At 38.8% G+C, this 72089-nt stretch overlaps 1 protein-coding gene across 1 annotated transcript; it reads left to right on the plus strand.

Annotated features, from left to right (window-relative positions):
• The first annotated feature begins 5274 nt into the window (after positions 1-5274).
• Positions 5275-57986, plus strand: RGS5 (regulator of G protein signaling 5). Its single transcript, XM_082651197.1, has 5 exons — positions 5275-5389; positions 33771-33881; positions 40525-40586; positions 48542-48708; positions 52913-57986. Exons 1-5 carry the CDS (start codon positions 5346-5348, stop codon positions 53072-53074), a joined length of 546 nt encoding a protein of 181 aa, XP_082507323.1. The 5' UTR covers positions 5275-5345; the 3' UTR covers positions 53075-57986.
• The last annotated feature ends 14103 nt before the right edge of the window (positions 57987-72089 follow it).

The raw sequence follows: 72089 nt of genomic DNA on the forward strand, positions 1-72089 counted from the left end.
TCTCATATCAGACAAAATAGACTTTAAAATAAAGACTATTAGAAGAGACAAAGAAGGACACTACATAATGATCAAGGGATCGATCCAAGAAGAAGATATAAAAATTGAAAATATTTATGCACCCAACACAGGAGCACCTCAATACATAAGGCAAATACTAACAGCCATAAAAGGGGAAATAGACAGTAACACATTCATAGTAGGAGACTTTAACACCCCACTTTCACCCATGGACAGATCATCCAAAATGAAAATAAATAAGGAAACACAAGCTTTAAATGATACATTAAACAAGATGGACTTAATTGATATTTATAGGACACTCCATCCAAAAACAACAGAATACACATTTTTCTCAAGTGCTCATGGAACATTCTCCAGGATAGATCATATCTTGGGTCACAAATCAAGCCTTGGTAAATTTAAGAAAATTGAAATTGTATCAAGTATCTTTTCCGACCACAACACCATGAGACTAGATATCAATTACAGGAAAACATCTGTAAAAAATACAAACACGTGGAGGCTAAACAATACACTACTTAATAACGAAGTGATCACTGAAGAAATCAAAGAGGAAATAAAAAAATACCTAGAAAGAAATGACAATGGAGACACAGCGACCAAAAACCTATGGGACTCAGCAAAAGCAGTTCTAAGGGGGAAGTTCATAGCAATACAAGCCCACCTTAAGAAGCAGGAAACATCTCGAATAAACAACCTAACCTTGCACCTCAAGCAATTAGAGAAAGAAGAACAAAAAAAACCCCAAAGCTAGCAGAAGGAAAGAAATCATAAAAATCAGATCAGAAATAAATGAAAAAGAAATGAAGGAAACAATAGCAAAGAGCAATAAAACTAAAAGCTGGTTCTTTGAGAAGATAAACAAAATAGATAAACCACTAGCCAGACTCATCAAGAAAAAAAGGGAGAAGACTCAAATCAATAGAATTAGAAATGAAAAAGGAGAAGTAACAACTGACACTGCAGAAATAAAAAAGATCATGAGAGATTACTACAAGCAACTCTATGCCAATAAAATGAACAGTCTGGAAGAAATGGACAAATTCTTAGAAATGCATAACCTGCCAAGACTGAATCAGGAAGAAATAGAAAATATGAACAGACCAATCACAAGCACTGAAATTGAAACTGTGATTAAAAATCTTCCAACAAACAAAAGCCCAGGACCAGATGGCTTCACAGGCGAATTCTATCAAACATTTAGAGAAGAGCTAACACCTATCCTTCTCAAACTCTTCCAAAATATAGCAGAGGGAGGAACACTCCCAAATTCCTTCTACGAGGCCACCATCACCTTGATACCAAAACCAGACACGGATGTCACAAAGAAAGAAAACTACAGGCCAATAGCACTGATGAACATAGATGCAAAAATCCTCAACAAAATACTAGCAAACAGAATCCAACAGCACATTAAAAGGATCATACACCATGATCAAGTGGGGTTTATTCCAGGAATGCAAGGATTCTTCAATATACGCAAATCTATCAATCTGATAAACCATATTAACAAATTGAAGGAGAAAAACCATATGATCATCTCAATAGATGCAGAGAAAGCTTTTGACAAAGTTCAACACCGATTTATGATAAAAACTCTGCAGAAAGTAGGCATAGAGGGAACTTTCCTCAACATAATAAAGGCCATATGTGACAAGCCCACAGCCAACATCATCCTCAATGGTGAAACACTGGAAGCATTTCCACTAAGATCAGGAACAAGACAAGGTTGCCCACTCTCACCACTCGTATTCAACATAGTTTTGGAAGTTTTAGCCACAGCAATCAGAGAAGAAAAGGAAATAAAAGGAATCCAAATCAGAAAAGAAGAAGTAAATCTGTCACTATTTGCAGATGACATGATACTATACATAGAGAATCCTAAATATGCTACCAGGAAACTACTAGAGCTAATCAGTGAATTTGGTAAAGTAGTAGGATACAAAATTAATGCACAGAAATCTCTGGCATTCCTATATACTAATGATGAAAAATCTGAAAGTGAAATCAAGAAAACACTCCCATTTACCATTGCAACAAAAAGAATAAAATATCTAGGAATAAACATACCTCAGGAGACAAAAGACCTGTATGCAGAAAATTATAAGACACTGATGAAGGAAATTAAAGATGATACAAATAGATGGAGAGATATACCATGTTCTTGGATTGGAAGAATCAACATTGTGAAAATGACTCTACTACCCAAAGCAATCTACAGATTCAATGCAATCCCTATCCAACTACCACTGGCAGTTTTCACAGAACTAGAACAAAAAATTTTGCAATTTGTATGGAAACACAAAGGACCCCGAATAGCCAAAGCAATCTTGAGAACGAAAAAAGGAGCTGGAGGAATCAGGCTCCCTGACTTCAGACTATACTATAAAGCTACAGTAATCAAGACAGTATGGCACTGGCACAAAAACAGAAAGATAGATCAATGGAAGAGGTTAGAAAGCCCAGAGATAAACCCACGCACATATGGACACCTTATCTTTGATAAAGGTGGCAGGAATGTACAGTGGAGAAAGGACAGCCTCTTTGATAAGTGGTGCTGGGAAAACTGGACAGGTACCTTTAAAAGTATGAGATTAGATCACTCTCTAACACCATACACAAAAATAAGCTCAAAATGGATTAAAGACCTAAATGTAAGGCCAGAAACTATCAAACTCTTAGAGGAAAAGAGAGGCAGAACACTCTGTGACATAAATCACAGCAAGATCCTTTTTGACCCACCTCCTAGAGAAATGGAAATAAAAACAAAAATAAACAAATGGGACCTAATGAAACTTCAAAGCTTTTGCACAGCAAAGGAAACCATAAACAAGACAAAAAGACAACCCTCAGAATGGGAGAAAATAGTTGCAAATGAAGCAACTGAGAAAGGATTAATCTCCAAAATTTATAAGCAGCTCATGCAGCTCAATAACAAAAAAACAAACAACCCAATCCAAAAATGGGCAGAAGACCTAAATAGACATTTCTCCAAAGAAGATATACAGACTGCCAACAAACACATGAAAGAATGCTCAACATCATTAATCATTAGAGAAATGCAAATCAAAACTACAATGAGGTATCATCTCACACCAGTCAGAATGACCATCATTAAAAAATCTAGAAACAGTAAATGCTGGAGAGGGTGTGGAGAAAAGAGAACACTCTTGCACTGCTGGTGGGAATGTGAATTGGTTCAGCCGCTATGGAGAACAGTATGGAGGTTCCTTAAAAAACTACAAATAGAACTACCATATGACCCAGCAATCCCACTACTGGGCATATACCCTGAGAAAACCAAAATTCAAAAAGAGTCATGTACCAAAATGTTCATTGCAGCTCTATTTACAATAGCCCGGAGATGGAAACAACCTAAGTGCCCATCATTGGATGAATGAATAAAGAAGATGTGGCACATATATACAATGGAATATTACTCAGCCATAAAAAGAAACGAAATTGAGCTATTTGTAATGAGGTGGATAGACCTAGAGTCTGTCATACAGAGTGAAGTAAGTCAGAAAGAAAAAGACAAATACCGTATGCTAACACATATATATGGAATTTAAGAAAAAAAAAATGTCATGAAGAACCTAGGGGTAAGACAGGAATAAAGACACAGACCTACTGGAGAACAGACTTGAGGATATGGGGAGGGCAAAGGGTGAGCTGTGACAGGGCGAGAGAGAGCCATGGACATATACACACTACCAAACGTAAGGTAGATAGCTTGTGGCAAGCAGCCACATAGCACAGGGAGATCAGCTCGGTGCTTTGTGACCGCCTGGAGGGGTGGGATAGGGAGGGTGGGAGGGAGGGAGACGCAATAGGGAAGAGACATGGGAACATATGTGTATGTATAACTGATTCACTTTGTTATAAAGCAGAAACTAACACACCATTGTAAAGCAATTATACCCCAATAAAGATGTTAAAACAAATGTATAGTATAGAGCTATAGCTTTCAAGTCTTTTTGATTATGATTTATAGTTAGAAATACAGTTTATCTAATGACCATGTTCACACATATATATGGATAATTAAAGCAAAAATTTCGGAAAACAATGTCTAACTTTCTTCATGCAATGTAATTGGATATTTGCCTATTATCCTCTATTTATTTAATTTAAAGCACGAGGTCATAATACACTATATTGACTTTACAGTTCCTGATCAACAGTTAAAACAGTTTAAAACAAATAATTTCAAATAACAAGGAACTTTATGAGCATCATATTTAATTCCAAATTTAGAGCTTTTCTTACAGCTTATGTGATGTTCTTTATTTTTAGCTGGGATTCATGCCTACCCTTAGGCATTTGCATTTACATATTAATTTATCAGCCCCTTGGGTCCTGAGAGGATGAAACACAAATAAAATAAATTTTGGTGAAAATAATCCTTGAATGGTGGGAAGCAGGAAAATGTTGAAGGGGAAAGCATGACAAATCTAGCCAAGGATGAGTGACTTGGTGGGGGTGGTGCTCCGAAGAATTACCTAACCTAGTCATCAAATAAAGATCAATCAGAATACCACTTATAGAATTAGGGGAACTTGGGGGCTAAAATCTAGTAGATAGAATCATGTAAGGTATTTTGTCTCTTTCATCACTCAGCTCAGGGGTTATTGCCTCCAAAAAACATCTTCCCTTGTGGTGCTTGAAAACACAATATCCTGGACCTGCCTCTATTGCTCACTTATGTCGTACTGATATGATGTTTGGGGATCTTGAGAGCAGAGAGTACCTTCTTCTTTGAATTCCTAGCATCCACCTGAGTGCCTGGCACATCATAGGGACTCATGTACATGTCCCCTGAACTTCTCTAACACTGTTTCCTCCACTGTGAAACAACGTTGGGCTATATGATCTGCAAAGGCCCTTACAGTCCTAACAATCTACGACTTTGACATATCTGAACTAGCCCAAGGCCCTCTGCTTCATAACAAAGCCCACATCTTTGCTGTGGTTGGTTCAAAATTATGAGCTAAAACGTGAATGATTTGTGCACAGTTTAGGGACTCCCCTTGCCCTGGCAGAGTAAGTGTTCTGATAAGAGCAGTTGGAAGCCTAATGCAGCAGCGCCTGCAGCAGAGAAAAGATTCCAGCCTCCAACTCCCACACAATTGCTGCTGTTCTCCAGCCTGCAATTTCCTCTTAGGCTCTGGATTGGTCCACAGAGTGACAGAGGGCTGGGAAAGAGCCTCTATATATTCCTCAGAGAAAAAGGCAGTCCCAGACGGATTTGAAGTTTTCAAAGACTTACTCTGCTGATAAGGACTTGTGCTCAAAGCTGAGGACCTAAGCCATTTGCCAAAATGTGTAAAGGACTTGCAGCCTTGCCCCACTCATGCCTGGAAAGGTGAGTTATTTTGACTTAAGAGGTGGAGATAAGGAGAATCTTCTCTCAGGGGAGGATACTCAGAGGCAATAGAGGGCCACTGTAGTTTGTGGCAAAACAGGTGGTTGATTATAGACTGGGAATTGCCTCCTCTCTGTTAATGGCAAGGTTTTGAAAGATCTGAGCTAGCAGACTGATGCAATATGAGATATATCATAACCATTTATATCCAGAACATCATTTCCTCTGAGGAGATGCCTATTTTATAAGCACTTGTTCAGACTCAGAAGTGTATGGTTAAGAGCATGGATTCCAACATCAAACTGCCTGGGTTTGAATCCTGGCTACATTACTTACTATTTGTGTGGTGTTGGACATTTTATTTAAACTCTGTATCTCAGTTTCCTTACTGGTAAAAATGGATCTACTAAGTATCTTCCTCACTAGCTGGTTATGAGGATTGAATTACTGTATGTGAAATGCTCAGAACACTGTCTGGCACATATGAGAAATGTGTAAATGTTAACCTTTATTAATGTACATGGAATAAGAAAGGAAGACCGAGATTTGCAATGAGGCAGAGAGGACTTCTCATTGTTCTTTGTATCTGGATACCATCAGATGGAAGGGGCTGGATTGCTGGACGGAAGACAGCCCTTGGGACATAGAGATTATTTATTAGCTATCATTGTTCTTTAGATACAGAGGAGCATCTTTGAGGCTCTGTGGTTGTCTTCAGACTGGACAATGTTCTGGAGGGAATCCTAAGTATCTAGACTAAGTAAACAGGAGGAGAACAAATATCTGACTTGTTAGAAAATTTAACCCAGAAATCCTACCTGATGCAGAGAATTAGGGATATTTCTCCTCTTCTTAGTTCTTAAGAATGAATTTGATTAAATTTTGTTTGATCCTACGTTATTTAAAGGAAATAAAGGTGATCCTCGTACAGCCTAACTTCATCCCTAAAGGCACTGTCAATGTTTGCCTAAGAAGGTTGTGTTGTTCAATGGATCTGTACTTCTGTCTCTTACAAGTTCAGGTTTTCTTTTTGATGACTTCGACCCTAGAAATAATCTCAAAATAATTTTTAAAGAGATAACATCCTAGCAAAGGAATTTGTCTCCAACAATACTGTCTAGTGACCGGAAATAAAGACCTCTCTCACTTTGTGCTGTCAAAAGCACAGATTAAAAAAAAAAAAAAAAAAAAGCACAGATTACTTTTGAAAGATGTGTATATTTTTTAAAAAAGTAAAGTAGGACTTAAGTAACTAGACTAGGACTAGATTGTAACTAGGTGGGCAATATTGGCCATTGGACCATCCTCAGGGGGGAAGACAGGTTTCAGTGCTGGGTACTGTTTATCAGCCTATCTGTCCCCCTAGAGAAAGCCTGAGAAACAGGGGGAATACAGGGGTGAAAGGCAATTCCTTGAACATGACGATGCATCATTTTTTCCATTTCCATTTTTACAACTCTGAGAATTGCAGATTTGACTTTTACAACAATTTTAACACATGTCTTTAGCCCACTTATTGTTTGAAATCATGTACTTTCATGTAATGGGTAAATCTTGTTAATTAGTGAACTATTGCCTCAGAATGGTTGTTAACGTCGGTCTGCCAGTCATTTTGTGATCCTATGACCCACTGCTTGGCATTTAGTGAAAAAGCAATAAATATTTGTTGAAAGTTTGGCATTGTTACTAATATTGCCCGATTTGTTTTTGTAAATATGCATAATGTTTACTGAGGCACATGGAGTGCACATTTCTTTCATTGATTCCTATAACTGTTTCATATCTGATTCACTAATTCACTACCAACATTGCTATTGATTCACTTTACAAATCTTTTAATTCACAGTAAATTCTTCTGCTCCAGGATATAACTAATGTTCACACAGTATATTATAGACTGACCAAGGAGCAAGCTTTTTTGCATAGATTGCCTGAAACTTTTAAGGCATATGGTAGAATCCTGTGATTATTGTGTCCTATTACATTTTTTTTCATGATCTGTTACCATTGCAAATATAGTCATATTTCCAATAACTGTAATGAGTGATTTGGAGAAGTGGAATTGTAGAGCTAGGGAGCTGTTAGCACACTCTCATGGAAAGAACCTAAAACTGTCCACTCTAAGGGACAAATGATACTTGAATAAATCCTTCCAAACCTGCCTTCCTTGGCTCTATTCATAGTGGAAAGAATACTGGTTACGGAGTAAAGAACAGACTTAGTTTTCTCATTAACTAATTTGTGTCCATGAGCAAGTGATTTCACTGTCCTGGGATTTTATTTTCTTATTTAGTAAATGAATGTTGGATTAGCTGTTCTCTAACATCCTTTCTAATCACAACATAGTTTAAATAAAGTGAAATACACCTGGTTTCAGTGACTAGCGAGAGATGCAAGTAAAGGAAAATTTTTCCTAATTTATTTCTCTCTAAAAGTTTGGGAGCCAATTAATGAAAATCGTCAAGAATTCAACCCTGTGTTGAAATCATGGCTGTGGCAGAAGCAATCTACTCAGTGAGAATCTGACTTCCAAGAAAGCAACATTTACTTCATGTAAGAGGAGCTTTGGAAAATAGTCCTTTCTCAATGTTTACGGAAGCATTAAGCCAGAGTCAACTTTGACGTATTTGTAGAAACTATTGTTTTACTATTTATTTATATTTTTAAGACTATTGCTCATTAAAACTCAAAGTTGACCTCACATTTTTTATATATTTAAAGAGACCAATAATCCAAATATTTGGGCAATAAATGGCCCCCACCCCACAATTTTTACCTTCTAGCCTATTGAAACCTGTGCTGTATGGGTGGGAATCTTAGAGTCAATGGAAAAGGAAAGAGTTGAGTCAATTGAAAGTCTTATTTTTACCAGTGATTTTCCGCTATGAATTTTAGGCTTCTTTTAAAAAATTCATTTTATTTTAAGTGTCTTGAATTTCTCTGAACAAGTTTAATTTTTAAAGTAAATATTGCTCTTTGGAAAAAGATGGAAGTCTTCTGAAACAAAGAGTGTTATCATTGTGATTCCCCTAAAGCTGTCACCATTATATAAAGCAACCAGTGTAATTATTATTGTTTTTGTCCATCGGGGTTGACCACTCCTGATACCAAATTTACAGTCTCTAATAAACTAAAAAAGAGGAGTAAAGGAGTAATGAAGACAGCTACGGACAAAGAATTTTCCCTGGGCTGTTAATAAAGTGTCACAAACTCTTCTATAGATATCTGACCTACATCTGATTTCTGTTTAAGATTATAAAGGCTGCTAGTTGTGGAATGTGTTTAATCCATAGTTCACACAGGGGCTTCTGGCCACCTCAAGTGTGTGGCAATGCTGGGAATTTCAGGAGCTATAGAAAGTAAATGGGGAAAGTGATGTTTTGTTTTGTTGTTTATTATCATTTTACTAAACATTCAATTTTTCCCCATCTTCTTCAATTTATGTGGGTCTAAGTATGGATAATTTAGAGTAGAAAAGTACATAATCAACTAATCTTGTAAGGTTGTCAAGCCACACAGAAGCAACAAATAGAGTGGGTCAAGGCTCCTGAGTCCACAGGATTAAGTAAATACAGCTTTTTCCAAAGGCATGAGCACAACCTTGGACCAATTATAGAGAAAAGATAAGCACCTAGTGAATTAAAGACTGTAGCAATGAACGTGAATAAGTGATAAATGAATCAGAACGGACACAGGATCATCAAAGAAGCCTAAGGAGATAGTAGAGTTTGGGATCATGCTTTCTGGGAACAAGTATGAATTTGAAGCTTGCTATTGCTGATAGAGAGTCTTGTGACATAATTGCAAATATTTCAGTGAAACCCTGCAATCTTAAGGAAGTGAATAAACTATTTAATAAAATAGCAAGGGGATGTTCCTAAGAAAAACTTTGTTTCAATTCTTACTGATGAAACAATTTCTATTGTTCCTCTGGATTGCCTTTCCAACCTCCATACTTGCCTTAAGCATAAGGGTGAAAGAACTCTCAGGGAAATTTCAGTCCACGTAAGGAGATAAATAAGAAGAAAGTAGCCCTCTGTGTTGAGATCCACTATAGAGGAATAAATGCTCCAAGTGCTAAGAAGCACAAAAGTGGGGGGAATGGGTGGGGAGCTCATAGAGCTTTGGGTAGCTATGGAAAACTAAGAAGTCACAGGGGATGATGCCTAAGGTTTATGAACTAAGCCTGAAAGGACTGAGGAGTTGGTCAGGTCCAGAGAGGAAGAGGAAAGAGAAGGAAGTCATCCCAGGCCAAGGGGCACGTCTGCATGTGCAAAGGCTGGGAGGTGAGAGGGGATTGATGTTATGACATCTTTGTGCAGTCTGTATTGTCTCTCTCATGCAAGCAAGGAGGGAACTTTGGATTTCCAGCTACAGTTAACCTCCCATGCACCTCGACCTGCATACTGTTTCCTTGGAACTTGTCCAGTGCCCATCCACACCAACTGTGAGGATTGAAAAGATCTGTTCATGAAGAAGATTTTCCCCCCTTTTGTCTGAAGGCTTCAATGACTAAAAAGACAATCTGTACTTGGCACGTAGTAGGCACTTAAATACTTTGTCAAAAGAATGCACAAATATTTATTATAGCAAGTGGAGACAGACCTGCTTCCAGGTTGTCCTGGTGCTTTCTCTGCTTCCAAAGGGATTGGGAAGGACAAGAGCAATGACTTTTTTATGCTACAATAGGATAAAGAGTGTATGTTGTAAAATAAAGAGGGCTTCCTGTTTGGGGGGCAGAGTGGAAGAGACTGGGAGACGAAGAAAGCTTTTCTATAATTTCATCAGGAAAACCTAGTTAAAGAGGTGAGTCTTTTTTTGCTTCTAATGCAAGATGAACCTCATGACATTATATCACTTTGGCTATTTCTCATGCAGTACTGTCCCAGCTTCTTTAATGAATTACATTCTGTATTCTGTTGCCTCTTCCTATTTTTTCTTTCATTTACTCTGAGCTATGTTGAAACACCAGATATCAATTCAAAACACTTTTAGATCCCAGAATCTTAAGTTTGGAGAGCTAACCTGAAAGGTTATCTAATTTGTTTCTCCTTCTTTAACAAGGACTACACACTATTATGGGATAGATGCTATCTAGGGAGGGAGTTTATATTTCTGGGGTTGTGTGTTAATGGCTTTTGTCTGTCCTGCTGGCCAGAAAGCAAAGGAACTAAACTTTAATTAGTTCAGTCAGGATCAATCATTAGTAACAGGAACCAGAATATGGCTGGAGGCCAGAAGATAACAGGCTCCTATCTCTTTCTTCCTTTAAAGTTCATTCGAATGGAGTCTCAGATAACATTAAACCTGCCCCCTATTTTAAAGGCTGAGTCACCCAGAGGATAAAGACAGTGAAAGCCTGATTGTTTTTCACTGAGAAAGTAACTCCTAAGGTTACACATTTTAGGGATATTAAAGAAAACCCAGAGTAAGGAAGGATGTAAGTTCACAGTCTATCCCCTACCTTAACATCAGCAATGTGGTGGAGTGAAAAAAACATGGAGGTGGTAACTGCACCTCTATTACTTCCTTAGTTGTATAAACTCCAGAAACTAAACCTCTCTGGCTTTCATTCCTTATCCATAAATGAGGATATTTATCTTGTTGGGGAGAGATGCTATAAAAAATAAATGAAATAATGTATATAAGGTAACTAGTTTTTAGTAGGCAGACCCTTATAAATACTTAATTTCCTTCCATCCTTCTTTCCATCTTTATAGGTAGTCAGAAAAACAACATTTAAATTTCAGTTATGTGCCACGGCTTTTTTTTTCCCCAGAGTATCAAATGATTTAATTACAAAACTTAAGCCACTTATTAATTATTCACCTTCTAAAAAACACAAACATGAGAATAAAATAAACACACCCAAGACTCACTAGCCCTTGTAGGATAGGAAGAAGCCTTGGACAGAGAGCCTGCAAATGTTTTTTCCATACATCTAAGTCTACATTTTCTCATGCATTCTAAGGTCCCATGTTTTGACACCTTACAGGGGAGAGGAAATGGAAGATACAAAGAGTCATGCACAAGAGGGTCACAAAGATCTTAAAGCTATTTGCTGCTAATGACTTGTACAACTCTGAGAAAGAGTATCAAATAAGCATTGTCTAATGTTTACTCCTGGCGAACCTTTAGTGTCATTCTTTGAAATTGCATCTTTGGGACTGGTTATGTTCCTTCATTATAGCTTTTGCTTATCCCCACGCACAAACCCTAAAATTCACACACAGTTTCTAAGTTCAAGTACAAAGGTTCGTTTCAGGACAACCCCGAGTTGAGGTAGTGTTTCTTAATATATCTGTAGTGTCTACTGTGGGTCATCCCCTTGGACAGGCTGGCCAGATGGCAGCACAATATGGGGGCCCACATGGTCAACTTTCCTACTGGCCCACTTGCTCCCTAATTTATCTGGACACCGCCTCACAGTCAACGTTGCATCTTGAAGTCAGTGATGACCTTGGCCTGTCTTCATTCTGAAGGTGTACTCTTATGTAACTGAATCCAATTCTTCACCATTAATTCAATGGAGCTTCCAAAATGTGTCAGGTCTATTCTTAGGAAGCATCCTGGGATGGGGCTGGAGGGTCCTGGCTTTCAGGCTCTGCAGGGGGTGCTGGCACAGCTTCTTTTCTCTGGGCTGCCAGGAACTCATGAATTGCTCGTTCTGTCTGTGGCCTGAAGATGTGGTTTAGCTTGGGATCCACCATCTGGTAAATAATTCTGTCCACTCCAGCTTCCAACATCCCTGACTATACCACACTCTGCCTCAGACCACTTCGCAATTGGTTTTTGTTCATCGTAGGATTCCATTCCTGCTTCTCCAGATGTGTTGACACAAAATTATCCACATTCTGCCTCAGGTTTTGGTAAGCTGGCTTGGTGTCCACGTCGGCCAGGCAGCCCCGGCGAAATCTGTCAATCAGGCCCCGGCTCTTGAGCTGCTCCAGGATGAGCGCTATGAGCTGCGGGTCTCCAGGAGGCAGTGAGGCCGGGTGGGTGGGGCCGCCACCCACCATGCCGGTGCCTCCACCTCCCCCGCTGTCTGTCATGGCTGCGCCCCCGGGCCCGCGAGGGAGACCGAATACGGCTTCCTCTCAAGGACAGAGGGCCTGGGTCCTGTGGAGGTGGCGGAGAGGCCAGAGAAGGAGGCGGCGGCAGCAGCTGCAGCGGCGGCAGGTTCTGAGGCAGCAGAGGTGGTGGGAGAGGCGGTGGAAACCCTGAGCCACGGCTTTTCATAAAGCTTATTTCTTTTCCTCCTTCCTCATCATAGCCTCATTAAAAAAATAATAATAATGATGAGTTTGTATAATAATACAGTATTTTTACGATTTTGCCCATAATTCTTTCAGCAAGTATCCCGTTTAAAAGCTCTTTACAAAACATTAAAAGACATTAAAAACCACGATTAGACTGAAAGATTAACAATTCTTTAATATCCTTAAATAGTCAGTAAGCGTCCAAATATCCTCAATGACCTTTTTGCAGTTGGATTGTTTGACCCCTCAGGGTCCAAATGAGGGTCACACATTTTTTTTTTTGTACTACTGTTAAATTTTATTATTAGACTGATAAGAACATAACCAGTCCCAAAGATGCAATTTCTACTTCTTTCTACAATTAATTGGGCTCTAGTTATGGAAAAGCACTTATTGCAAAAGCACTTTAAGGTCCCAGAAAGACTGAGAGACCAGTGCCTTCTATCTGGTGGGGGCACTTTAGCCATCTTAATTTGGAGCTGCTTGGTAGAGTGTGGTGAGGCATCCACGGTTCATAAACAAGATGACCTGAGGGGTTTGTCTCCAGTGCCCTTTCACCCACCTTTCACATCCCTTAAGTGACTGCAGAACCACCGGCTCCTCCACATCAGATCATGTTTACTAAGATCCTACTGTGTGCAGCGCACACCATGCCTGGAGCTGGAAGCCGCTGGGGCACAGATCCTTTTTCTGCTTTTTTACTTCACAACAGTTGAGGAGACTAAGCCGTCTTCCCTGAGGCACTGTTGAACAGATTCACATGCAATCACCCTACTCTTTTAAAACTGAAAGAGGAGGGCTTCCCTGTTGGCGCAGTGGTTGAGAGTCCGCCTGCTGATGCAGGGGACGCGGGTTCGTGCCCCGGTCCGGGAAGATCCCACTTGCCACGGAGCGGCTGGGCCCGTGAGCCATGGCCGCTGAGCCTGCGCGTCCGGAGCCTGTGCTCCGCAACGGAAGAGGCCGCAACAGTGAGAGGCCCGCGTACCGCAAAAAAAAAAAAACAACTGAAAGAGTAACCCCAAGTCACCACCCAGGCACCAACACCACATAAACCCCAGGGTCACACACTGCGATTGGTCCAGAGCCTCTTATATCTTTCCTAATCAATGGGCTTCCGGTCTTTTATTTCTTTTTTCCTTGCAATTTATTTGTAGAACACAGAATTTTTAGATTTAAGTATAAAAGGCTATGTAACATGTGGGTGGGGAATCCAGGGTCCTGAGCTGTAAACTTGGCTTCTACTAAATAGCAGAGGGTGAGTTATGAGTCAGTTCCCTCCCCAGGCCTCATTACTGTATTTGTAAAAGGTGAGAAATCAATTATATGATCCTCTTCACTCCTTCTATCTCCACTACTTCATTGTTCTTGATTTGGACACCATGTACTCTGAAGAAAGATTGTATTTTTATTTTAATTTTCCAGCTCTTCCCAAGTCCTACAGGAAGGCCCAGAAACTAACTTCTGGATGTAGCTTGAAAACAGTGATTAAAAGTGTGAAATATTCTTCCAGTCACTTAGGATCTCAATGGACTAAATTCAGTACCCTATATGTCTTAAAAATGCTTGTATGAAATTCAGAATAAACTCCCAGTTTGTGAAAAACATATATTTATAAGTAGTGGAAGGTGACTCTTTATTTTGGCAAATTCCATGAAAGGAACAGATGGTTTCAGTTTCTTGTAAAATTCGAGGGTGAATTAGGTTCAAAGATCATGGATTATAACAGTCTATGATTCTTGTACAATTGACCCTTGAAAAACTCGGGGCGTTGGGGGACCAACCCTCCTTGGAATGGAAAATCCACTGGCTCCTTCATATCCATGGTTCTGCATCTGCTGAATGGTGTAGTACTGTAGTATTTACTATTGAAAAAATCCACATAGAAGTGGACCTGTGCCGGTCAAACCCCTGTTGTTGTTCAAGGGTCAATGTATTTTGTTTACAGTTAATTTAGTTCTCTCTTATCTCAAGAGTATAACTTCCTTGGGGGCAGGGAGGAAAAGTGAAATAAGGACACAGACACGCCTCACCTTGGGTGTGCAGTGCCCGCCTTGACTGCTTTCACACTAGGTCCCGTGTTTCTTCAGTCAGTGGAAACTGTGGTCCGCTCATGCCCTTCTGAATGCTGCCCAGAAGGAGACTCTTCCATCAACTTAACAGTGAAAGAGTTTCCATCCTTGAGGCTGGAATAAGAAGGGTGAATTGGGGTTTCTAGTCTTTTACATAATTAACCAATTTTCATCTACCAGTTGAGTGGATACTAGAGTATAGACAATTCCTCAAGTGGCATGAAGACTGCCTCTGAATACATGAATCCATGTCAGACACAAATATGCACAGTGACTGCAATTTCTGACTAGAATGAGGACATATAGCCTGCCTCTAGACCAGGCATTAGAAATTGGGTCTTTCCTAGAAAATCTGTAGATGTGGCCAGCCTAATCATAGGATATATGCACCACCAACCCAACTAATGCACACGCGACTTCGAGCTTACTCACCCTGACCATCGTTCTCCTGGAAAGTCCAGGCAAGGTATTTCTCTGCAAAGCATTCTATTCAGTTGCCATGCTGAGATAAAATACCTTGCCCTGACATTTTTTTTCTCCTTCAAAAAGGAAATATTTCAGGGTTGAAAAGATTCAGCTAAGCAGTCTTTGAACACTTTGGACAGTAGATACTTGATAATCAGCTGGCTTCACAAATAGCAAATAAGGCTAAGACCATTATTCTGTATTCTACGTGCTTTCCTTTCTCTTTTCCAACTGCTTCCCCAGACACTTCTCAAGACAATTCCTAACCCATCTGGACAAAATGTCACTCAGATTCCTAAATTTTACATTCTAGAAAGTTGTGGGAACTATCATGTTAGAGTCTGAGGAAGATATGAAACATGAAGTAAAATACCTGAAAAACATGTGAAGTGCTCTTCTGTGTAAGTGCTCATTATTGGTACTGAAGTGCGTGGAGCTGTTTTTGTCCAGCTACTACTTTTTGATATTTTTTTGTGCAAACCATCTGTTTCTTGATGAGGCACTTGTCTGTGGGGATTCAGGAAGTTTAGAAAGAATCAAGATGTCTCATTAACAAGGTAGTTTGTTGTATTTTGGTAACATTTTAAGTAATAGTTTACAAGAGATACCTGGGTCTACAGGAACATGGGACTGAATGACCTGTGCACTTTAGGATAAGGTCAACAGTGCAGGTCACACTGAAGACTTTCCCAGGAGAGCCCCCTATCTAAGGTCTGGTGCTTTCTGAATAACAAGCCTTCAGAGTATTGGACTTTGTTGCTGAATCCCCCAAGTCTAAAACAGTATGTCACTTGAACACACACACATGCATGCATGTGCACATGTACACACACACACACACACCTGATATTTTTTATAACTTGGAAAAAAGATGGACTGTTTGTTGAAATCAGAGATTCACACAGACAGCTTGAAAGTGTCTGAGCTGGCTAGGAGGAAGCAATTTTTTTTTCATATAGATGAATGTAGATCAGTGGGGATTTTTTTTCCTCCCTTCACAGGTTGAATTTTACACTTTTCCTTTAGTAGGCAACAGTGAAGAAAAAACTTTCTGTAAGTTGAGATTTTCTCAAAATTGTAATTTGATAGTTCAAAAAGCCTTTAAAAAAATTTTAATTGCCCTCTAACATTTATCTTCCAGATCCTCTAAGAATAACTTAACCTTTGTCTCCCTTCCTGGTTCAGACAGGGCCTTGATGTTTGCAATTATGCGGAAATGTGAGTGCAGATGGCTGGACTGCAGCTGAGGGAAAGGAATATGTAACTCTCATTAGCTACTTATTTTAATATTTTATTAAATGGATACCAGTTTAAGAGCATGAAAAAGACAAGATTAGCAAAAACAATTGACAATTGTGACAGTGTAGAATTGAGTACCTAGCACAATTCTGATCACACACATACACACGATAAAGGTCTGGTGATTTGAAATCATAGATTCTGCCCCTTGAGATGGGATGTGATTTTTTTTCCCCTTCTCTAAGGTGACCAGCTTAGAATCACAGAATGAGAACAGGATCAGTGTCACAGACAAATTCCTTCTCTTATAGATGAGAAAACATGTCCAAACTGTTCGGTGACTTGTCCAAGACCACATAGCTGGTTAGAGTTGGAGATAATTCAAGGTCTCTGGATTTCCATATCACCTTCATTTTATTTTATCTGATGAACTTTAATGGCATGAATTTTGTGTCTTCACTTTTAAGATATTTATTCTTCCATAGACACCATCTTTCAAAAGGTTTTGATTAGGAAACAAACAGTAGTCTTTAAGAAAAAAAATGATTTGGAACAAAATTTCTATTTACCAGATGCCTACAACTGCCAATTACAACATCTGAACACATGAGAGAGGTGTTGCCTAGTAATTAAGAGCTCAGGAGCTGAAGTGAGATTGGGTGTGACTCCTACCACTGTCATTTACTGTATGATTTTTGGGCAAATCACCTAATTTCTCTGTGACTCAGTTTTCCCATCTGCAAGATGGGAATAACATTTATACCTCCCTCAGGGTTGTTATAAACACTAAATAGGGTTATGCATTATATGGGTTGAGTAAACCATTTAGTTAGCTGGGGAACATGTACTTTTTCTAAGTGTGTGATGTTTCTTAGTTATTTTCATGTTGGGATACCCTTGCAGCCATGTCTCAGAATGGGGCCAGAGCAGGGAACTGGAAAGCATCCTAAACTACCTTCATCTCCCTACAGAGCTAAACAGGACATATAGAAGTGGGACTCAAATGGAAGGGCCCATTGCGTGGAACATTAGAAAGCAAATGAGAAAAATAGGTGACAGGAAGCAGGCGAGAAGGGGGATCACAGATAACCCCTCTGAGCCTGGGTGTTGATGGAATAAATGGACTATTGATAGAATTTGGTAGCCTAGGGGGCATATTCTTTTTAGGAGTAGGTAATGAGTTTTTTCCTCTGAACTCAGGTCTTCTCCGTTAGGAATTCTTAGGTAATGTCAAGTCAGAACACCTTATCCTGACTTTCCTGATAGTTTTATAGTTACTAAATTAATTTGATTTAAAAAAAAAAAAACCCAACTGTAACTGCAAAATGCAGGACTCTAGGGAAGAACTCCTAGCTAGCTATGCCATGAAACCGAAGTCTATAGGATGCTGTGTCTGGTTTGAGCTCCTGGGGCTAGGAGAGAAGGAGAAAGATTAGAAAAGAATAGCTGGTCTAGGGAGGAAATTCAGAAAGCTAAATGCTGAAATATAGACCATTCAGTAAAGGTGAAAAGAATTGAGATTAGCTGTTAACTGAAAATAGAAAAGTAGAATGGGGATGAGAAGACAGTCTGACTGCCTTAAGTCTATTTTCTGTAGTGAATCAAGTCTGAAAAACAGAAGCTAAGAGAGGATATATTTGGTTCCTGTTGCTGCTGTAACAACTGCCAGAAGCTTAATGGCTTAAAACAATGCATATTTATTCTCATATAGTTCCGGAAAGTAGAAGTCTAAAATGGGTCCTAGGGCTACATTCTTTCTGGCGGGTCTAGGGAAGGAGTCATTTTCTTGCTTGGTCTGACATCTGGAAGACAGCTACATTCCTTGTCTCATGGTTCTATCCTTGACCTTCAAAGCCGGCAGTGTAGCTTCTTCCAATCTCTCTCAGTCTGCTTCCACTGACACATTGCTTTCAGACTCTGACCCTCTTGCCTTCCCCTTACAAGGACCCTTGTGATTACACTGGACCCACCCAGAGAATCCAGAATAATCTCTCTACCTAAAGATCCTTAACTTTATCACATCTGCAAAATTCCTTTTGCCACATAAGGCAACATATCCACATGTCCCAGGGATTAGAATGCGAACATCTTGGGGAGTTATTATTTAGCCTACCACCAAGGGAGACATGAGAATGAAACTTCTGTCATGTGACTCGCTCCCCCTCTCCTTCTATGCCTGTTTCTATGCTCTGCAGACCATTCTTCTGTCATCTTAATTGAAAATTTCTCAGGTGCAGGCTACACCTCAAAGGGTTAACTAGATACTTGCCCTATAGAAGCCATTATTCTTTCCTTCTTTTTTCTGTGGGACGTCCCTAGCACGCTCTCTGGGCCTGCTTCCCCAAACTCTCAGGTCTTTTTTCTCTTGTTCCATTTTATAGCTGACGGTCTCCTATCAGCTGTGATTTGCATCTGCAATACATAAAGTTACATTTGCATTTGTCTAAGATTGCTATGTGTTCAATCTAGAGGAGAGAGCTCAGTTCAAAGACAGCTGCTTTGCATCTTTCTTGCAGCACAGCAGCTAGGTGACCATCTGCTTGGTTCTTGGACCCTGTCCCCACCCAGAACCCAGACTTCTAACTTAGTAACTCCTATCCCAATAACCACACAATTGGAAGAATCCCTGTTCACCAAGCCTTGATGTGTGAGTGCCACAGGTCAGAATTCATTGCTCATTGGGAGAAACATGAGAGAATGCTATAAGAATGCTGGAGAGAAGTTTCCAGCATTGCATGGAATGCAATGACATATGCATTGACCTGTGACATATGCATGGACCTTGAAAGCATCTTTGGAATTTTTAGAAAACATATTAGGAAGATGGGGACTTCCATATTAAACTTTTGGAAGGATCCCTGGGGAGCTGGGAGAAAGACAGGAAGAGAGCAGCTGCTTTGGGATCCAACCAATACCCTCTCCTCCCTGCGCACACAGGATTCCAACCAAATCATACATCCCCAAATCTCAACCCTTCCGAGAAGCCTTCTCTTTTCTCCTTCATGGAGAAGCTAACAATGCATCCCTTGAACTCTCACAGAATTTTTTCATCATCCCTGTATTTCTTATCACTTCTTAACCAACTTCCCTCAGATTCAACTTTGGTTAGGTATTTGACATTATCTAATTTAATTCTTAGTCTAACCCTGCAAGGTAGATGTTTTCAACATTACTATTTTACCGATAAAGAAGCACAGATAAGTTAAATATCCAGCCCAAGGTCAGACAATACACTCCACATGCCTGAGTTCTGGGGTGCCAATTTCAAACCTGGGACTCATTCTATCTGTCATAGCCGCATCCAAAGAAAACTATGTATGTAGTTGGCCCATCATCCCTGGGGGTTCTGCAGATTCAACCAACCAGGGATCAAAGGCATGCGAAAAAAAATCAAGAAAGCTCCAAAAAGCAAAACTTGGATCTGCTAAGTGCTGGCAACAATTTTGATAGCATTTACATTGTATTTACAACTATTTACATGGCATGTATATTGTATTAGGTAGTATACGTAATCTAGAGATGATTTAAAGTACATAGGAGGATGTGTGTAGGTTATATGCAAGTACTACACCATTTTATATGAAAATAAAATGTTTGAGCATTTGCAGATTTTTATATCTGTGGGGAGTAGGGGTCCTGGAACCAATCTTCTGAGTATACTGAGTGACAACTGTATATATATCTTCTTTATAAAATGGGAACTACTTGAGGTCTGGAACAATCTCTTATTAATTTTGTAAAGCACGCCCCATACTATCTGGTACAGTGCCTGACAAACAGTGGTTGCGCTATTAGAGTCTGATAAGTGAATGGATAAGTGAATTTAAGAAGCAATAAACAGATAATTCTTGAAAATAGAAATCTTGAGAATAATAAGGTATTGTTACATTATGTTAAGGGAGGGAGAGAAGAAATGGTTTGAAATATAATTCTGTACTTCAGACAAGTAAAGGTCCTCTTATTCTTCATCGTTATGTCGTTATTTTGCTCAACACATAATAATTTGGCAAAGATAAATGTTGACCAAGTGTTCTGATTATTCAAGGCAACGAACTTGTATCTATTATATAAATTCATTGCCAGCGGACACGTTAAGTTTTGGGAACCGTAGTTTTATTAAGTGATGTAATATATGTTCACGTTGATTAAGGTTTAGGTAAATTTTACTTTACTACTCTTTCTTTCCCTCTTTTCCGATACCCTTTATTACCACTTTTATTTCCTGCTTTTATAAGATATAAAACAACTAGAGTCCATGTACAACTAGAAACTTCATTCTAGAAGGTCCTTCTTTATAATTTAACACAGAATGAGATGGAGATGTTCAAAGGCTATGGGTCACACCAGTGTTCAGAGAGGCTCTCATGGGAATGCCTTCTGACCTCTCCACATTTGGAGCTCAAAATAAACCACAAATTTCTGTCTTCCTCAACTTGAAGACCAGTTTCCCACTGTTCATTATCTGGCTTCCAAACTGAATTACAGAAAGTCCAGAAATCCTGCCAACAATAGTTTGAATAAGACACAGATTTTAAGGTCAAAGGGAAAAAAAGACTTCTACCCTGTCTGTCTTGTTCCTCCACTGTCTCTTTCCTTACTCCTAATAACCTACTCTGAGTGATGACTATGTAAGAGACAGGCCATAAAAGCATGGGAATTATCTCAATTTCCATGGGAATCCTTGAGTAGGGAGTAGCCAGTGCTTGGGAAAAACAATACTTTTTTTTTTTCATTTTAAAATAGCAGCACAAGGCTGGTGATATTATAATGTAACTCTGAGCTGAGCTAGGCAGCAGCAGAGGTCTCCAAATTTGCTTTCTTTGTCTCTCTGTAGGAGTGCTGTCCAGAAATGTATATCCTCTATGCTTTCAGAATTAGTTGCATTATTTCCAGGTGGAGACTTTCTGAAAGGAGCTTATCTCGCATGTCAGTCAAAAAGATCTTTGTTGAGTTCTATTCTATTCTATTTATTCAATAAACATTACCCAACACCCATGTGCAAGATGCTGTGATAGGATAGTAGGACAAATACAGTAGAACAGTAATAATAATAGGTAACTTTTAAGGAATATTTACTATGTGCTAATTGCTCTTCTAAACACTTTAATGCCTTAACGTATTTAGCTCCATAATATATATGTGAGGTAGGAACTATATTGTCACTATTTTACATAGACAATTGGAAGCTTAGAATTTAAGTAACTTGCCCAAAGTCACTCCACTAGTAAGTAAGAGTTGGAATATAAACGAAAGCAGTATAGAACTGTACTTTTATCCTCTATACCATCCTAGGAGTTAAAGCAACTTTAAAGTTATTTTCTAGATTCTCTGGGAGATCAAAGAAGTAAAATATGGTACCCACCCTCAATGGGCTTGTTATCTCACTGGGAGTACATACACATGGAACTCTTAGACACGCATTCACGAGAAAGTAGAGTAATTGGGTGAAAATGTGCTGTCCGTAACTTTAGCAGAAGGAAAGCATTCTATCCCTTGCTCTGCAACTTACTAGAAATCTAAGAATAACATCGTATGAGATCTTCGAAAAATATTCTAATTTACACAAACCTCAATTTTTCTACTTTTAAAATAAGGGTAGGGCAAATTAAAAGCTCTGTAAGGTCCATTAAATATAATCACAAAACAGAGGATCTTATGTTAGAGGAGAGAGAAAGCACTCTAGGTTTTTGCATTTACAGAGGTTTCAGGAAAATAAGTGAGATTGTTCTGGTCCTAGAGCATTAGAATAGTTTTAATTGTCATATGGGTGGCAGTCAGGAGGCAGGTTAAGGAGGAAGCCAATGGGACTAGGTATACAAGTAGTTATGGAGAGTCAAGGGAAATAAGCTTAGAAGTGGAGGACTTTGGAAGCAAGAAAGTGATGTTTGAAACTGAATCAGTTGATCAGCAGTTCTCAGAAGTGTGGTCCTGGGACCAGAGATATAAATTCTCCGGTCCCGCTTCCGACCTCTTGAATGAGAAACTCTGGGATGGGGCTGAGAAATCTGTGTTTTAACCAGACCTTCTGGTGATTGGGGTATATATACAAGTTTGAGAAACTTCATGGTAAATAGAAAGCCATTACAAGCAAGTAGGAAAGTGTTTGTACTCTGGTAGTGAGTGCAGGATGTATTCAAGTAGGAAGAAGGAAATGGTAAGGTGGGATGTCCTAGTAACTCAGGCCTGGAGAAAGATGCTAAATTTAGATATGGAGAGGAAAAGGCACATTTAAAAGAATTTTCTAGGAAGAAAGAACAACATTTGTGGTAGAGTATCTACAGGGAATGAAGAAGACAAACAGTTTAATGTGAATCAGAGAGTTTATAAATTATGGGAAGGAGAATATTGTAATTACAGATAAACATGGGATGTTGGGAAGGGGGACGGAATAGAAAAGGAATCTGTGGTACTATTTACAAGGCGTTTCACAGCTCAGGTCCTCGCTTTCTCATTTATTTTCTCGAGATGTTGACTGTGATGATCTTGAAGTCTTAGTTTATAATAGCTAGAGAAGATATTAGAGCTTTTCTCACTAAAGTTGTTTCCTTCCTTCCTCCCTCCCTCCCTTCCTTCCTTCCTTCCTTCCTTCCATCTTTCCTTCCTCTCTCTCTTTTCTTATTTTTCACCGAAGACAAGAGAACTCAAATAACTTTCTTAAGATCACCAAGCGAATTAGTGACTGAGCTGAAAATAGGGTTTAGTTAAGGGCAGATGTTACCATGTTTACTGTTTCTTTCCTAAATTTCCTTCCTACTGTTACATAATACGTTATAGGCTTTTTTGTGTGTAAATGTTCCTTCATTGGCACAGGATTTTCTGTAAGATAATAATAATTAATAATAATAATAGTAAATAATACATCCTGTCATTTATGGAGTGCATTGTCAATGTGCTAGGCATTACTATAAGTGCTTCACATATAATAACTAATTTCATCATCATAAGAACCTTTTGAGGTAAGTACCATTATCATCTCCAATTTACAGATGAGAAAACTGAGGCTTAGAAATTTGCCAAAAGTCACACATGTAGTAAGATAAATCTGGTCACTTTGACTTCAACATTCATGCCCTTAACCACTGTGCTATACTGTCTATTGCCTTTTAGGAAAAATTGCTTAGTTTTGGCATTAGCTACATTCTCTGGGGAATACCTCAATGTTTCACTTCACTTTCTCTCTGGAAACAGCCTCTTTGACCCGAAACCTACTTGCTTTGCAAACTCTTCCAGTTATATAACCTGAGACGGGAGTTTTGCCACACTTAGGAGTTGGAATTTTCTCTGCCAAGGTCGGCGAGAGATTGAACACAATCCAGCATGCTGCTTGTGACTATAATAATGGACTCAAGATCTGGAAAGTATCTTATGAAATCATCTGGACAGATCCAGATGTCATATGACTTAGCTGTTATTCAAAACAGCTGGTTTTGTCTTTTCTTGACGAATTTTCTTCAGCAATGGAAAGTTGGCCACAGTTAGTTCACTATTTCCATGTTTTTATCACCATACGGTTAGTAAGTTCTCCTGAACCCTCCCGTTTTTTTTGTGTGTGTGTGAGGGCTTTTTCACTCTTAGAGGTGGCTGGCTTTTGAACAATTTTTAAATGGATATATCATTATTTATATCTTTCTTGTTTGAAGCGTCACAGTGCCTTAAAGTCATTCCAGGAACTCTTGCTTGGGTCTGGGTATCAGCTTGGGTGAAGCTGGGAGCTCTGGGGCTAAGGGCAAAGTCTCATTATGGGCAGCATATAACTATCCCCCTCTGTGATCCTCCCACCTCCCTGGAGTCCCACAAAGGTGTGTGTGACAGGGGAGAGTGGGGTGTCAATTAGTTAGAGAACCCTAAACCACAGTCTTCTGACCTTGTCGTAGGGATTCCCTATTTTCCCTCTCTGTTTTTTATGCCTCTTCCTTTACCACTCACTCATCAAAAGCAATCCTTCTCTTTCGGACGAAGCCAGCATATCTCCCCAGTGAATTTAGGGTCTTGGAAAACAAAGGCCAGAAATGGGATACCATCTTCCATCAATACCTGCTTTCGGCCTCACAACACAACTCCCTCAGAGGTAAGAAATGCCTAGCTACCTTCTTGAAAGTCAGAAGAAAAACTATAAGTAGAGGAAAACATGAATTAACACCTCAGTACCTTAATATTTTATATGTTATTATTATTACTTTTTCTTTTTTTTTTTTTTTTTTTTTTGCGGTACGAGGGCCTCTCACTGCTGTGGCTTTTCCCGTTGCGGAGCACAGGCTCCAGACGCGCAGGCTCAGCGGCCATGGCTCACGGGCCCAGCCGCTCCGCATCATGTGGGATCTTCCCGGACCAGGGCACGAACCCGTGTCCCCTGCATCGGCAGGCGGACTCTCAACCACTGCGCCACCAGGGAAGCCCTATTATTACTTTTAGGAGTTGCTACAGGCCACCTGTTTTCTGCCTGTGTGCCATGAGGAGTGAACTCTTGCCCACAGCTGGCATGCTTGCACCTAGATTCAGGGATCTTGTGATTAAAATGAAGGTCCAGTGACCTCACATGGTCTTCGACACTTGGAAATATCAGGGATGTGGGGAGACAGAGTGTGTTTCTCCCCCAGGTGATGGAGGAAGAGGATACATCATCAGGTAGGGACAGGCTCTATTAACCTGCCTACATCCAGCCTGCATTTGACTGACAGGGAGCAAAGATGCTGCGAAGATAGACTTTTCCCCACTGCTTCTAAGTGAGTCAGGGCCTCGCTTTCTTTTTTCGTCATTGCTTTGCAGCCCAGTGCCTTCCTGGCTTTTAACATGTAGTTTTCCTCTTATCTTCCCCCGTACAGAGTCACCAGAAATTGCTTCTGGCTTTTCGCCAGGCAAGTACTGTTTAAGGCATATAATTCACTCAACCAAGTGAGAGAAAATGAGCATAATGCAATCAAATATTAATACGCCAGATGTTAAGGGAAACTGCTACAAACTGTAACACCAAGTGGTATAAGATAGTATTAAATAAGTAGATATGATGATGATGGTGACCATGTATGACATGCTATTTACGTGCCAGACACTGGGCTAACTTTTACATGCATCATCTCATGCACTCCACCCGGAAACTTTTTACAGCAGGCACTAATTGTATCTTCATTTTACAAATGACGGAACTGAGACCAAGAGACATTATCTAGCTTGCATAAAGTCCCATAGATTGTAAGTGGCTATTGAAAAGTAGCTTAAACCAATTTATTCACATCCAACTCTTAGGTTCTTTTTGGTAGATAACTGTAGTTATTAGTGGTTAGTGGTGGGTGATGATTAGTTATTTCTCTACAACTTCACTACCAGCTAGTGAAAGCAAGACCACCATATATATAATGAAACCCAATTGTTCCGTACTTACTTAGGCAGATAGTTACTAACAAGTTGGCGCAAAATATTTATACAACTGGCTCTGTAATCTCAATAAAGGCACAATTCTTTGTGCTCCGACTATAATGTGTAGGAAAATTTTACTCTGACACTAATATTCTGAGGTTGGATTCTAATACCTTTGTAGCTGGTATCAGGCAAAAAGAAATCTCTGTATCAAGGCCTAGATATAGGACTACTTAGGGATGGAGCCACAGGTGCCATCTCTAAGAGTAAAGAGCTATTTACATTCTTACAACCTTTCTATGGAGTGGGTGTGAGTTTGCACAATAGTGTCTCTAGCACAAATGACTTGAATATCATTATTATGACTGGAGAGAGCCCATTCCCTATTGAACAAACCTACATGTAAAAACTCACTTCTAACGTGCTCTGCTAATTGACAAAGCAACTGGTATTGCTCTCTATAAAGACAGCTGAGGCACTTAGCAGCCACCTCTGGAGTGGGGACTTTTTCACAAGCCTGCTGACTGCCACTGTGATTAGAGCAAGTAGCAGAAGCTAACGCTTACCCAGTGTCACACTGTAGCAATTACAAGCAGCTGAAATTTTTCATTTCATTGTTTGGATTCCTTATTTTGTGTTTGTCTTGCCCAACTGAAATATAAACTCCATGAGAGGATCTTGTCTTTTTGTTTCACTGGGGATTTCAAAACCTGTAATAGTCTACGGCACATGGCAAGCATTTAATAAGCATACTTTTAATTTGTTGAAAAAATAAGTGAGCAAGAGGAGAAGCTATTGAGGCCAATCTTTTCAATCTCAACTGTGATCCTATGAAACTAAGTCAGTAAACTTGTAGACGGAATCCTTAGTCTTTTATAGCAGGTTGCCTGTGAGGGGCCCTGGTGATGAATCAACCTGGGGTAGTTGAGGTAAGAGCTTGAACATAATGAAAATAGCTATCATTAAGAGAACTTACTGAAAGAAGAGGTTAGAAAATACTGTGTTGGAAGGTTATAATAGACAAAAGTGACTTCTATGCACACATTTGACACAACTGACATTGTCAATTCCATTTTTTTAAATGAATTTATTTTTATTTTTGGCTGCGTTGGATCTTCATTGCTGCATGCAGTTTTCTCTAGTTGCAGCGAGCGGGGGCTACTCTTCGTTGCGGTATGTGGGCTTCTCATTGCGGTGGCTTCTCTTGTTGTGAAGCATGGGCTCTAGGCACGCGGGCTTCAGTAGTTGTGGCACGTGGGCTCAGTAGTTGTGGCTCACGGGCTCTAGAGCACAGGCTCAGTAGTTGTGGCGCACGGGCTTAGTCACTCCGTGACATGTGCTATCTTCCTGGCCCAGGGATCGAACCTGTGTCCCCTGAACTGGCAGGTGGATTCTTAACCACTGCACCACCAGGGAAGTCCTCATCAATTCCATTTTTTCCAGCCATCTTACAGTTTGACATGACTTGTTATTTAATTCATGATTAATATAAGTGAAAACCTAAAGCTCTACCAGGGAATGATTCAATTGTGTTTGGAAAAAGATTTCTGGCGTTATATCCTAATGCATGAATAATAATAATACCGTATATTCTTTAGCATTTTCTTCATTTTTCTATCATTTGGACCACTGAGGAGTATTTCATATTAACTAACCTAGAGTCATTTTCCATAATGTATCATATATTAATATGTGTCAGATAAAAAAATACAGACTTTAACATGGTATCACATTGCATTAGTAAACTACTTTTTCATTTTCTGCTAAAACATAAGCAATGGGTGGACTTTCTTTGGTTCAAGTAGAAGAAGGTTAATTCAGGAAAATGGTAGATGCCAAACTCATACATTCTCTCTCCACCAAAATGACCCTGGAGGGACTTCCCCCTGCACTTGAGAGTCAGTCTTGATTTTAAGGGGCATGCATGGAGGATCGTGGGGAGTTGAGAATTTCAGTTCTAGAATTGACCTGATTTTCCACAGATGTTTCCTTATACTCTACTAAGGGTTTTCAAGATCACCCCTGTGTCTCAGGAGCCATCTATCAGTAACAAACTCCATCGATCTCAAGTTTTCAATGAGCAGTCAACAAGAAGGTTTTCCACTCTTGAACCAAATGAATCTCTCTAGATGGGTCCAGCACAGTGGACATAAGTCCTCTGGGCTCCCTTCTCTCCATGAACATCTGCTGGGGTTCTGTCTACGTGACTCAGATCTTGGCTGAAAGAACTTAGAAAGCTCATTTCTTCCTCTGCTTTTCAGATCCGGCTGTAGTACTCTCCAGCTGTGGAATCTTGTTGCTAACAAGTGTTTTAGGAACTTTTATTTATCTTTAATGGGTATTTATCACACTTTTTGGAGGCAAGAAAAGGCATGTCCTTTTTGCTCCTGTAGAAACAAGGTTTGTGGTATTTCTTCAGAAAGCAGCAGCCTGGAACAGATCTGCTCTTTTTCATTGATGCTCACAATTTCCCATGTCCAGCAGGGGGCATCTGCAACACAGATTTAAGTTGGATTGGATTTAAATTGGATTGTCCTTGACAGGGGACAGGTTGGAACACCTCTTTCAGAAATGTGTCCTAAATACCCTGTCCTATACTTCCCAATTTTTCTCCTTCCTGTCTTCCTTCCTGGCTGTTCCCGACATATGTCCAATCTCAGAACTAGTCTGTGCCTCAGGAATAATTTTGTTTAAGTAAATCCTGATAAATTTTGGTCTCATGATGGATTCTGATTAGACTGAGTGATTGTAATTACCCTCCCTGCCTCCTCTCATCAGAGTGTGTCCTATCTGGTGTGAGGGACTGAAGAGCATACTCCGTTTCAGCCCCCATTCGTCTATTTCCAACTTCTCTAACAGACAGAAATCGAGTTCAGTCAGAGTCCTTGCAGTCATTTAATGACACTACCTCTCTGCAGTTAACCAAATCAGAGACATCTAAGTCCTCGATGGCTTATTTGGTGCTACACCCCAATATTTCACCCACCCGCCCCAAAATGCAGTTTTACTATAACCTAGCAATTCAATTCATTCATTCGTTTGCTGATTCATCAATTTATATAGTAAATATTTATTGCATGTCTGTTAAGTGCCAGGCCCTGGGCTAAGTGCTGAGACTGGAGCTGTGAACAAAACAGATATTGACCCTGCTCTTGGGGACCTGACATTCTAATGGGAGAGACAGACAGGACTCAAATAAATACACAGAGACATAATGCAAATTGATAAGGACCATGAAGGAAAAATACAGAGGCCTCTGCGAATATAGTAGGGGCAGCTGTTAAAACATGTGTCTCCTATTACACTATCTTCGTGTTATCATGTTTGAGCTCCTTGAGGCTAGGGTCTATGTTCTTTTATTAATATATCCCCTCCACTTTTATCAATGAGTAGAAAAATATTTAGCATACAGTTTACACATATATGTCCTACATTTCCTTAGTTCCACGTGTCGCTGAAGCAAGGAACATCTTTGTAATCCTTGAAACACCTAGCACAGGACTTTATATATAGCTGGTTACTGATAAATTTTACTTGAATATAATTGTATTGAAAATTGTATAATTGTATTGAAAAATTCTGCTATGTGTTTGTTTTAGTGATTGCTTGTACTGTTTTCTACACTTATTCACCCTAAGGTAATAATTTTCACTCAATTCACCAATTAGTTGGAAGGACAGAGGTGGTCCAAGGCCTTTTGAAAGCATACCCACACAGGGCACAGATTTAAAATTGCACAACTCTACAATTATTCAAACTCTTTTCAGGTTGAAATCACTAATGTGAGCCATCTAGTGAAAGGATTATCTTCCTCTGAACCCTTAATTTAAATTTCACCCAGGCATTTCCAATGATTTTATTTCAAAACAAGTTTTTCTTTGTAAAACCAAAGGATAGCAGGGTTGGGGGTGTGATGAGAAGAGATACGAATCATTTCTTGTTAACAGGCATTAATGTAATATAGCCAGGAAAACTGCCTGGTGGGCGGTCAAACAGAGCCAAGGACTGAGTTGAAATCATAAACATTTTAAAAAGTTTTCTTCTCTGGATGGGTTTGTTTTTGACATTAAATGAATGTCAGATACATTCAAGCTTATTTTTAAAGGAGAAAATAAAATGGAAGCTTTGAGCTTTTGTTTTGCTTGATTTTCCATTTGTTGTTGTTTCTTTTTTCATTCCCATATTTTGATATGTCCGTATGGTGGGGAGGAAGGGGAGAGGGGGGAATGAAATATTATTCCAGGAACTCTTAAGGAGAAAAACAAACGTAGTAACACAGTTTATTCCTACGCAAAGAGTAAAATGTTTCAAGTAGTTTCAATCTCAGCACTGGTCAACTCTTCAGCTTTTAAACATTCACTGTTTTATAAGAGAGACAATAATGTTATTCACTCCCTATATGCTGTCAAACTCCTAATTCAACCGAATGGTCTTCCCGACTTATGTGCGTTAACATTTTAACGTCCTATGTTTGAGCCTATACTAAACCATAGAGAGAAGTATTTTCTGAAGCACTGCATTTCCTTTCTCCCTTACATCCGCAGGGCAAGTATGAGGAAAAGAGTAATCTGGTGTTCTGGCATGTTTCTCTACTTTGAGGAAGTGAAATCTGATTTTCTATGGGCAGTGTTATAAATGGTTGATTTCTAGATTATCCCACAAAAAGACAATTTAAATAGTGATATAGATAAAATTATACCAGGATTCTGGTTCATTCTGGTTTTAAATGTCTTTTGTGGGATGTCTTGGAGAATTTAACCACCATGTATAGACAGTGTTTTCATGGGAAAATGCATCCTGAAAGAATTAGCAAAAGAAAAATTTGAAATAGATTTGTAAGACAGGCTGCCACTTCTTCATGTAGAAGAAGGCTTTGAAGGCACCTTTCAATAGTTTTACCTCTTTTTGGTTTTCATACCAAATTTGCTGAAGGCTGCATACTATGCAGAAGTCTTCCATCATCCACCCTTCCATCAGGAAGGGGAGGCAGAGTGAGCAGGCTTCATCTAACATGGCATTCTTCTCTCTCCAGTCACACTTTACACTCAGGCAATGTAGAACCACTTTTGCATCCCTTCAAATGATATGCACATTATCCTCTTCCTACCCGGAAGTCCCAGCCTTTTCTTGTCTACCTGGCTAACTGCTATTCTACCCCTGCCTCTTCTGAGAAGCCCCACTGACTCACCCTTGTGGACATTGGGGTCCTCTCCCCGTGCTCTGCTGTTCACCTTTGTGGACACTGGATGCCCAGAGAGATGCTGCTTTCTGGGCATCTTCTTCTTTAATACCTGCTTGTGATTGCTCACAAGCTTGAGACTTCAATAGGCTATAAGTACCCTGCAGGCAAAGACAAAACCCTGTGAGTGTTTGTCTGTTTACTGTGTACTGATGACACAGTAACATGATCAAGGAGTAAAGTAGTATGAATAAATGAAATTTTAAAATGCTCAACCCCTTCATTCTAATAACCTGTTCATGTCCCACTTACTCTTTCACTAGGCAATCAAACACAAATATCTCTCCGCCTTTTACAAAAGCAAATGGCTCAAATGGAGCAAAAGAGGAAAAGAAAAAAGAAACAAGTTGAGATGGGGAAAAAAATGCAAAACAAAAATCTAAAGAACCAACCAAAATACCAAGCACAGGAGAAACATTCATTAGACATTCATTAGATAATCTGTAGCTAAATATTGGTGAATGAACTATTGGGTCAAGTGAAACTCAAACAGTTGCTTCACGACTTCCCCTTATGGGCAGGAACTGAGGGGCATGTAGAGCTAGCAGAAGAGGTATTATGGATGGAGTTCTTCAAGTTCTGGGTGGGATAGCGTGTCTTGATGGAAAAGATGAACCTGCTGCTTCTGGCTGTAGTACTATACACTGGCCAGCAGAGGGTAGCCACATGTATTGCATGCATTTTTCGCCCCAAATACTGTTTTCTTCATCCTTCAGATAAATATAAAGTTGGCAGTTCTTGTCTCCAGAGGTAGAATATGGGAGGCAGTGGGTGTATTAATTCTTAGTAACATGTGGGAAATTTCTGAATGTTTTAATTTGGTAGTCAAAGCTAGGGAACATGGCTTGAGTTTGGCTGGAAAAAAATTATTATGCAGTTAGAACTAACTTGGAAGAAGCAGTATTATATGCCAACTGCTGCTTTAAGTGATTCACATGCATTAATATATTTAATCATCACAAAAATTGTATAAGTATGTACTATTTTATCAGTCCCACTTTCTAGGTGAGAAAACTTAACATTAGATAGTTTAAGCAAATTGCAGAGCCTGGAATCAAAGTACACTTATTCTTATTCTCATGTTTTATATAAGCTCCCTCAGCAGAACATTCTGTTTCAGCTGTAATGTGCTCAGCGGAGCTTGATCTGCTGTAATGTGGTACCTGAGTTGTCTTAAGCTGGAGAGCGGGCCCTAGGGAGAGAACAGAGGCAGGAAGAAACGAAAAGGAAAAGACATTGTGGAGGTTACTAATTCTAAATCAGAGTTTCAAAATAACTTTACTATACTAAAGGAACCTACGATATGATTGAATATTTATGTTTTTTTAAGTTATACAGTATATGTCCTTAACTTTTTCTCCCTAATATCCATAATTGCTAATGTCACACATTTTATTTATTTAAATTGTCTCATCACTGTCTCCGTGTGAATGGATGAGGAAAGTGTGTTTATAGTAACAAAACTTTATCTGGCAACAGCATGATATCCTAATCCCGACACAGCTCTGTGAGGCTTCGGTTATGATCAGCATTGACTGGGAAATAAATGTCGGCAGATTTGTGAGGAACAAAAATCAAGATATTTTTAGTTCACTTTGGCAAATATTTTTGAATATTGACTATGCTGCCAAGCTTTGTGCTACGCACAGGGTTGAAAAGGTATTTAAGACTCAATTCCCACCTGCAAAAAGTTCTTATATCCAGCTTGGAAAACAGACACATAAATCAGTAACCATAATGCAGTATGATAAGCCCTATCTTAAAAGCATGTAGGAAGTGCCAAGGGGACAGTGAAAGGACAGCTTTTTGGGTCTCTCAGTATACAATGGCTTGTCTTATGGATTAATGCTTAAGATTTGCTTGGTGTTTTTGAATTCAGACTTGTGATAAAATGATGGGTAACTTAGGAGGTTAGTTTTGAACTGGGCATGAAAACAGTTGCATTCTAGGGTGGAGAAGTGCCCAGAATTCTGACCATGTCTGTTTACTAAAATATTGAAGATAGAAAGGAGTAATATGATTCTGTCAGTCTGTTGGTAATTAATACTCATCTATTGAAGACTTACTGCGTGTAAGATACTACAATAGCCATTGTGGAACAATGGGCAAGGGGTTGGAAAAAAGTCAAATCCGTATAAAAGAAGAACAGTTTACAGAGAAGTAATCATCAAGCAGAATAATTTAATTTTATAGGTGCAAATGACTGAAAAAAACATCTAGGTTAACTCTGTCATCTTACAGATGAGGCAACGGAGGTCTGGCAATAAAACATGATTATTTTTTCAAACATTATATGTCTAATTAATGGCAGAGCTGGGACCAGAGCCCTCAGAAGACTGGTAGGCAATACAGTGAGTTCCACCTGTGAACTTAAAGTCAGACAGCTTGGGGTCAAGTCCATTTCCACCACATACTGGCTGGGTTACCTTAAGTAAGTTATTTGAATTCTCTGTCATTAGTTTCTTCACCTGTAAAATAGGACTACTATAGTATCTGCCATATATAACATGAAAGAATACATATAAAACAATAATTAAGATTAAAATGAGATAATGCATATTAGCCAGGGACATGTTAAGAGCATGATAAATGTTATTAGAACTCATGTGTCCCAATTTCTACATTAGTATTCTTTCTGCCACAACAGTGAAATGGGGTTTTGCTCATTTTTGTTTCTTTGACACGGAATGAAATCCCTTTTTTAGATCTTTATGCTAATATGCTGTCCATTTCCCCTCATACATCTCTTCTTTCAGGGCCAAGGAGATTAAGATCAAGTTGGGAATTCTCCTCCAGAAGCCGGAGTCTGCTGCTGACCTTGTCATTCCATACCCTGAGAAGGCGGAGAAACCAGCCAAGACCCAGAAGTGAGTCATGATTATGGATTCCACTCGTTTCCTCCAGAGGATGGCTATTCTTCAAGTGTATAGCACCATCCTTCCTCTGTAGAACTCCCCCCTTCAGTGACTCATTGAAGATCATAAGAGTACTCAGAGACTTGGTTTGTGAATAGGATTTTTTTTCACTCTCTCGTGTATGGAGCATAATATTGCTTACTGGCAGGATGCTTAAAAAATGGAGATAAGGCCACATATTGGGACATCATTGGAGAAACAGGCCGTGTCTTATAAAATGGCACCAGCCACCTCATCACACAGAAGTGTGGTTAAAAATACCCACTCACTTGCTGTTCTTGGGTCAGGTGAGCACCGCTGATTCAATTAATTATGATCCCTGGATGCTCACCTGCTCAGGAAATATCTTGAGGGCTACTTCCTCAGCAGGGAGATACAAGTGGTGACATTTCCCTCAAAAAGAGGCTAAGTTCAAGGCAGACTATTAAGCCTAAAGGTTTCTTCTCCAAGATATTGTCCCTTCAAGGTCTAAAAGAGGAGCAGAGGACTGTTCCCTGGTGGAGGAATGAATACTTGACCAGATACTCCTATTTAATGCACGTCAAGCAATTTTTCCCCAGTCCATAAATTAATAGTCCTGACAGGACTTCTGCAGTCCCTAACCACGCACCAACATACTTCTATCAATTTAGGCGTGGAGAGAAGCTATAATTCTCAATATTCACGATGTTATGGCAGTGAACGTAGCCCACAATTTCATTGGCATTACTCTAACTTAATAACAATACTCACAGCATTCATGGTGTTTACCGTTGTTCCACTAGCTACACAGCCCGACACTGACTAGACAGATACACTCCATCTTCCCTTTAAAACAGAGACACCACTAAAATCAAGAAAGGAAAGTGGGAAGAAGAAAAGCCAAATGTATTCAAACCCCTTCACTCTACTACCTAAAAGCTTGGAAGAGATCACAGAAGTGTGGTAAAAATATAGGAATCCCTTTTAATCTCCATTTCTTTTAAAATTTAATATTTGTATAAATTGGCCAATCTTTTCTCCAAATGACCTTCAAATTAATATAGCTGGATTGGTTGGGGGATAGAGAGACAGGTTATTCCTTTTAAATTTTTTTCATCAATCTAAGTGGATGTTTCCACTCTCCTTATATTACTTCAAAGTGATCCCAAACCGGAAATGAGGCATAATTGAGTTTTCTGTGCTTAGAAAAGGGAAGTTAATTCAATGTGGAGTGGCGGACACCAGGTACTGGGAGAGAATAAGAACCACATTTCATAATAGCAAAAGATCAAAAAGTCTATTTTGAAATAAACATTGTGGTGGTTATTGATCTGTTGGAATTAACTTTTAAAAAATAAATACAGTGCTACATTTCCTCCTTTGATTCTCTGCTTTAATATCCCACACAGACACTTGAACTATTTGGCTTTAACAAGGATTTGGAGAGAAGCAATTTTGGAAGATAACTTGGGGCTGACACTCATTGGATTATTTTCTTCTCTTGTCTCTTAGCCCCCTTTTTCGTCCAGAAGTTTGAATTGTTTTGGAAAAAAAATCTTTCTTATCCCTAGAGAATACTTGTGCATCTCTACTGCATTTTTAACAGTGACCATTACAAATCTTTCCTATCCTCTTCCAAACTCGTAAACCCCATTTCACTCATATTTGGCAAATTTCCATGCTTTTTAACAAGCAGGAGAAGACTGTGTTCTGCAGGAACTCAGCTGATCTCGCTTCTCCTCACTTAAAAGTTTCTCTGTATTTTTTTTACCCACGTTCTTCTCAAGGAGAAGAAAATAAATCTCAGAGGAGAAAATAGACCTTCTCCGGATGGAAGGTATTTTTAACTCCTCTCATCTTTTTAGAAAAAGCAATCTCTTTTTAAAAAAGCATTTTCTCTTTTTAAAATATATTTTTATTCTTCTCGTTAGGAAAAAAATTGAACCATTTAAAAAAATAGAAAAAAGTTGCCTATATCCCTACCACCCAAGGTCAGCCTCTGTTACCATTTTAGTATTCTTAACTGTTCTTTTTCCCTCTAGACCCTCTTCCACTAGAACAAACAAGTACCATATTCCACTCTGAAAAACACCCTCCCAGCCCCTCACCCCTTCTACTCATATCTCTTCCTCTTGCTTACGCTGGAAAACTCTAGAAATGGAAAGTCACTGCTTTCAATTTCTTCTTTAACTCCTTTTGTTGGGTCTAAACCTTACTACCTAACTGAAACCATCATCACCAAGTGCTAACTCCTGACTCGTGGACAGCATTTGACTCTGCTCACCAGTTGGCCACCTTAAAACTCTCCACCTTAACTTCTAATTTTGAATTCTCCCACTGCCTTCTCTCTCTCTAAGGGTTCTCACTTTTGTCCACCTTCTATATGTGAGCATTCCCTAAGGCTCTGCTATAGGTCCTCATAATGAAAAATAAAGATGTTACAAGACCATGTAAATTTAGTTTACAGTAACTATTATCATGGCTCATAATATAATCAATTGCAAAATACTCAAGAGCTGGTGTAGATATTTTTATAGTTTATTTTATATTCTAGATGTTCATTTACTCTCTGTTGATGTCACTAATTTTAACTATCTTTTGTTGTTGCTGTTGTTTTGCCACTTTATAACTCTAGAATGACCTCCACACATAAACAGTCCCTAGCCCGTGCATGGGGGAGAACCACTACAAACTGTTGTCCTACATACACTCCGGCCTGGTAAACTGCAGAGTGAGCCTTACTGTGCGGATTAAAGATGGATGCACAATGTTTGGCCCATGGATAGACATCAAAAAGTGGCTGGTGGGAATGTGAATTGGTACAGCCACTATGGAGAACAGTATGGAGGTTCCTTAAAAAACTACAAATAGAACTACCATATGACCCAGCAATCCCACTACTGGGCATATACCCTGAGAAAACCATAATTCAAAAAGAGTCATGTACCAAAATGTTCATTGCAGCTCTATTTACAATAGCCAGGAGATGGAAACAACCTAAGTGTCCATCAACAGATGAATGGATAAAGAAGATGTGGCACATATGTACAATGGAATATTACTCAGCCATAAAAAGAAACGAAATTGAGCTATTTGTAATGAGCTGGATAGACCTAGAGTCTGTCAGACAGAGTGAAGTAAGTCAGAAAGAGAAAGACAAATACCATATGCTAACACATATATATGGAATTTAAGAAAAAGTAAGTCATGAAGAACCTAGGGGTAAGACAGGAATAAAGATGCAGATCTACTAGAGAATGGACTTGAGGATATGGGGATGGGGAAGGGTAAGCTGTGACAAAGCGTGAGAGAGGCATGGACATATATACACTAACAAACGTAAGGTAGATAGCTAGTGGGAAGCAGCCGCATAGCACAGGGAGATCAGCTCAGTGCTTTGTGACCGCCTGGAGGGGTGGGATAGGGAGGGTGGGAGGGAGGGAGACGCAAGAGGGAAGAGATATGGGAACATATGTATATGTATAACTGATTCACTTTGTTATAAAGCAGAAACTAACACACCATTGTAAAGCAATTATACCCCAATAAAGATGTTAAAACAAAAACAAAAACAAAAAAAGTGGCAGGTGTATTTATCTGCATTCCCATCCATGGTGCCCAAGTCACTGTTGGCCGTGGGGGGAGGGCTCAATAAATGTCCATGAACTTGAGACTGGACATGAGCAGACACGTTGCAGGAAGGAAGGGAGAACTGAACAGGCACTTAAGTGCCAATAAATAACTTGGATTTCACTTTCCTTGTCAAGGGCAAGAGCACGTGAAAACATTATCAGGAGTGTTTAAATGTATGCCAGGGACTGTGTAGATATTTTTAAAAAGGAAGAAAACAAAAAAGAAAACCACCGGTGCTCAGAGAGGTTAAAATAATCTCCCAAGGTGAGAGCTAGTAAATGCCAGAGTTGCTTATAGCTGTAGTCATGGTTCATGGGGCTAAAACTTCTGTACTCTAAGTGTTGGGTTATTTGTGGCTTTCATCAACCAGACTAACTCTGAGCAAACTGAACCGTTATTAATTTACACATTAATCTGACATCATATTGCTGGTTAGATGAATGCTGCAGGGAACGCACTGTCGGACAGGGTAGAATGGGAAAAGTTCTCCATGGCTGACAAGCTATACCTCCAGGCAGTGAGTGCATCATTGCCTTGTAGGAGATTCAAGATGTAAATGTGGTAAGAGTACAGTAAAGAGGGAGAGAACACTTCCAGCTGAGATCATCACTTCCTGGACCAAGTGACATTTACACTGGCCATTATAAAACAGTTAATCATCTCTATAAATGTTTATTTTGCCTTTCATTGGAACTGGGTTCCTCTTTCCCTCCACACCCACACACAGAAACTCCATGTCAACTCCCTGTGGGCAGCTACAACCTTGCAAACCAGGACACTTATTGGTCATTTAGATCTGCATCTATCTCATTTCAAAGAATTCAGACTTAATGGCAGATTCTGAGAATCACAACAGGATGAACCTGTGGCACCTCCTAGGCTGGGAATCAGAATACTGGGCTTCGAGGTGTGGAGGATGTGTTCTGCTCGATTGTGTCCTTGAAACAATTTGGACTAATATTACCCCCAAGCGGGTTCTGCACATATCCTTTTCAGGAATTTAATCTTGGCTGTGAGGCACTGCTGATTGTGACCATTAGTCTGGTTCTAACAAGACCATTTGGGACAGCTTGGATCTGGTAACATGCTTAAGTTCGGTGCACCTGCTCTTGCCATTTCTTCTTCTTGTGCCCCTCCATAATAGCCAGAGGAAATGGAAGGCAGGAAGGTGATTTCATTTTACGAGGGGTATTTACAAAATCAGAAGGCGATTCAGCCTTCCCCTTGCTCTGTTTCTTTTGTTCAATTATTTAATGTCTTGTTGTTTCTGTCAACAATAAAGACTTCGCGGGTGTCATATGTAAAACATGGAACCCACTGTAGTGAAGAAATTAAGATTCGTAAGACTGTGCTAAAAACGTTGGTACAAAATAATATATACATAGGAAAAATTCTCAGCATGAAGTAATATAGAAGAGCCAAAAGGAGTTACTGACCTCTAGAAAATAGCTCTTTTTCTTGTTAGAAATAAAATGAGGCAGAAAAATATATGGGCATGCTTGAAATTCCTTCCTCATGTCATTTCTCCTCCCTGTGTTTCTTTACACTAACCAGAAGAAAATGGGAGGAGAGAAGGTAGTTCACTCATTAAAAATAAATTTCCAAGGAATTAGTGTTGAGTTTTTGATCTATGATACATATGTTTCTAGCCAGGAAAATGAAACCACTTAAGATTATTCCACCAGGTTTGTTACTCTCAGTATTGGCATGTTTTAACCCTCAACTAGTAAAAGCGTAAAACTTTATGGAAAGTCATATAATTAAGACTCAAAATCTGCACATGCTCCACAGTGAGGAATAGAGAATGGAAGGAACTGGTCACAGCATTTTAGCCAAAAAATCTACTGCCATCCTGCACTCGTTACATAGATAAAGTGAGGTTGACTCTGAGCCTCAAAAGCAAAACGAAAAGGAGAATCAGCAACTCTTATCAATCTCACTGATAACCTAAAGAATTAAAGCCCTAAGATATTATTTTTTTAAAAGCCAGACGCAGGAATTTTCCTGGGTTGTCTGAACAGCTGATCAACCAGTTAAGAGCTAAGGAAATTCCAATTTAGGAAAAACACCTTCATTGGCCTTAATGTTCTAATAAATGCCTTGTTAGTCTGTTTTGATTTGACAACAAAGAACTCACATTGTAACACAAGAGTGAGAGCGGGGCCTGAGGGGGGAGCCCTGGGAGAGCACAGTCAGCCATTTTTCCCAGACAATACCAGCCCACCTTGACACAATTCTGCTGTGAAAGAAAAATTGGTAGTTAAAACGAAAGAGCTGCAGGGTTTCTGCATATATAAACGTTAAAATAAAAACAGCCTAAGGGGGAATTATGTGTTGACTCGTACCTTCAGCATCCTGAGCATTTGTGTACAACATTCCTTTGCACGGTGTCTAACAACTCTTCTCAGAAAGAATAAATCTTAAAAAAAAAATTATCCTGTTCTAATTAGGCAGGAAAATGCACCCAGAGTTTTTAAAATGTAGACTTCCTGTGAGCACATTCCCAACACAAGGCAGCTTCACACCTTGCATCTTCCATCAATCCCAATAAGGTGGCGAAGGGCTGTGACGCCCTTTGCGGATTAAGTTGGTGTTTAAAGTGCAGCACTAGTGAAGCAGGGAACATGAGTTCAAGCCCTATAATGGGACAACTGGATTTTATTCAGTTACTTTTGGAAAAAAAGACCACAATTGGAGGCACTGTTATGGGATATACAAGAATATCAAGACGTGGCTTCATGACAAATAGGCCCTTCTGAAAAGGGAGAGGCCTAACCCAATTGTTCAACAAGAGATGAAAATATGCAAGATAGACGTAGGCAAGCAAACCCAGCTCATCATACCCACTTGTTCAGAATAAAACAGCTCTAACTCCCTTGTCCTGAGAATGGGTCATCAACTGTAACATTTCAAAGAAAAGCAAATCCAAGTCTTTGTTGGTATATGTGCTTAACTCCCTTCTTATGGCTGTCTCCTTTTTCTTTCTTAATACTTGATTTAGACCCTCATTGGACAAGGCCCTGCAGTGGCGTGATTCCCTGGACAAGCTCTTGCAGAACAACTGTAAGTCTGAATTATCTTTATAAAGGTCAGGGGAAGGACAGAGGCAAAAAAAAGCGCTTTAGGCTGCCCATGTCCTTCTTCCCCAATTTTGACGTTTCTTCAATTTTGGAAGAATGCCAGGGGAGTGTAGTTATCTAGCTCATGGTGGGAGAATGTGCAAATAAGGTGTCCTGAGGACTCCTGAGTGCAGGTTGTATTCCCATCTGTCCTGCTTACTTGTGTGAGCGGAGCTAGTGGCTTGATCTGTGTAGTTCTTAAAATTTTCATCGGTAAAATAGAGATACTGCCTCTTCCAGCTTGGCCTCATAATGGCTTGCTGTGGATTCAGTGTAGCAGGGTACATATCACTGTACTATGAGGAATGGATTGGGTGTATGTCCCAGTTCAAACTGCTATTCATTGCTTTTGTAACCCGCCATGGGTTGCTAACCTCCCCTAACCACAGTTTCCTCTTCTGGCAGCAGGCCTTTTATATCTCCATTCAAGACATGAAAAAAGTGCCAGTAAGAACTCCTCTCCAAGCTAATACCAATATACCTGAGCACCGTTTGCCTTTCCCCAATACAAAATCCTTACTGATTCCCAGGCCTAAAGTATCAAGTTCAAATTTCCAATGTTTAGGATTCTCCATAATAGGGAGACTGCTGGTCTGCAGTCAAATTGAACTGTTCTCCCCTCCATATAGGATTTCTACATGTATTCCCTTTGGCTGGAATACTTTGTATTCATATCTCTGTCTGTTGAAATTCTCCTCTCCTATAAAAGCGAATCTAAATACTAAATGCCCAGTCTTCCTTGACCGTCCAGAATGATTTATCCTCTCTCTGAGGTTCCAGTGCAATTTGTCTGCACATTTTTATGCCGCTGTTACTTGCTACATTGTACTCTGATCATAGCCGTCTCCCTCCTATGACAGATTATAAACTCATTGACAGCCAGGATTTAGTCTTTTTCTTCTGGATAATTTCATAACAGGAAGTGCACGGTAATAGGAAAACAAATATTTGTTGAATCGTTCACTCTAAAAATAGGATTCAATGTAAGATATCTAACCCATATTTTTCCATTTTCATCACAAGATGGAATATGAAACTTTGTTAAATGCTTTGCAAAAATAAGAATTTAAAAAATATTTCCCACAGGACCATCAAGATTAATAGACACAGGCTACATAGCAAAGAATGTATGTTGAATTGTATACAAACGTTTTTTATTTCTTGTTTTTGGTGAGTTAATCTGCTTACCTGTGACAGAATCAATATCTTATATTTGGAGGCAGAACACCAAAGCCTCTGATTTGGAACTTTCTCAATATTATCCATTTTTTATTTTCTTTTTATTTCTTGTGTTAAACAGAGTACCCAGTCCTGATACATATAAATTGTTCCACGAATGCTTATTGAATAACTGGGTTAATGAATGATTTCATTATTCTTCTAGGACACAGAAAGTCCATGAAGACAACTAGGAGAAAATATTTATGTTTATCAATTGACTTATTTATTGTGTTACACAGTGGTTTTAGGGCCAGTAGCAACCTGACAGATGACATATTATATATTATGAATTCTAAGTACCCTGGGTACAGGTATTTATTGTCAACAAACCTGAGAATTAGCAGAACCACTTCCATGTTTTTAAAACCATTAAAGAGAAGGATATATATTTATGTGGCCATATAAAATCCTTTTCAGTCATACTAATCCTTAGGGCCACATGTTCATATATTTCAGGCTTTCAGGAGAACTTAACTAGTTAAGCCAGAGGCAGTTAGTGTTAACACTTTAGCATTTGTTGAGGGACTGAAGTTCTTCAGCTTGCAAATAGATGATTTTCATGATGTGAGCTTGAGGCCTGAGAGTCTCACAGTAATATTTTCTGCTTCTTAGAGGGGAAGTCTGTATATGCATGTGTGTGTAAATATATATAAAATTCACAATGTTTTATTTAATTAGATATATTTTAAAATTATGTATACTATATATGTTATATATATAGTATATGTCTGTGTATATATATGTGTGTTCTTAAGTTCCACATCATTAAACTTTTAAGTAATTAACACTTTTAAGACTTGGGCAATTTCCCCAAGCAATAAATGGAAAAGCATTTGATAAATGTTCTAGTCAAAATTCTTTCCTTGAGAAGATATCTATCCATTCAAACTAGCATGAATGAAAAAGAGGGTTTCTGGTATGGATACAGAGATCTCACAGAAACAAAAGAGTGCCATGCTCTATGGGAGGTGATGCCATGAGCGAATAAGACAGCTTCTCCCTCCCTCTGCCTCTGTTTCTCTGCTCTGTGTCTCGTCTCTTCCTCTCTTTCCATTTTGCCCTCTATCTCTGCTTCTATGACTCTCCCTCTTGCTGTGTCTGTCTCTTGCCACTTTGTCTCTACTGCCCTCTGTCCAGCTATTTCTAGAAGAGGACTAGTGGAATGACAGGCATGCCCAAGTAATTCTACCCCAACACCGTCAACCTAAAGAAACAATTTTTTTTTTTTTTGCGGTACGCGGGCCTCTCACTGCTGTGGCCTCTCCCATTGCGGAGCACAGGCTCCGGACGCGCAGGCTCAGTGGCCATGGCTCACAGGCCCAGCCGCTCCGCGGCACGTGGGATTCTCCCGGACCCGGGCACGAACCTGTGTCCCCTGTATCGGCAGGTGGACTCTCAACCACTGCGCCACCAGCGAAGCCCTAAAGAAACAATTTTTGACCTTTTTCCCCAAACACCAGCTTTCGTGCACCGTGAATAACTTTTAAGCCAAACTTTGGCAACTCAGTTCTTATGAGATATTCTTATTTGAATCTGCAAATCTAACGGTCTATAACCAGAACCATGATAGTTCTGACATTAGCTGTGATTGATGCAGAATAGGTAATGAAGAAAGATACATTTGAAAAATGCATATTTAAAACTTCACAATCCCTTCTTGCATGTTTGATTTGATAAATTAAATCATTTAACCTCAAGGAATGGCATATTTGCTGATTTATGAGGAACATTTGGCATTCTCTTGTGCTAATGTAAGATATTGATTCAGTTCCCCAAGCATTTCTTAAATCCACATTTTTCTTAAATTTTCTTGAGTGGAAATGAAATCAATTGGTACCAAACCTCTTAAAAAAAGGATGGTTAAGCTGCTCCTCAATCTCTTCTCTTCCACAAGATTCCTCTCTTTCTTTCCTCAGTTTTTAAAAATCTTTTTTTTTATTGAAATATAGTTGATTTGCAATACTGCATTGTGTACAGAATGATTCATTTTTTTACAGATTATATTCTGTTATAGGTTATTACAAGATAATCACCTATTAAACCTATTAAAACCTAATAGGCATTACCTGATAACCTATGAAAACTAGTTTTTAATAGCCCAGTGTATTCGACTCTGTTCTGAAAGGACAGCAGTTGTCCTTACGTTCTTGTCTTCAGTTTTATATGTGGCACCATCTGTTTTCTTTTTGAAGGTCCATGGGGCACATAACTGCTGTATTGCTTTTTAAACACAAAAACAGGTTGCACGTGGGAGTTTACATAAGACAGTGACATTAAACTCTTCCACACGACTGTCTTTAAGAGCAGACGAAGAATGAAACACAACCCAGTAGTAGCAAAGTTTTTATGTGAATCTTTTTGCCCCAGGAGTTCCAAAATGTCAGAACATTTCCTTGAGACACGCTTGAGATTTGGACTCTTGCATGGGGAATGGAATAGCCTGGCTCTGGGCTCCTCTTTTTGTTTCCGTCTTTGCATTCTCCTTCTGCTTCTCTTCTTTTGTTTCCAATTTCCTCCCTTCTATTTTCTGGCTCACATTTATCATCATCTTACTCACTGGTAGCCACAATTCCCTTTAAAGCAACAATTATAACAATAAAAGCAATAGTTTACATTTATTATTCACCATGTGCCAGGCACTGTCCTATGCACTTTGCATTAATTAGTTTATCTAACGATTTCAATAATTTTAGGACTTACAAAAACAGGTGCAAAAATAATCCGTATTTTTTCAGAAAAGGGAACTGAGACGTAGAGAGCTTAGGTAACTTGCCCATGAAATAAAATGCTACAGCAATAGCAAAGTCAGTCATTTTATTTTTCCTTAATGTTTGTATTCTTCAGTTTTGAGACTTGAGAGGAAACTTTTGTCTCAATGGGTCTTATTTTATTCAGTTTGAACCTCTATTAAATGTTAGGCCCACAGATTTAGACTAGGAGGTGGGATGCTTTCAAAAGAAGGGCAAAGATAAATGAAACTCAAACCTTGAACTCAAATCATCAACAGCCTCCTGGGAAAGATAGCCATAGAAGCAAATAATCCCAACCAAAACCGAGAAAGTGATCTCTCCTCTTATGATGCTAAAAATCCTCAACAGCAAGTTGGAGCTACTGGGTAAAGACTACCTTGTATATGAGGCAACATTTGAGTTGGGTTTTGAATGGTGATAAAGATTACTTTTAAATTGGGCATGAATAATAATGATGAAAGTCAGCATTTATTGAGCTATCATTATGTTCAACATCATGTAAGAGCTTTCCATGAATTATTTAACACTTATTACCACCCTGTCAGGTAGTTTCCATTAGTACCCCACTTACCAGATGTGGCAACTGAGGCTTGGAGAAGTTAAATTACTTGCCCAAGTTACTGTTGTAGTGTGGTGTGTAAGCATCAACCTCCAGGCAATCTTAACTCTAGAGTCCATGCTTTGAAAGTAAACTATGAAATGGTATTTACCAACTATCAGTAACGTTTCACTATTTTTCCTCTAGGAGAAGAGATTTGTGCTAATCTACTTTTCAGCATTTTTTTCCTTTATACCAGTTGGACTTGGATTTGTCTTATACTCTTTTTATTTTTAAAGTGGTTTTATAGGTGGTTTCATTTTGTTCTTTGGCAGGGTTGTTATTTTATTTTACAGGGATGTCAAAAGTGGCATCACTCATTAGGGCCAGCTCTGGGATTATAATGTGGGTCACAACCCAGAGTGTTGCCACCAGACCGGAAGATCAGGTGGGTTTCACCTACTTCTTAGGAAAAGGATGCCCGAAGATGTGTGTGGAATGGTATTTTGAGGCTCTGTGTGGGCTCAGCAAGGAATAATGTAGGGATTTTTCAGGGCTGTGTACTGAGGACTCTACTGGGGTGTGGAGTGGGCAGGGGAATAATGTGAGGCAAAGAAGACATGTGGGTTCCTCGCAGAATAGAGACTTTGGCCTAGAGTAGATTTGACTCTGACCCAAGAGGACTTCCTCAGGGGTAATGGGAATTCCTCAGAGTCTCTGAGGAATGGACCAGTAGAAAACCAGAAGTTAAGGAGGAGAAATCATCTGGGGAGTGGCGTTAGAGGGTCCTAGGAAGGGACCCTCTAGAGAATCCTCAAAATCCAGATGAGAGAAAGAATAGCTTTAAACATCTCCCAGACCAATAATAAATCCACTTTATGAGTCTTGATTTTGAGGATTCAAGAGAATGATGAAACCAGTACCCAGGAAATGGACTCAATACACTGGAAAGTTGTTTTCCAAGTGCATTTTCTGTATCGGACGACTTGGTATATGTATGGTAAATGTTAACATTGCTGTGGAATCCTGGAATGTATCCTCAGGTCATAAATAACAATGTTTCTGAGGACTAGAATTTTATCTCTACCTTTTTCAAAGATGTGGAGAGGGTGATTCAGAGTGCCTGAATCACCATGTTGTGGGGACATGGGGCTAATGAGAATAAATTGGCCCAGACTTATTCTGTGAAGTTATTGCTTTGTCTACAATCTTAGACCTGATTGTGTGGGCGCTCATAAGACTTCATTCCTATCGTCATTTCCCGGTAGCTAGAAAGTGCCTGGGAATTTTCTCATTTCAACAAAGACTACCTGACACCTTTTGTTTAAGAAACAATGAAAACTTTAAGAATGATAGAGAGAGAATTCGGGGGTTATTTCTTCTTTCAGCATGTACCATTGACTCCCGTGCCACTAAATGATAACAAATAGTGCCGGAAATATGGTGGGAAATACGGGCAGAGAGAGAGGGAAAATACATCTGATGTTAACCAGGTAAACATTATCAAGTGGTTTCAAAGTAATTCTGCTAGCTGTGTTTCTAGAGAAAATTGTTTATCATACCTACCATCACTTCCCAAAGTATTTTTAGGTGTTGATCAATAAAAAATGGTTTTAGGTTAAGTACAGGGAGAGGGGATTAAAATGCAAAGTGTCTTGTTTGGATTCAGAATCACTGGTGACCCTAATCCAATTAACTATAACTTAGTCATTCTGTTTCTTTAGAACTGAACACAGTTTCAGGGAACTGTGAGGGGTATGAAGACAATAAAAATGCACAGAAGGAAAATTGAAAAAAGACAACCATATATTTCAGGCTTAATCATCACATTTTGTGCATATTGTATGAAATCGATGTATTAAGCAATGATTAATGAATGAAAATTTAGAGTCCATAAAAAGGAGTAGGGAGAAATACTCAAGGGGAAGGGAAATAGATAGAAATTAGGTCAAAGGAAATGAATTCAGTACATGAATATGTCTGCAAGTAAAACTAATGAATTGAAGAAGTGTCTCCTGATGGGGAACAAGTTAGAAAGGTGGACCCTGATGTACTGGTTATAGTCAGTCCAACCTTCTGCCCTGAGAGGCAAATGACATGCCAGGCATGTCTGTAATTGTGATACAGTCTGTGGAAAACTAGAATTTTCTCTCCTTCCTTTAGAAATCTACTTTCCCTACATAGTAAATTGACATGGATTCTCTCTCAGTACATATGCATTTGTTAGAATTTGGGTTTAAAAAAAAGCATATATATATATAGATAGATAGATAGATAGATAGAAAGAGAGAGACAGCTTTAAAAGGAAGAAAATATTGAAGATAAAGAGTGATTTTTCCTTTGTTCCTCTCCAGTGCCTTCCTAAATCCTGACCTTGCCTTCTACTTATCTACCACTTTGGAGGTTAGAGCTGGAGGGGTAGGAAAGAAAAAGAAAACAAAAGGATCAGGCCCAAGAATCTCTAATAGATAGATAGATAGATAGATAGATAGATAGATAGATAGATAGATAGATATTCGTATATAGATATATATATATTTAAATTATAAGCTGAAATATATTCTACAGGAGCAACAGTGCACTGAAAACAGAATCACAGTAGTTATAATTATACTGAATTTAATATGTTTATAGACTGATGTATAATTGACGGGCATAGTAACTACTCTGCAAGTGGTGACTTCATTGGGCCCCTTCCCACTCCTCCTTCAGGTCTCAAATGGAATGTCACTTTCTCATGGAGGCTTTCCCTAAACCTAAAACGAGGTTAGGACCCCTTTTGTTACTCTTACTATCTTTCGTATGGTTTTCTTTTGTTGTGTACATTTATTTGTGTGTGTTTCTTCATTTTCTTTTCTACCTCCCCCAGGATCTATAAACTTCATTAGGGCCAGAACCATGTCTATTTTACTTGCCATAATTCCCAGAACATGATATTTGTTCAAAAATCATCTGTAGAAAAACAAAAAGACTGCAAGTAGTTCATACACGAGAATCAACATTAATGTTACTTACACTACCAAATCAAGTTTTAAATGTATTTTTTTCCTTTTGGTAATTGATAAGTATCCAGAATGGCATTAGTGTTCACAGTGTCCCTGGTTGTTGTATACAGGTAAACCTTCATCACCTAAGTATAGACTGTCTGGATCCGAATCCCAGCTCTGCCACTTACCAGCTGGTTAACTAAGGGCAAGTTACTTGATCTCTCTGACTTCATTTGTAAAATAGATTCGTAATGAGGAGCAAATGAGTTAACTTTTGTAAGGTTATGGCATAAATGACAGGAATATATAGTAAATAAACCTAGGCTACAACGTGGGATATAGTGTTAGATAGATAGATAGATAGGGTGAATACATTTCCTCAAATAACCTTTTTCCTTGCTAGACGGACTTGCCAGTTTCAAAAGTTTCCTGAGGTCTGAATTTAGTGAGGAAAACCTTGAGTTCTGGATGGCCTGTGAGGATTACAAGAAGATCAAGTCCCCTGTCAAGATGGCTGAGAAGGCAAAGAAAATTTATGAAGAATTCATCCAAGCGGAGGCTCCTAAAGAGGTTGGTCCTGATGGGAAGGTGGGTGAGTGTGGTCAGCTCAACAACTTCCCAGGAAGGATTTCCAACTGCAGTACACTTTGCAGCCACAGGCTATTCCTATTTGAGAGTGGGCCACCTTTTGTAAGCGCCTACTGAGTGGAAAGGCAGAGCAATACAGTCGAGCAGGTATGAACTTGAACTCTGTTTAGGTCACTTTCTAAGCAATCATGGGTCTCTTTTCAGTAGTATGTAATCGCAAGTCAGAATGATACTAGTTGTATGATCTTAGATAAATGATTGAGTCTGTCTGAACTTAGTTTCTTTCTTTGGGAAAAATGAGGGTAATGAAGGCTATTTTTGCACTATTGTTGTGAGGATGAAATTAAAGAGCGGACGTGAAAATGTATATCTCAGCATTTGAACTAATGAATGCTTACTGAATGTTTCTACCACTTAATTTCTTCTCTCTTCCTCTTCCCCTTCTCCTCCTTCCCTTTCTTTTCTTATGAAAACTCTCTCTTTTCCCTTCTATTCTCCCCCATCCCGTTGTTTCCCCCAGGCCTTTTCCATTTACACTCTAGTCAGGGGAAACAGGGTTTCTACTTACAAAAATCAAATGATTACAAGATAATAGTGCTAGAGATGTCAGAAGACAATGTACCATTAACTGACTGCTAAAGACAAGATGTGTGTTGATTTCAAAGAGGATTTGGGGTAGTTTATCTGCCCTTTGCTGTTTATGAAACTGAATTGAAAAGGCTTTCTGTGGAATTCAGGATGGCCTCAGCAAGACCTGTTCATCATGTTTTGGTCAGGTCACTAATTTCACATTGCATCCCATAATCCAATCTGGACATCAAACATTTCATCAAGATTTGGGGTCAATCACAGGGGTGATCTGAACAAACCCTCTAGGTAGGCAGTAATTAACTTAAGATTATTTGAGAGGGGAAAACCCCAATACCCTTTTTCTCTCTCAGGTGCTCTAGACTCTTGAGGTCCCACCATTTGATATTTATTCCTTTGGTAATGGATTATTCATCACTGATCCTTTTTGAAAGATAAATATGTTTGAATGGATGGACAAATTATATACCTAATACCAACAGATGAGCTCCCTCCATGACACAGGAGGTAGAGGTCAGGAGCATGAGAGTATAGAGCACCATGGGTCAAGGTGGAGAAAGTGAGAGTCCTAAGATGGAACTGGGCTTAGTCTTGCTGTGGAATCTTATCCAGATCTCCTGTTCTACTCCTCAGGCTCCCACCCTATGCATATATGTTAACTTCCCTACTTCTGATGCCTTTTGTGCTGGGACATTATTCTTCTATCCACGTGGAATCTCTATTTGTGATGTTACCAAGGAGATTAGTATTAAATTTGACACCCATTTTCTGACTTCAACTGATCTCCCATTTCCAGCCTATCTTCCTACCAACATCATTCCTATTTACAGAAGTCTAGGATTTGTTGCAATATCTGTACATCGTGGAGACTCATCTGGACTATTGCTTTGAGCTCCAGGAAAGTTTTGTTCTCGAGGTTCCTTACTAGAACATTGGTGTTTATCATGAAAATATGAGACATTAAAAATGAAGTTTCAAAGGCTTCCCTGGTGGCGCAGTGGTTGAGAGTCCGCCTGCTGAGGCAGGGGTCACTGGTTCGTGCCCCGGTCCAGGAAGATCCCACATGCCGCGGAGCGGCTGGGCCGGTGAGCCATGGCCGCTGAGCCTGCGCGTCCGGAGCCTGTGCTCCACAACGGGAGAGGCCACAACAGTGAGAGGCCCGCGTACCGCAAAAAAAAAAAAAAAAAAAAAAAAAAAAAAAATGAAGTTTCAAAATAAACAAAACCCTGGCTGAGTTACTAGAACACACAAATGGTGGCCCTCATTATGAGGACCTGTGAGCTCAAAATAAAATAGCCTTGGCCTCCAGTCTCTGAGCTGGGCATCAGAGAGAATGTGGATCACTCCTGACACATAATAAACATTCAGTGAATATTTGTGAGATGAATGGGTGCAGATGTCCCAACCCAGACCTTTCTCAACGTGTACCTTTGGGCAAGTTTCTCACTAAAGCTCTCTAATTCTCTGTTCCCTTAACTGTAATCCTCTCACATATATGTATGTGTACCTAGAGGATGTTTAATAAATTGTAGCTGTAATTTTTTAAATTCTCCAACTCTTGTATTTTGACCCCCAAATTTACTATTTCATTTTGGTGACCAGCAGATTGACCTATAAAACAAATCTACCCAGGCAAATAGTAATCTAAATTTTCTTTCTCTGAATATTCACCTCAGTTCTTTAAGATAAGGAACTGAAGGAGAGATACAGTTGTAAAAAAATTGGAACTAAGATTAAAAAAAGAGAAGTGACCCTGCGTAGTTCAATAAGTAGAAAACTCGTATATTGCAGGTTGTCAACTGTCCATATTTTAAATTAATGAAAAATATTTTCTTGGCTCTCTAGCAAACGGACGAGTATATATCAAAATGATTCATTAGAGGAGCCCATGCACATAAAACTTATAAGACAAATAGCTGCTTTTGCTGGTGCATACAATGTGTTAGAAAGTTTTAAATACATCACTTCTTTAAAAAGTAGGATTAGGAGATAATTCTATAATTTTTAGAAATGTAACTATTTGAGTAAGGCTGCCCACCTAGCTCAGTATATATTTAAAAGAAGGAAGAAATATCGCTTTCGTGTGGTGAGAAGAATAACAGACTGGGAATAGAGAAATATACATGATAGCCTCACCTCTGTCCCTCACTAGCTGTTTGCGGGCCTGTAATGACCTCTCTGGGTCTCGGAGTCTTCACCCGTGAAGGCAGGAGTCAGACTACCTCACCTCTGGGGCTGTTTCCAGTGGTGTCTGTGTAGTCTTCCGCCATTCCTGCATAAAGCACACAGGCCCCTCTCACCTGTGGAAAACATGTCATAGCCTCAACTCACTTCATCCTGGACCTTCAGTCACAGTCACTCCTGTGTGTTCTGGCCTGGTACTCCCCAATCATGTCTTTGTCCCTGACTCTGACCTAAAGCTGCTGCATAATTCTCTGAGCCCAAATAGCTTTTCTCAGTATCAAGAACTTCTAGCAGGCCAGGAGAGACCTAAAACATTTTCTCATGTTCCAATTCAAAATATTGGTTGATTTGTTTCTTTCTCTTTTACATGCAGACACCTTAAGAGTCATTGAAACATACTACGTGTTGTACAGTGATTTCTCTCAAATCATACTCAGACAAGTCCAGGCAGGTTGTACACTGTACAACTCCAGGGGCCATTTACACGGACCCTAACATGAATGGTGTCCCTGGGAATGGCTCGATGTAGTAGCCCTGCATTCAGGACAAATACGCCATAATGCCTTCCAACACTGCAGTCTACTGGGTAAAAGCAACATTGCTGGGCTTTTGAGTTTTCTCTCTACCACTTATGATCTTGGGCAAGTCACTTAACATTTCTGTCCCTCAGGTGTCAAATGTAGGTGTCAGTATTGCCTCCTAGAGTTGTAAGATTCAATGAATTCATAGCACAGTGCCTGTAAAAGTTAAGCTCTCCGCACTCATTAAGTATTAGCTGCTATTGTTATTATTGTTGCACTAGAACCATTGTTTCCCACTTAGTTTCAGGAAAAGACCAAATTTCTTTATTCTTCGAGAACCATGCAAAAGTTCTTGGATTCATGGTCAGAAGTTCTTTCTCTCTCTTCATTCTCCCCACTAGGTGTGAAACAAAATGCTGTGGTAGGAGGATTGTGGGATTAGGCATCAGGATACTTGGATTCAAATTCAGAGTCTCTGCATTCAAATACATTTATTAGTTCTGTGATCTTGAAGAAGTCTCTATCTATATCTATCTATCTATCTATCTATCTATCTACCTATCTATCTATCTATCTATCTATCTTTCCCCTACAAAAGGAAAGACTCATTCTTAGGGTTATTGTGAGGATTATATGAGGTCTGCATGTGTTGGCTGCTTGTTTCTAACAGTGGGTGTCTATCACTGGTTGATCTTAATCTGAGTCATGCATTTGTTGAAGCATTTGTTGAAGTTGCCTTACCCCACTGCGTATAAAGTAGAAATGATATTTCTCACTTGCTATGACTCTCTTCCCCTCGTGTGTTATACTGGTGAGAAATTCCACTTCTCTCCCAACCCCTCCTCAAATCCCATAACCTGGCTGACTCAGTGACCCTGTTTCCTGTCTCATAGGTGAATATTGATCATTTCACGAAGGACATCACAGTGAAGAACCTGGCGGAACCTTCCCCAAGCAGCTTTGATGTGGCCCAGAAAAGAATCCATGCCCTGATGGAAAAGGATTCACTGCCTCGCTTTGTGCGCTCTGGGTTTTATCAGGAGTTCATCAAGTAGCAATGTAGTTGGTCTGTGAGAATCATCCTGACAGTTATTTCCTCCACAATAACCCTGCACTTTCCAGCAACCCACATATTTTCCTATAGCAGCTTTTGCTCAAAAACTCTCAAATGGAAAACCCCAGAGAGTGTTGCTTCCTCCTTTGCCCACATTGTTTTGGATGTTTATCTATTGCCCAAATGCCTTCCTTTTCCAATTTCCTCTTCCTGCCCCCATTCTTAATTAAGCTCTACTCTTGTATGTTGTTGTGAAACTCAATCAGAATGACAGAAAAAAATCTATCAAAGGAAATATAAGATAAGAATATGATATCATTGAATGTAGGTCCATTTGGTTTAGGTAATGGATCTCCCCCTAAATTGGTATGAAAAAGAATGTGGATGTAGAAAGACCAGTTTCAACTGAAACTAATTGATCTCATTTTTAAAAAAATTCTGATCCATGAGGGGGTCACCCCTCTCATTATTTCTGAACTTGGTTAGTAAAAGTTGCTAAGAATTTTATGAGGCAGAGCCACTATTGGATTTTTTAAGCAAATACGCTGTTAAAAAATATTGATCTTCTGAGAGCATCTTTGTGTTAGCTAGAGATTATAAACAAGAGATATAGATACATAAATATGCTGTGTTTATATAAAATCGATCTGAACGCCATCCATATAACTTCTTTCCCTATACTTCCCTCATACCTTCCCATGCATAAAGTTACCAAATTCTGTATTAAATCAATGACCTGAGATTGACAAGGGACTATTTTATACAGGTATCTATGCCTCTAGTATGTAGGCACAAAGTTTCAGTTTTCAAATTATTTAAAATTCGTGTGAGTATAAAATTCCAAAATTTCTGACTCCAATCATATAAAACAGTTGCTACTCATTGCAGTGGTCTCCCACCTCAATATCAAGAGGGCTGTACACTAAGATGGGAAAATCTCGTCAAGCCTAAAATGGTTAGTTTTCCTATGATGCCATCAGTTTGTTTAGTAAAAGACGATTATCTTTAAAACACCAAATTATCTTTGGAAAACTTAATTTGACTAAAGGCAGAGACGTTCTAAGTGAGATAAAATTTTAAAGTACCCTGCATTTTGCAAAATAATCTGATCTTTTAGCAACCCCTCACTTCCCTCCCTATTTTGCTCCCTGCATTAATGAATTGTATTTATAGTCAAAATGCACATTTATACCCCTAACATGCCTTACGCACAACCAATTGATAAGCCATGGTACTTTTAGTAGGTTTAAACTTTTAATTCTGTATTTCCTTACTATAAGTCTTGCTAGAATTTTTTTCTTATCTTTAGTAGATTTGATTAAACAATGATTTACATAATCTAGTAATAGAGTCAAACTATGTATGAATATAACCAAGGTGAGGACACAGAGTTAACTAAACAAGTAATTTTTAAAGGACTAATAAAAATCTGAAATGTTTAAATAGAAGACTACATTGTTTAGTCTTGTATTTACTCCTTTTGTTTCTTTTTTTCTTTCACACACTCCTAGTTTCACATGTTTGTAGCCCATTTATTCACTTAATTCCTAAGAGTATTGAAAGCGAAGCAACTATATGACTGTATTCTTTGAGTAAACACTGACTGTATTTGTTGGGTTTTCCTTTTTTTTTTTTTTTTTTTTTTTGTATTTCAAAGGCTAATGTGCCCTTCCTGAATACTTGCCATTTCAAACTCTGAAAGTGGGTCGGAGTGACTGGGTCTACTGCCAACTCTTGCTAGTCTGGTATGAGTTCATTCATATTTGTCAGTATTGCTCACTTCAAAGAAACTCCGTCATCAAGCAGTCGACAGCTAGGCCAGACCAACATTGTGAGCATGAAAAAGAAGTTCTCACCATGTCTATTCGTGTAGGAGTGACAAGCAACTCACAACAAGAATTCCCAGCACAACCATCCTCAGCATCTGTCTATGCTGCCCCAAATCAGTATAAAATCACCAATCCTTTACTTGCTAATGCAGCTAGAAAATTTAAGAACTGAAGAATCTAGGTGAGTTATGTTTTTCTTGAATGCCAAAACACTTTTAAGAAAAATTTTGATGTCATTAATATTTCAAATATTTTATTCATATTATTTGAAACAACAAAATGTTTGAAAATACCCAGAGAATTAACTAGAGATTACAGAGTTCACCAAGATGGTTGATATGACAAAGACTCGGACTTACTGTATTCACAAACTGACTGCACATCCTATGTAAGTGGGTAGAATTGTCAGTGGAGGATAAGAAGGACATTCACCTTTTCATAAGCTGAACCCAGGAGGCAGAGGGCAGGAAAAGCACCAGGAGGACAATGCTGTAAAGGCTACAAGAAGCATGAATGCCTTTCAGTCAACCGGTGACATGTAATATATATGTAAATATGATTTTAAATTTAAAGCAGTACACACACACACACACGCACACATACACACACACTCTTCTAAATAATAAAATTAAAAGGAGTACAAATATCACAGACCAAAATGAAAAAGCAAATGTATAAAAATTGCCCTAGAAAATTCTTTGAAATCTTTGGTGTTTTTAAACTTAGAAAAAAAACTGAGCTGCTAGAAGTTGCCATAGTAACACAAACAAAATAAACATTCTTTTAAATTTTGGGAAATTAGGAAAACTGAGATGATCTTTCCAGGAAAAAAGATGTGTAACATCTGTTTATCACTCCCTTTGCCTCCTCCCCTTCCTCCACACTCTCCCTTGAGTAAATTGCCTGGGAAAGTATGAAACTCAATGCAGGAGAGAGCCCTGTGGTGCTGACATTTTCCTCCCTTGTGAAAATGTAACAGTCATAAGTGAATCTGGAATGTAGAGAGGTAGTCAATGGGAATAGGAGTATATGCTTCTCATCCATGAGAGAAACCTAAGATTGGCAGGTAGGTCAGGTAACCACCATAACCTGTTTTTCTGCCTGGGTTTGATATAGTTTGTGGTTGTGGTTGGTGTCTGATTAGGATCTAAACTTGACCAGAAGAAAGAGACAGACTCTCAGAGTAAATTAGGAGGCTGTGTTCCATGTTCATCTGCTAAAGCAATGCTTGTTTATGTGAACAACTCCTTACACACACACGCACACATGCACACACATACACATTTTCTTTCTCTCAGATAGACATCTTCTGAAATGCAGAACTGAGGTGTTTCAGTAACTTTGCTTTCAAATCAATAGAATCAAATTTATGAAAACATTTTGTGCCCCACTCCCCATACCACCTATGTACTCTAATTCTCTATGGTATAAATTATGCTTTAAGCAGATTTCAGTTTTTAGTGCATAAAGAGAAGAAGTTGTTAAAGAAATTGTTTTTACTTTTGTCCTCTACAAAGCCATGGATTATGCTTGGTTGATGTGCTCTCCGTATAAACTCCCTTTCAACAGGGTGGACTTGTTATTATTTCCCAAAGAATAATAGATATCCAGAAGTTTCAATAAAAACTTGACCATTAGTAAATCAATTGGTAAACTAATAAACATTCTCTGCCAGGGCTTTGTCAAGCTATCCGTCCCATCACAAATTTGATAATTTGAGAATCATTTCAAAGGCTATCATATTTCAGAGGAATCATTTTTATCCCTGAAATCATTCCCTCTAGCAGGTATTTTCCTTGTTTCCTGGTAATTTAGCAAGTTTGTGAGAAATAGGGTCATGAGAAAAGAAAGGGGGGAAAGGAGAGATGGGAAGTGGTAAAGAAGTAAGTGCCCAGACCTACAAAGTGAGACCATTCACTAGGAGACATTTAAGAGCAGCTCCACTTGATTGAAAATCAAATAGTTTCTGCTGTCACCATCAAGACTTGCAGGAAGGCTTTTCTTGACTAACAATGCAGATTGATGTGAAAATCCATTATAATATCCTAGGGATTCTTGATTAGATAAAAGAAGAAACATGGAAGATTTTCTTTCCCCAGTGGGCTTGCATGTGCCAGAGAGCAGAGCATGGAGAACCCAGTTTCTAACATCCAAATGTCCAAACCCAAGGGCCAGGCAACTCTCTGTAGGTTCTGGACACGATGTCTTGATACATCTCAGTGTATGGGTTTTCCAGGCTCTCCATTCTATAAGAGTGTGTTCAATTCTTGCCTTGGATAAGGCTCCTTAGCAATTTAGCAACTACTCATTGTGCTAAACATATTTTCATTCAAATAGGTTATATGGCCAACCAGAGCAATAGATATCCAAAGAAAGGCTCTCCCCAGCATACTGGAACTGAAAAGATCAAGACTTCCAACAGAGACATTTGTAGCTTTGAATGGAAACTCATAGCAGAGAGTAAAGGGAAAGAGACAGACAACCCGAACTTTGGAATATTATCCTCACCTCACAGTTTAATAATAATCATTTCTAGTAGAGAAGCTACAAAACCAACATTTATATCCAGTTTGATAAGCCTCTTGTTTTTTCACCTGAGACAATTTTCCTTTCTGTCTCACACCTATATCTCCATTTCTTTTCTCCCCCTGTATGAGGATACATTTTAAATAGTTGAGTCTAACCACTGTTATCTAATAATGAATACAATTAAAAGCATTTAACTCACTATCTAGGAAAATGTATAAACTAAGGCATAGACAAAACAATGGGAAATGCTGAAAACTTATCCAATGGAGAGAAGTAATCTGGATAATTTTTGCCAAAAGTTTTCTTCATGTCATATGTTATTAGAATGTGGGGGGACTAAATTTTTTAAGAATGCTGCAACTCGCAACTCATCTTCAGGAGACCAGCCCAGAGAAAAGTGTAGAAATGAAAGGTTTGGAAATCCATTTGTCAGCATTTATCTTATAAGTTTTTCATTTAGAAACAATGTGTTTATCTTCTAATTTTGTAACCAATACGTTGTATACTATGTAACTCATACTTCTTGATAAAGCACCAAATATGTATCTGTAACCACAATCACATATATTCTATTAAATATATATCTATATAATAACCTCATATGAGTCCTTCTTGACTCCTGAACATTCTTGATATGAAACTCTATCTTAAGGTAGGCTTGTTATTCACTTCGCTCCTTATACCAGGTGAGCCCTTGATCAATTGGGAGGATCCCTCTCCTAATAAATATCAACTGTAATACAGCCTGACAAGCTAAACTCAGAAAGGGAGACACAAAGTGCCCGATATTCATACACTCTGTTTACTACTTTCCCTTGGATTCAGATGGCAACACCTTATTGATGCAGGTATTCACTGTTAGCACTGACTGAGCACATTATACCATTTGGACCCTGCAATATTCAGTGAGTATAGTTATTCCCTTCTCTTCCTGCACTGGTGAAAGATCTGAAAACCATGTGCCACTGCAAGCAACTCAATTCTATGACCTTAGATTTGGTGCTCAGATAGCTTAGGTAATGGCCTCAGATTATACAACTAGTGGGGTTGGGATTGCATGAAAGGGAAAGTTTGTATACAGAAAGAGGCATGGATAGAATCAGTTTACAGAGAGAAACAATGATGAGAATCCATGTGAAGGGAGAATGGGAGAGAGGAATTGAGAGATTAGAGAATGTCTGCTTGGCCTGTGACAGTTTCTCAGTTCTCATTCACAGTTCCCATGAAGCCTAGGTATATTTAATGTAGATGCAATCACCATGGATCATTTCAGTACCATCTATTCTATTCTCCTCTTTATTTGAATTATCTTGGATGATTTTCTGACAGTTTCCACCAAGAAGCATTATTAGATCAAAGATCACTAACACTTTTATCTGCCCCACAGAGAAGTGATGCCTCGAGGTCATTGTGTGAATCAGTGGCAGAATAAAGCTTACAGGTCAGATTGCCTCTCAGACTGCTGTTGATCCATTCAACCAAAGGAACCACACGCTGGGCTTCCCTGGTGGTGCATTGGTTGAGAGTCCGCCTGCCGATGCAGGGGACGTGGGTTCGTGCCCCAGTCCGCGAAGATTCCACATGCCACGGAGCGACTGGGCCTGTGGGCCATGGCTGCTGAGCCTGCGCGTCCGGAGCCTGTGCTCCGCAACGGGAGAGGCCACAGCAGTGAGAGGCCCGCGTACCGCCAAAAAAAAAAAAAAAAAAAAGGAACCACACGTGATCCCTCAAACATTAAGATTACTGGTTCTAATTTGAGTAAAACAGGCTAAATCCACCCCTGCCCTAGTGGGAGTCCATTCTATCATGTTAGTGATGTAAGCCATGTTCTCCAAGCTCTCCAATCTATAAAGTGTCTTTTGCTAATTTTACATTTTCTAAATCAGCTGTATCTTGAAAATTATTTTGTTCACAAACCACTTTCCAAATACCTTAACTCTTCAGATGGCTTCCCAATACCTCAGTGTATTCTACATGTAAATTAGTTTCATCTAGCAAATTCCTGGTCCAAATTCCATGCTTTTCCACTTTTTAGTCTATTTCTACCTTCTCAATGTTTAAACTCATTAAAAACAATTTGAAATGTGGATGGAAATTGTACCAGAAAGCCAAGCTTATGAGGAGGCAGTCTTCACTCAATCCTTGGGAGCCAGGCCTCATGGCCAGGCCGCCGGGTCTCTTAGTTAATGTCACATTTCCAAAGTACTCCCACCTTGGGAGGATGCAGAGTGTGTGACAGACAGGCAGGGGTGGGTATGCTCTCCCACAGGTGACTTTGGAAGTCTTAGTTATGTTTTGAAGAAGTGGTGCCTTGTCTGCCGCTAGAAGGACCTGTCTGTGACCTGTGACAAATAGATGCTTTGCCTCAGATTGAGCCACTTGGCTTCTAAGTAGAATCCTTATGGAACATCACAGATATTTAAATAGGAACTGGAGTCCAGGGTCATTAATGAATAAGGATGAATGAAGATGGATATTCCTGTATTTCTTTTAACTGAATATTTATTTTGACTACTTTTTAATTTATCAGTGAAAGCCATAATATGTCTACTTGAGTTTCACTCACATTTCTACTGACAACGAGAACAGGAGTCGTTCCAGAATCAGGTCTGTTCGCCTGCCACTTAGTAAGCCAAAGGCTGACATGCCAAGGTTTGTGGCAGAGAAACAGTTTATTCTCAAAGCGGCCAAGCGATGAAATGGGAGAACATGTCTCAGATCTATCTCCCTGAAAGTGAGGGGGTTGGGATATTTATGGGATAAGCAGGGTGGTCTTAGACATGGGGAAAGTTGGCTGGATGTAGAGAAAAGGTGAGGGGATCGGTGTTCTGCACAGGTGCATCTTGTTTACATGTGTCTGCATGTTCAAGATGGAGGTACTTAGCATGATCTGAAGCTGGAGTTTTCCAGCCCTCTGATGTCAAAATGCCATTCCTTAGACAGCTGTTCAGGCCCAGTTTTAGGATCGGTGGCCCCAACAAGCCTTAACTGGCTCACACTGGACAAGAGCTGACTCCTAGTTCCTGAAGTTATAGGAAGCTGGGAAGGTATACAATTAAAGGGGTGGGTGGAGAAAGAAGGAAAAATTAACCTAAAGTGAGCTTAATCAGGAAAGGTAGTTTACAGGCAGAGGGGTGTTAACAAGCTGTTCCCCTATCTGTTGTTCTGCAAGACGAGCTCAAGAATTCCTGTTATCCGCCGGCTTCTGTTATGTCTATGGGGCAGTAGGTGATAAGAAAAATCCAGATTCAGAAAATGTCAGAGCTGGAATAGACATCACAAATGCTCTCATATGCCTAGGATGAAAGTCCAGTCCTCCGCTCTCTGCAAAGTTTCTCTTCAGCTGAGATACCAGCACCTAGGGGGTATGGGGGTTGAAAACACCTGAGGCCGTGGGAGCAAAGGAGGCACCCACTTGCCTGGCCAGTCAGATCAGCGAACTGCCCTGATCAGTCCAGCAACACAGTCACACACAAAAGCCCACTCTGCCATCCTTAGAAATTATTCTTCCCTGTCTTCATTTTAAAGATAAGGAAATTGGGACTCATTGAGCCGAAATGATTTGTCCAAAGTTATATGTCTGGATAACAGCATGCTTCTTACCAATGATCTGATTCCCATTCTGTGGTATTTTTTCTTTGGAACAATATTCGAGTTATGCCTTATTCACATATCTATAATAATAGGTGTTCTGAAAGTTGATATCAAAGAATGTAAGATACTAGAGAAATGGTAGGGTAGGAATGGCCAAGAAAAACTGTGCTTCTCAAAAGTGTACTCCTGTCCACTACCCCTCTAATAATTTTCCCAATTAGATATCCTTCATGTTTAACAAACTACACATTAAAAAGTAAAATATCCTGTTAGAAAGTTATTAGCTATTCATACTTTAATGTGACTAAATCTAGCAGGATGATACACATTGCTTAATTCTTAAGACTTTCCTGAAGACAGCCAGAGGGAGAGGGTGTTTCGACTGAGGGGACGATAGCATTGATTGAGGGAAATAGTGGTCTGTCTATTGTAACCTTATTTTTTGAAAACTGATCATCCGTATACGTTATATATGGCCTCATGCCCTGACAGCACTGAATAATAAATAAAGATTTATGGACATAGAACAGTCTTTTATCCTACATATTATTTTAGCAACTATTAGGTATTGTTTTACTCTTTACTGGGATTTGAAGAACTTGAAAAGTTCTCATGCTAAATTCCTTAACTACCAATTGCAAACTACCATTTTCAACTTTCAATTTTTGTTAAGCATTGTCTATCATTGTTCTTTCTTAAATGTAAATTCGCCTAGGAGGAGTAACACAAAATCTTCAACAGCTTAGAGTGTTTATCTGATCGTGTTACTTCTCTCATGACTTATCTGATCATGCTATTCCCCTCTTTAAAACCCTTCGATGAGTTTCCATGGTCTTGATAGGTTCCTGTCCCAGGGTACAAAGGGAGTCTTGTAGATTTGTAAAGACACATAGACACTGTTCACTACCCATTGATTGAATAACACCTCCAAATCCATGTACTATTTTAAATATTCAAGTTTTAAAGCAAATACAAATTCACTTAAAAACATTCCTGAATTTTTATTAGCTTATCATTTCAAATATTTTATATTAATATGCAGTGATATTACATCTACTCTCATACGGATGACCTCAAAATTACTCTTACTCTTAAAAATTTGTTTTAACTCTAAAATTTGGTTTGCCACTGTCCTAGAGAATAGCACCCTGAATCCCTATCTGCAATATTCTCTATACCAGCCAGCCTTAGGTGACATCTTGCAGAACTCCAATGTGCCATGCTTCCTCATGCTGTAGGCCTTGCATGAGGTAGTTCTTTTCACTACATTCCCTCTTTATCACCTAGCTAACACCTACACATTTTTAAAAAATTAGGGCAGCGATATCATCTTCCCTGGGGGACTTCCTTTACACCCATCAGACTCCACCTAACTAACGTGGGTGACATTCCTCTCCTCTGGTATGTTTTCACTAAAGACATGTCCCTGCCCATTGGATAGGATAATTATGTGGAACAGTTAAGGAATTCACTTCTTTGACAAGTGTTAGAAAAACAAAGGTCTGGTATTTTAACTTCTGAAGAAGTCTGGACATGAAAAATTCCAGATACCCCTTTCTTCCCAAGTTCCTAGGACAGGCCATGAAAGGAAATTATTGTGGCTTTTAACTATGCCCTCAGGAAAAAATATCCTTCCTACAACCCACCACTTTTGCTGTCCAATGTGATAAATACCATTACTGAGAGGAGGGGAGTCTGGCACCAATCAGGAGGCTTGAGGGACCTCAGTCATCTCAGACTCCTCCAGGCAGGTAGCCACTTACTCACCTCCTTTAAAGTATCTGTGCACTGAATTTCCTTGACTCTTTGGTTTTGCTCATTTTCTGTGTAAGTAGGTCAGACAACTCTCAGGTTCTTTATCCCTGCACAATTCCAGACAACTTGCTAACCATTAAAAAAATAGAGAAAAGATATAATTATTGATTTTTTCCGGTGGGTAGCTATTGTGACTTTTCATTCTAATGGCATTTCTTTCACTTTAGGAGGTAAGCAGGAATAGGGAGCTAATCTTACCCCTTTAAAAGTACACTTTATTCCTCTAAAAAAGTTTAGTGGTATTTGGGGATTGCATGTTTCTTATCTTGACAAAATTTCCCAGGCAAGAATGGGAAATTTTCCTTCTAGAATGAATAAGAATAGGTAGAAGAAGCAAAAGAGTGTATATTTTTAGCTTGTGTGAGGGACCTTCCATTTTATTTATCGTCCACCTCTCGAGTGTCTGCATCATGAAGATAAAGGCGTTTGAAATCCAAATGAAAGTATTTACTCAGATCTTAGCTCCTCAAGACAGCCAACAGATTTGCAAGAGGTTTTAAAGATACAGGTGGCATATTTTGGTAAAAACTAAATCAATGTCTTTTTGAACTGTAAGTGCAGACTCCAGAAAATCATGTGTAGATAATATTAGGCTTTAGAGATGAAAAAATGGCTTTTCTAGTTACAACCATCACTTCTCTCCTGTTGGCCCAATATATGTGGTTTCGAATCACAAAATCTGAGTAGTAGTAGGCTAAATCTTCCTTTATACCATCTTGGGCAGCAGAAGTAACTCCCTGAGACTCCTGTCTGCAAAAGTAGGGCTACCTATATTTTCTGTAACACAAAGAGGTGATGAGGAATAAATAAAATAATATGTATGAAGAGATTTTGTAACCTGCAAAATAAGGCTTTTTTCTCCCGTCATTCAGGTCAGTTTGCTCCCTGTTATATCTTGCTAATGTCAATCATCAGAGGCATGAGCAGAGAAACTAAGCACTTCTTTAGGTATCACCGGAAGAAAGAGCAATAATATGTGCTAATCTCCATTGCATTGCTCCCTTCTTCCAGCCAGTTCCTAACTGTGAGCTGAATAAAGGCTGGAGCCATATCTTTTTTTTTTTTTTTTTTTTGCGGTACGCGGGCCTCTCACTGTTGTGGCCTCTCCCGTTGCGGAGCACAGGCTCCGGACGCGCAGGCTCAGTGGCCATGTCTCACGGGCCCAGCCGCTCCGCGGCACGTGGGATCTTCCCAGACCAGGGCATGAACCCGTGTCCCCTGCATCGGCAGGCGGACTCTCAACCACTGTGCCACCAGGGAAGCCCTGGAGCCATATCTTATTCCTTAGTATCTGTGTCCCGAGAGTCTGGAATACAAATTAACCCAGTTGATACAGAATCATGAACAGTTAATTGGTCTACCAGATATCTACATGAGATATTTTGGCCTCTTTAGTACTCAATGACCTAATAATAACTGCTGTTTGTACAGCTTTTCTCAACCTTATTTCACTTGACTGTCTTCATAACTCTGTGAAGTGGTCATAGTAGGTAGGATTAAAATGGTCACATTACATAGAACGACTTGGCAAGGTCACACAGTTAGCATCATCGCAGCTGAGCCTAGAGTGGAGATCTTCTGGTTCTAGTCCTGGAGCTCATTTTCTTTTATGGCAGACTCTACAGTGTGCTGTTAACAAACTCTACATTAAAGAGTATTTTTGAGGTTGGTAATAGAGTGAAAATCTTGAATAATGTCTGTGTGTTCTTTATTGAAGATCCATGGATGAAAGTATATGCATATAAAAAATATAATTTTTCTTTTTAAATCCTTCTCTTTGGAGGTTAACACTAATAAAGTCATAGTTTATCTAAGTGAGTAAGAAAAAGAGAAGGATACAGGAGTGCACACATGAATATTTTCTTGTAGTCTGTGGTCAGGCTTGTTTATAAAGCGTCTGCCTAGTTCCTTTGTTTAAAAAGGTATTTGGTCTCAGATTTCAGCCAGCTGGGCCATCTGTCACATTCCGCCAAATCCGGAACTCTGGACTGATATCTGATGTTATACTTTTATGACCACTTGTGAAAGCCTGATATTGGCTCATGGTTACATTGCTTTAGTATTTAGTGACTCCTCACATCTGGATGTTTTCTTTAACTTTTCAAATCATTTCTACATATGAGATTATATTAGCTTCCCACTTCTAGTTTCTCTTCCCTCAGAGTCTCTGGTGTTACAAAATTCTGTTTTGGGGTAAGATTATATCATCCATTCTTGGGATTAATTTCTTCCTATCTTTTTCTGAACTTGCTCTTTTTTTCTCATCTTTGACTCCTTTCTACTACTTCTTTTTAATTTCTACAATGCAGCTTTCCAACCTAAATGTACATTGAGAGATGAATGGATAAAGAAGATGTGGTATATGTATCAATATATACAATATATACACAATGTATATATACACTGTGGAATATTACTCAGCTGTAAAAAAGTGAAATAATGCCTTTTGCAGCAACAAGGATGGACTTAGAGGTTATCATACTAAGTGAAGTAAGCCAGACAGACAAAGACAAATATCATTTATTTGTGGAACCTAAAAAAAAAAAAAGGTACAAATGAACTTATTTACAAAACAGAAATAGATCCACAGACATAGAAAACAAACTTATGGTTACCAAAGGGGAAAGGGGTGGGGGAGGGATAAATTAGGAGGTTGGGATTAACACATACATGCTACTATATATAAAATAGATAACCAACAGGGACCTACTGTATAGTACAGGGAACTATACAGTACTAAACTCTAAACTAAACTCTACTCAGTTTTTTTTCAATAATCTGTAATGGAAAAGAAAACTCTAAACTAAACTCTACTCAGTTTTTTGCAATAACATGTAATGGAAAAGAATATAACTAAATCACATTGCTGTGCACCTGAAACTTAACATTGTAAATCAACTATATTTCAATAAAAATATTTTAAAAATACAATATAATACAGCTTCCTTCTTACTCCAAATTTAATTTGCTTATATTCTTGGTGGATACACACATGATTTTATGATACCAGAACTTTTACTCCATTTTATTCTATGAGGAACTAACACTCAAAGGGAGTCAGTGATGAGCTCGTGGCCACACAGCTAGAAAGGTGACACGTTGGAATACATGGTATCTATCAATACTGAGCTTGGTGTTTTCCTTTTCCTTCTCTCTTTAGTTTTCTTTTCCCTCCTTTTAACTACAAACCAGGTTGTAGAAAGCCTGGATTTTCTGTTTGACTTCTTCAGAGGCATCTAATTCTAAGTTCAGAGTGCATCTTCCATTTCCTCTTCCTACTACGTCCACTTTTTGTGGATGCCCCACACTTCTGTAGAATCCCACTGAATTCTACTCACATCCAGTTCTCTTTATCAACCACAGACCATCACCTATGGGTCCCTCAGTAGTTCACACATTCTTTATGCACGAGGAAGTAACAGGCTATGCTAATAGCAACCAGAGATTACAGAGATTTTCCAAGACAGTTGCCATTTCAAATATCTTATTCTGTTTTTCCCAAAAGTTTACTTGTCAGACTATGTGTTCTGGTTTTGGGGTTAGAAAATATATTTAGTCCAGATAAGCTGCAATTCAGCCCAGACACACCAGGTTTGTATAACCTTAGTAATGTTAATAAATCAGCAGCTGTAGAAACATTCATTCCTAAACTTCGAGGGACAAACAGTTAAAATTTCTAGATCCTGAGGGATCACTGAAACAAGTCACATACTGTCTAAGAAACTTTCTCTTTGAGAATGGTGATCTAGTAGCATAAACACAAAAATCCTGGTAAAATGCTTATGGACATTCCTGTTTATGAAGCCTTTGGCAGCACCCTCAGCAGAGTCAGCGGCTCCCTGCCTCTCTGCACATTAACGTTGCTCTGAACTCGATTACAGCACTCACAACTGTTGTTTAATATACACTTATTTATTGAATCCTATGTGCCAGGTAATATGCTAGTTAGGAATACAGACTGCCAGATCACATGGCCACTCGAAGGCCCATGGCCAAACATTCGGTCTCTACCAGGTCCTAGAAGCAAGCTTGCAGCTAAATCAGAAGGAAAAGTCGTTCTCTGCAGAACACAGCATAGAATTCCTCCAAGAGCTTACGTGCGTGTGCTGTGACTCTTTATCAGGGCTTCTATGGTTGGATCATAAAAGGCCCAAGTGATGGAGCCATTTGTACTGCAGCCTGAGCCCGCTGCAGAGCTGGCCCCTCCCTGGACTCCACTCAAAACTCAGGAAATGGGTCTGAGTTGTAGACTCAGGAAAAAAAAAAAAAAAGTGAAGTAAACCCAGCCCCTGTCCTCCAAAGGGCCTGGGATCTAGTTGAGGGGATAGATGCATACACAGAGTTCCCAAAGGAGGTGACAAGTGACATGATATAGCTCACGAACGTAGAATCCTAGAGGAAGGAGCCTCCACCTTTGTATGGTAGAGCACAGTGGGTGAATATTCACACCACACTGTCAGCATCTTTTATCTCCTACCTGAATGAGGTAATCAAACCTCAGGTGCTACACCGCAGACAACCACATCCGTCCTCTTCACTCCTAGTGGTATGTCTTCTCTTTACCTGCATGACCTTTCCCCATCTTTACCCAACTGAGCCATTTTTAAAAGACTCAGCTTGAGGGCCAATTATTAATGGAGATATTATGACCATACCCCTTACAAAGTAAGATAAATTCCTTTTGCTTAGCATTTCCTTTCAAAAATATTAATAATAATAAAATAATTATTTGCTAGACAGCTTTCTGTCCATTATCATAATAACCTCAAGAAATAAATATGAGATAGTTGTTAGCATTCATATATACATATATATATATCACATCTTCTTTATCCATCCGTTGATGGACACTAAAAAATACAACCAACTAGCGAATATAACAAAAAAGAAGTAGACTCACAGATATAGAGAAGAAACTAGCTGTTACCAGTGGGAAGAGGGGAAGGAGAAGGGGCAATATAACGTTAGAGAATTAAGAGATACAAGCTATTAGGCATACAATAAACTACAAGGATATATTGTACACCATGGGGAATATAGCAAATATTTTTTAATAACTATAAAAGGAGTATTCCCTTTAAAAATTGTGAATCACTGTATTGTACACCTGTAACGTAATATTATATGTCAACTCTACTTCAATTAAAAATATTCCTTTTGGGCTTTTTAGGTCTTAACACTAGGTCACCACTAAAGGAAGGTTTAAAAACATTTTTTTTACCACTTTTAATGGGCTTTTGAAAGGTAATAATTAATTACAGTTTCTTTAAGAGAGAGAGCGCAAATTCTTCAAGCAGGGGTGGAAGAGCTGTTTCTACTAGCAAGAAGGCTCAGGGAAATTTTGATGCTCAGTGTCTGTGGCTTCATCAGGATCTGCTCATGTTCCAATCCCAATTCTCAGAATCCCATTCCTTCCCAATAAATGCCTTAGCTTTAACAACAAAGACTTGTGAAGTTGAAAATTCAATTTGCATTGTAATTCAACCAGCTGCAGTGTTAGATTAGGTTTGATTTTCAGAATTTTGGGCCCTGTGACTATAGGAGGTAAAGGTCTCTTTCAGGGAAGTCATAATTTTTAGATCTTGCATATGAATATTTAGCTAGGAATTGAAAACCCTGAGTTCATCATTTTCTTTTCCCGGGTTCTCTTGCACAGTAGTTAAAAGCAAAAATCTAACCCCATAATAATCCTTACTTTCACTAAATGTTCTAAGATGTGCATCAGAAATGTATGAGAGAATCCATTCTTTCAGATTCTCAGCAATAATTAGTATTATTATTTTTAAATTTTAGCCATTCTAATGGATGTATTGTGATTTTATGTATTTAGCTGATGACTAATAATGATGGGCATTTTTTTCATGTAATTATTATCCATTTGCATATATTCCTTGGCACCATGTCTGTCCATCTTTTGCTTATTTTCATTGAGTTGTTTGTTTTTTTATTATTGAAATGTAGGAGTTCTTTATATATTCTATATGTAAATCATTTGTCAGTTATATTTATTTCAAATATTTTCTCCTGGGGTATAGCTTGCACTTTTATTTCATTGACAATATATTTTTCTGAGAAGAAATTTTTAATTGATAATATTGTCTAAACTTTCTAAACCTTTACAGACTTTTTTTCTACTTATTCTAATCACTGAGTGATGAGTATTAAACTATATTTGTCTACCTTTGGGTCTGTTATTGTTCGCTTCATGATTTGAATCTTTATTATTAGGTATACACATATTTAGAATTGCTATGTCTTCTTGAAAACTTGACCTTTTTATCATTATGAAATGTCCCTCTTTATAGCTACTAATATTCTTTGTCTTGAAATATACTTTGTATCATATCCACTCCAGCTTTCTTATGATTAGGGTTTGCATTTTGTTTTCTATTTCCTCCTGTCACTTTTATATTTGCTCACATATTTATCATTTTTGGTGCTCTTTATTCCTTTATTTAGAAGAGTTATCCAAAGAACTCCTTTTACATTTCTTGTAGTAAGTATTTGCTAATAATAAGTCTGTCAGCTTTTGTTTTAAAATGTCTTTTTTTAAACTTTCTGTGTGTGTGTGTGTGTGTGTGTAGGAGAACAAAGATAAGGTTGACTGTTGTTTTCTTATAAGAAGTTAAGTAACCAAAAGTCAATGCAAAAAAAAATTTCAACCTAGAGTTCTCTTTCAAGAGAAAATACCTATCAAAAATAAAGGTTATAATAGCCACCGGTCAAAATGGCTATTAAACCTTTATTTTTATTTATTTATTTATTTATTTTGCGGTACGCGAGCCTCTCACCATTGTGGGCTCTCCCGTTGTGGAGCACAGGCTCCGGACGCACAGACTCAGTGGCCATGGCTCATGGTCCCAGCCGCTCCAAGGCATGTGGGAACCCATGTCCCCTGCGTCGGCAGGCAGACTCTCAACCACTGCGCCACCAGGGAAGCCCTAAACCTTTATTTTCGATAGGTATTTTCTCTTGAAAGAGAACTCTAGGTTGTAATTATTTTTTGCATTGACTTTTGGTTACTTAACTTCTTATAAGAAAACAACAGTCAACCTTATCTTTGTTCTCCTGTATGTAAAGTATCTTTTCTTGAATACACACACATATGATACATATTCAAGAGAAAGAAATATATTGATACATTATGCTTTTATCATGAATCAAGTGAAATTGGAAATAAATTACGAAAACCTTACCAACATAGTCTTACCTACTTAGAAATTAAGAAACAACAGTGCAGGATAACCCTTGGAACAAAATAGATGATGCACACCATTTGCCAAGGGATAGAAAAAAAGAACACAACATACAAAAATCTATCTAATCAAGCAAAACTGTAAACGGACAAATGGTATTGCTTTATCTTTTCTTTTTCCTTTTTATCATTAACTTGTAGCCTAGGTGTTTGCTTATCATTGTGAATACTACATTTTTGATACTCTGGATTATGTTGTCTTCTTTTCAAAAGTGTTGAGATTTTACTGGCAGGTAGCTAATTTGCTGGCAGATTGACTTTCTTTTGTTGAGGCTTGTTTAACACTTTGTTAAGGCCTAAGAAATAGTGTCCCTTTTGAGCTGGATTAGGCACATTCCTAAAGTGTGGCCCTTCTGTGGTCTTGCCTATGTATCTCACAGGTCCTGCTAGGATTTTTTTAAAGTGGTCAGAACTCTAGCAACCCCAGCACTGTGTGATCTCCACAATAGCTGTTCAAACCATAGCTCCGCAGTGGCTTTCTTCTATCAGTCTTGTATAGTGTCTCCTTGTATGAGACAGGCTTCAAATTTGAATAGAAATCAAGAAGACTCCTTTGCAGATTTCTTGAGCTCCTTCTTTGTGCAAGTCTCACCTCTTGAGCACCCTGACCTGCAGATTCTAGCCTCTGTAGACATCTCAAACTCTAGTTTCTCTTTCTTCCACTTAGCAAAATCACTGCATTCTGTTTTGATTCTACTTTTCTTAACTGCAGTTTAGAAAATTTCCTTGTTTTAATTTGGACTTACCACATCTTTTCATATGCTTATTTGCCTTGAATACTTATTTAACAAACTTGGATTAATCATCACATATAGGAGCTATGCCTCCAAACTGCTGCATATATATATATATATATTTTTTAAAAGTGTCCATGGAACATTTAGTAAAATTGAATATATGCTGGGACATAAATCAAGCCTCAAAACTTCAAAATATTAAAATCATATAGTTATAAAGAATTAATTTAGCAGTCAGTAGGAATAACTAGGAAATACCCGGTTGTTGGGAAGTTAAAGAATTCACTTCTAAATAACCCACATGTCAAAAAAGGAGTCAAGTGAAAATTAGAAAGATTTTTTAAATGAATAATTACAAAACTATGACATATAAAATTTGTGGAATGTTGCCAAGTCTGTGCTTACAGAATAATTGACCGCTTAAGATGCTTATATTAGAATGGAAGAATGAAAGAGTTTCTGAAAAACAAAAAACAAAAAAACAGTGGTCTAAGCAGATATCTTAAAAAGAAAGAAGTAGAAAAGCATAGCAAAACTAATGAAACTAGGGGCTTCCCTGGTGGTGCAGTGGTTGAGAGTCCACCTGCTGATGCGGGGGACACAGGTTCGTGACCCGGTCTGGGAAGATCTCACATGCCATGGAGCGGTTGGGCTCGTGAGCCATGGCCGCTGAGCCTGCGCATCCGGAGCCTGTGTTCCACAACTGGAGAGGCCACAACAGTGAGAGGCCTGCGGACCGCAAAAAAAAAAAAAAAAAAAAAAACTAATGAAAGTAGATGGAAGTAAGTAAAATAAACTTTAAAACAGGAAATAATAGGAAACAAGTAAAGTAGAAAGAATCAAGAATGCCAATAGGTTGTTTCTCATGAAGGAGGGGGTCACAGATAAACCTTATTTAGTTTATAACATAACTCCATTACATACTAAGTTAAACTTACAGAAAATTTTTTCAAAACTGGAAATTGATCTGAAAGAACATAATAATTGGAACAGAAATAAGTCCCAAAGAAAACAATCATAACTCTAAATTTTGTGACTTACTCTTTTGCTTTTCTTTACAAGTTTATCACTTATGCATCCATAAATGAAATATTGTTTAGTTTTATCTGTTACTGAAATTTATATAAATGGAATAATATGTGTTTTGCTTTGCCATTGCTCAGATGTTACTTTAGAGATTATGCTGATGCATATAGCATTGGTTTATTGATTTTCATTGCTATATATTACATTACATGGAAAGTACTGTAATTTTTT

This window comes from Grampus griseus, assembly GCF_964374135.1.
Source record: "Grampus griseus genome assembly, chromosome: 1".
Lineage (NCBI taxonomy): Eukaryota > Metazoa > Chordata > Mammalia > Artiodactyla > Delphinidae > Grampus > Grampus griseus.

Coding starts and splice junctions, on each gene's coding strand:
- RGS5 (XM_082651197.1), top strand. CDS start 5,346: ATGTGTAAAGGACTTGCAGCCTTGCCCCACTCATGCCTGGAAAG. Junction 33,882..40,524: donor AAACCAGCCAAGACCCAGAA/GTGAGTCATGAT, acceptor TACTTGATTTAG/ACCCTCATTGGACAAGGCCC. Junction 40,587..48,541: donor CAAGCTCTTGCAGAACAACT/GTAAGTCTGAAT, acceptor TTTCCTTGCTAG/ACGGACTTGCCAGTTTCAAA.